A 60,948-nucleotide genomic window follows, 5' to 3' on the forward strand; every position below is an offset into this window, starting at 1 on the left:
CCACAGCGGCTAATGCCAACAGAGTAGTCCTGCTATCACCATCTCCTTGCTGATGATGTTCCCTAAAAGCTTGTTGAACTAGAGGATCATGGCTGATACCTATGAATCTCATGCAGTCTGTCCTATCTACTGATATTCCACTGGCCCCTTGATCACTGAGTCTTACCATCCAAGATATCAATGGTTCTCCTATTCTTTGGCTGAATCTACTCAAAATATCTGTGACCTCTTGCGGTGAGAAATCTTCCTGAATTTCCCTTGTAACTGAATCTTCACCTCGGGTTTCTGTCTTCCTCCTTTGTATGGGTCGAGCCCTTGTCTGATCATTTAACCATCTCCTATTCTCTGTGTGAGGCACATCCTGAACCCCAGTAGTGTTTTGTGCCTCAGCCCCTAACATTGTCTCATTCTCTCCCCACTCACTTCCTCTGCCACCATGGCTAGGACGAAGCAGGCAGTCAGGCTCTTTCTGGGCTGGGTTGAAATGCACTCTGGGCTTTTTTGGTCTCCTGTTGCTCTTAGCCACATTAATAGAAAAGTTCTCATTTGAGTCAGTTTGGTCTCCTGCTATCTGAGATTCCCCTTCTTCCTGTGGGGTAGGAGTGCCCCCATGTCTTTCACTTAATCTCAATCTTTCGTATACTAGCCGGTAGGCTGATAACACTATCCAGCTTTGCCTAGATAGTGATGCCCCTGACTGAATCCCAACTTCTCGTAAACACTTTTCCAAATCCCTAGGATCTCCTCTCCGTAGCCTTGGTTCCCAGTTTTCACAGGGTCCAGCTTTTTTAGCCAATTCTTTTGCTAGGGAGGAATAAAATGGATCCTCCCATCCTGGGATATTCATCTCTTCCTCTGGAATTGTTCTGCTTCTAAATAGAGATCTTATACCTAGCGATCCCATCCTGGTCGCCAAATGTAATAGGAGGGCAGAGTTTATAATCTCAAAGAGGATCATAAACATGTCTGAAACGTTCGGAACCGCCGGATATAAGAAACTCTCAAAGTAGAAGGCAGAAGAATCAAAACATTTATTTAGGCTCCACAGTAACCAACCCATGAACCAGCAACCCCATTTTGATATATTGATCAAAAGCTTCCAGGCCCAATAAGTACGCCTTGAAAGAGTAACCAGGAGGCTACAGAGAAGCATGATTGCGTAAAGCAAAATCATGTTTCCCCCTCTATGGTAATAAGATTACCCACTGGCCTGAAGTCTTTGTTCAGCTTTCTCCCGTAGGTCAGCTCTGCTACTGGCAGCTCCTGCTTCAGCTGTGTCTGTGGCTGTGGCTGTGACTGCAACTGTAACTGTCGCTGTAACTGTCGCTGTAACTGTCGCTGTAACTGTCGCTGGCTCCAACCGGAAAAGGAAAAGAAGATCTTCAAGCTGTCCTCTCCCCTCTTATAGAGTTTTTTGACATCATCAAGCACTGCCTGAACGACCAGGGCCAATTGGTTCTTGACTTGGCCCCTCCCCCTAGCGTAGCCGTTAACACCTCCCCTCAGCCAGCCCCATGACTCATCACACAGGAAGTTGTCTGCTTCCTGGAATGCTCTTTGGGCTTCCTGCCCCGGAAGAGCAAGCCACAGTGTCCAGAGGCTCAATGAGGTAAGCTGAGTCATTCAAAGAAAACAAAGGCCATTCTGGCTACAGAGGGGCAAAAGAGCATTTACAAATGAAGGGGAAGATGGGGAGATGGCAGATAGCACTTGAACCTTACTCTCATTGGAACTGGCTCAAAGAGAGAATAACATACACACTCAGCTGGATACAGAAATCTATGTTACTGTACAGCAAAGCAGGAGGAGAAGGAAATAAGGTGGGGCAGGCATGAGGCTGGTAACAAGGAAGGTAGATTGGGAGAGGTGGTAGTCAGAAGCAAAACACTTTTGAGGATGGACAAGGTGAAAGGAGAGAGAGAAGGACAAATGGGTAAAATAGAATGGAGGGAAATACAGTGTAATCATAACTGTGAAAAATATTTTATAGCAAGTTTCTCTGATAAAGGCCTTGTTTCTCAAACATACAGAGATCTAAGTCAAATTTGTAAGATTACAAACCATTCCTCAGTTAATAAATAGTTAAAAGACATGAACAGGCAGTTTTGTGATGAAGAAATCACATCTATCCATAGTCACATGGAAAAATGCACTAACTCATGACTGATCAGAGAAATGCACATTGAAAACAACTCTGAGGTACCACTTCACACTTACTGGATTGGTTAATAGGAGAGAGAAGGAAAATGACAAATGTTGGAGGGGATATGGGAAAACTGGGACACTAAAGCATTGTTGGTGGAATTGTGAACTCATCCAACAATTCTGGGGACCAATTTGGAACTATGCCCAAAGGGCTATGAAATTGTTCATACCCTTTCACCCAGTACAGGTGTTCAGGGAGGACAAGTACCTCTTGTGTAAAAGGTGCTGAACCCTTTTCAGGGCTGCTTTCCACCTTCAGTGTCCACATGACACTCAACTCCCATCTGTGGCTCCAAGAAGCAGTAGCATGCCCCAGTAAACTGTTTCAGTAAATAGGCTAAATCAGGTGAAGGATAACCAAGGGGCCTCAAACCCATTGGTGACTGAGAAGGGTCTCTACGCCAAGGATCCGAAGACTTCTCCTGGTGGAATGGATGGATGTGAACAATTTGTTCCAACAGGCCATGAAGGTGACATAAGCAGGCATTGTGGAGCACTGAGAGCTTGGCTAGACATTAAAGATGCCAAGGTCATCCTCCGCATCCCAAACCATTACCAGTCATGTTGACTTTTGTCTTGCCACTGGACTCCAATGACTCTGGAAGAGAGAGTGAGGATGATGACTTCATGCATCTCTGCCTCACTTAAATTCAATTTATGCACAATTCAAAAGATATCACCCATACCATTTTACCATTTTTTACCTACCTTAAAGACCTGTGGGACAGGCAAGTGATGAAGCAGCAGGTGCAGAAACACCTGTAGCTGTAGTCACAACCCTACACACAGGTGGGTCAGGCCACCAGACTGAAGCAGCAGTGGAATTCAGCAGCTCCCTGGGTGTCTGAGAAGCCTTTTTTAAGGACCATAATGCTCACTTCCTGATGTGATGAAGGGACTAGAAAAGGTACCCTAAAATTGTCTGCTGAATGATATTCTTAAACAATGTAATCTGTAGTATTTAAAAAAAATCAAGAAATCCAACAATGGCTTATACTTTAAAATACCGAACCAAGGACTTAGTCCTTTTGGGGTGAGATTCACCCTTGAAGTTGACATCGATGAATCAAGCATTAAATAGTCATTCCATGGCTGATGCAAGTGGATATTCTGGGCTATTTCCTGAGGTAAGTACAGGGACTCCGGCCCTCCCCCTCAAGGAATTTGCAATCTATTTGGAGAAGAGAAGACCCATAAACATGAAGAAAACTAATAATACCAGGTAGTAAAATGTGTTCAACCGTAGGGTTATGGTCAACACAATGGAAATCCAGAAGTAACCACTGTGGGCTGGGCTGGTGAGGGAAGGTTTCCAGAAACAGTCATTATGTAGAGTATTTGCCTTTTAATACAGGAAGATTTTTCAGCTGTGCCTCTGTAGGAACTTTATTTTGTGTGATTCTCACTGGTCACTTATTTGACTGTATCATGAATGTGTTTGTTTGGTATCCTGTATAAGTTCTTGTTTATCTTTCTGCATAGTCAGATATTTGTACCTAAAGAGATAGTGCCTGTGCTCTGTTTGCATTAGCACACGTTTTCTTGTAATGACATTTATGAAAATATGGTACATTTATACTAGAAAAAGTATATATTCCAGTGATGAGGCACCAATAACATCATCTTTGTTTATTCAAGGAAGGCATACTTCTTTTGTGTGGTATAGTAGTAAAGAGAGCACTGGAAGAGAAAGGACCACTTTTGACTTCAGTACATATAACAACAAGCATTTATTAAGCACCTACTATATGCCAAAACTGCGCTAAACACTGGGGATATAGAGAATGGAAAGAACAGTTCCTGCCCTGAAGGATTCACAGTCCAATGGTGGAGAGGACATGCAAATAACTAGGTGCATAAAATAGATTTAGTTTAAATAGGAGGTAAGCTCAGAAGACACTGGCAGGGTTGGGGGTGGGTGAAGGGAAGGACCAGAAAGTAGGATTTAAACTGTGTCTTGAAGGAGGCCAAAGAAGCCAGAAGGTGGAGGCAAAGATGAAGACGAAGGCATGGGGCAAAATCAGTGAAAAGGCATGCAGGATTTCATATGGGACGAATGGCAAGAAATCCAGGGTCAATAGATCATATACGATTTTGTAGAGAGTACAGTATCAGAAGACTAAAATGAGAAGGATGCCCCAGGCTGTAAAGGGCTTTAAAAGCCAAACAGGATTTTATGTTGGATACTGGAGGTAATAAGGAGCCACTGGAGATTATTGAGGAAGGAAAGTTGACATGGTGAGACCTGCACTTTAGGAAGATCTCTGGTGGTCGAGTGGAAGACGATGCTGAGAGGGCAAAGACTTGAACCAAGGGGACTAATTAGGAAGCTATTCCAATCTTTCAGCCAGGAGGTGATGAAGGCCTAAACAAAGGCAGTGGCTATGTGAGTGGAGAGAAGGGGTGTGTATACTAGAGGTGTTGTGAAGGTAGAAATGACAGGAAGAGTTCACAGGTGGATCTGAGAATGGATACAACTATTCTGTAAAGCAATTTGGAATCTCACACAAAAGGTGATAAAGTGGGGTGTGCCCTTTGACCCACTTATACCACTCCTAGGGCTTTACCCGAAAAAAATCAAGGAAGGAGGAAAAGGTCCTTTATGTACAAAAATACTTATAGCAGATATTTTTGAGGTGGCAAAAATCTAGAAACTAAGAGGTTACTTAATAATTTAGGAACAGCTGAAAAAGTCACAGTATATGAATGTGATTAAGTACTTTGGTGCTACAAGAAAGGAAAAAATAGATGATTTCAAGAAAGACATATCAATTGATGCAGAGTGAAATGAGGAGAATTAAAAGAGAAATTATACTATAAACAGTAATCCTATAAAATAGACAATTTGGAAGACTTAAAAGTCCTTAACTGATACTAAACAAATAATGAACAGCCCAACCAGGAGAACAATTTGTACAATACAAACAACACTGTAAAAAAATTCTGAAAGCTGTAGGAATTCTGATCAACATAATGATTCCACAGAATTGATAAACATTTGAAGAGACTTAGCTTGAAAATATAGATTTGCTTGATTTATTGTTTTATTGATTGTCTAGACATAAGAAAGTGATGGAGAAACTGTTAACAATGCAGACTGAATTTAAAAGTGTGTCATACTTACATTTTCATTCCAGAGAGCCACTTGTTAAAACATTTACCAGCATACCTGTGGTTAGAGGTTATAAGGCAGAGCCCATCAATATGGAAGTAGAACAACTGTGAGCGGTGGTAAGACCAAGAGTTGTGTGACTTTGGACAAGTAACTTATACTTTTGTGCCTCAGTTTCCTCATCTGACACATGGGAATAAATCATTCCTACCCTACGGACCTAACAGCACTGTCTTTAGGATCAAATAGAATAATGAATATAAAAGCAATTTCAAAAGTGTAAGGCACTAAACAAATGTAATTGTTTTAAGGTATAATAATAATGAGCAATATTGGGTTTGGAGAGGAAAACATCATAGGAGTGGGGAGGAAATTTAGAAGACAGATTGTCTTGGCTCTTTAGGGACAACTTTTTTCCTGAATTCTGGCTACTTCAGTGTTTATTACTAATTGGCTGTGGAGGGCCTTGAGTCTCCCATGGGCTTTTTCAGAATCAGCAAATGAGCCAAACCTGAAAAGAGCCAACACAGGCTCCTTAGAGGACCAGGTGCTGCCCATTGTCAAAAGCTGGCAGCCCCAAGCCAGGCCTGGGAGAAGGACCCTATAGGTAGCATGCTTCTTACTCTTCAACGGATCTATACTCCTGGCCCTCCAGATATTAGCTGGTGAGTACAAGAGTGCCTGGTGGACCCTTTCACTTCCTACTGCAAGAATGCCCACTCACTCTGCTGTGTAATGGTCCAGGCTAAGACCTTTCTCCTACAAAACAAAGACTTTGGAGCATGGTGTCTCAGGAGTAGAACCTAGCCACCCAGTCTCCAGGCCTGGAGATTAATGTTGTTCATTAATATGGTTCCTTACAGGGAATGGGTTTTTTTTTTTGGGGGGGGCTTTCTTTGTATTGCCAGCACATAGCACAGTGCCTGGCACCTAGTAAGCACTCAGTAAATGATAATTGAGTGACTGACTGGCTCTAGAACAAGGGCTCTTAACCTGGGGTCCACAGGCCCCCAAGAAGTCTGTGGATAGATTTCAGGGGTTCCATAAACTTGGATGGAGGGGAAAAGTGCATTTTTATTTTCAACAGGCTTTGGTTTTCTTTGTTGTTGTCCCAGTTGCTCAATCATTTTGGTCATGTCCAACTTTCTGTGACCCCATTTGGGGTTTTCTTGGCAAAGACACTGGAGTGGTTTGTCATTTCCTTCTCTAGCTCATTTTACAGATGAGGAAACTGAGGCAAACAGGTTGAGTGACTTGCCCAGAGTCACAAAGCTAATAAGTATCTGAGCTCATATTGGAACTCAGATCCTCCTGACTCCATGGCAACTAGAAGGCACTGTGGATAGAAGGTTGGGCCTGGAGATGGGAAAACCTGAGCTCAAATCCAACCTCAGACACTTACTAGCTGTGTCTACTAAGTACTCCAGTATCTTTGCTAAGAAAACCCCAGATAGGGTCATGAAACATTAGACATGATTGAAATGACTCAACATCAACAACTTCCTTACTCTAGGGCCAGTACTCTGTTCACTGTGCCCCCTAGCTCAACCTTTGGTTTCCTTTATAATTGTGTGTCTTTTATTTTATGCCTTTAAAAACATTATTCTGAGAAGGTCTCTAAAGGTTTCATCAGACTGCCAAAGGGTTCCATAACAAAAAAGGTGAAAACCCCCTTCCTTGGAGACAGGAGTCAGTGGTGAATGAGAGAAGGGAACAAAGAATGTTGGTGGGAAGACCTTAGGCTGGATTGAGCAAGTAGCCCTACATGGAAGTAGAAAAGACAGCTGCCTCCAGGTGGCATCTGAGGGGGTGGCACAGAGTTCACTATTTTCAAAAATATCTCCTCCACTGGCAGAGAAGTTCTGCAGAAAGAGTATTAGAATAGAGCCAGGAGATCTGGGGTCTGCAGCCTAACCTTCCCACCAGCTCTCTCTGCGACCTCAGCAAATCACTTCCCTTCTCCTTATCTGACACTTAAAGGGGTCAGACTAGGCCATTTCTAGGACACCTTCCAGTTCCAACATTCAGCACCTCTATAGTCACTCCTTTAAGTTAAAACATCAAGGGCATGCAATGGTACTTTAAAATTCAATTGTTACCTGAGAGGGAAGTAACATTAACACACCATCACACATAGATTTAGAGGGGGAAGGGAGATCATCTCATCTAAACTCCTTATTTTTCAAATGAAGAAACTGAGGCCCAGAGAAGTTAAGTGATTTGCCTCAGGTTGCACAGCCAGGATTTGAGCCTAGGTCCTTTGATTCCCAATCCTACCCTTCTTCTCTTCCACAAAAATGTGGTCTAGTGGGAATCAGGAAAGCTGGGTTTGGGGAACATTTCAGCAATGACTTAATTCTCAGGTCGACTGCAGGCACAAAGCAAGCCTTGTCTGTGACTTTGGGACACAGGAGAGGTAAGTGTTGATGGTGAAAGGGAAATGTTTAGAACATGGAGGTCTGGGTTGTGTGCCACGGAGAGGGCAGTGTATGGTTATTCAGGGCCTGCACCCAGAGGGAGGAAGGAGTTTTCAAAGGGGAAGCTGAAGACAAACAGTCTTCTCCTTCCAAGAGTCAAAGATCTGCCAGCCCAGGATTCAATCTCCAAGGACTTCTCACCTTCTATGAAGTAGATGGCAGGAGTCATAATCCTCATTTAAGGAAACCAATATGTAGAGCCGAAGTGACGTGCCCAAAGGTGCAGAAAAGTGAAGAGCTTTTTAGCAGTGCCTCCTATTTCTTCACATGGTGATGCTTCCATTTCTCTCAGCTGAGGAAGAATCACAGTACAGAGGATATTGCAGGCAGGTGCCATGTTACAACCTGACATGTCAGAGTTAGAAGGGACTTTGAAATCATAGAACATAGATTGACTGAACAGGAAGGGACTTCAGAAATGGTCATCCACTCCAACCTCTTTGTTTTAAGGCCACCCCCATCAGTCCCATTTGGCAGGATTCATTCTTGTTTGTACCTAAGAGAAAAAAAAAGCAAGACAGCAATCAAAGCATTTGGTGCAAAGAAAAGGGAAGCCTAGAAAGAAGGGCAAGGGGTAAGGTGGAGGGAGGGAAGGGGCAAGGGGATTGGCAGGAAACCATGTATCATAGGCTCAGAGTGCCCCATTTCCCCATTACATTTTAGCCATTCAGTGACTGAGAGAGTGTGGACACTCGGTAATTTGGAGATGAAGGGGAAGGGGGATAAAGTGAAGGAACAGAGATAGATAAAAGACTCCAGAAAAATCCCCAAGCCAAAGCCATGCTTCCACTTAAGATCTGTAAATCTTTGTCCTGGGAAAAGCTAAGGATGAGGGTAGGGAAATTGGACAGAGAGAAATAGATGGAAGGACCTCCACCTGAGGTGCGCTCTGAAATCTAACATTCTACAATTCCATAAGAAGGAGGAGGAAGGAAGGGGGGAAGAGGAAAGAGGAAAAGAGTGGCAGGGAAGCAGAAAAGCAGGGAGGAGAAGATCGTGGAGATTGAATGACGCTCTTAGAGGATTTGCATTACTGATCCAGGAGGAGAGATGGGTGAGAAATGACTTGGTAAATGCCTTTGAACATATTTCACAGACACATTGTTATCCATCTCATCTCTAAGGAGAAAACAGGGATAAACATGTTTCATATGAAGCAGGTTAATTAAAATGCCATTGCTAAGAGCGCCTGATAGCAAAGACTATCTGTTCTCTGCTAGAATAGGTCTTTCTGGAAATTATCGAGTGCTCAAGGAAGGGAAAAGGGGAACAATAAAAATGATGGACCCAGCCCCTGTTCTTGAGCTGGTCATACTCCAATAGGACAGGGGACAATAACCTGCGGAGGGGCATGGAAGTCCTAGAATCAGAGAAAGCCTTCTCCAGCAGGAAAGAAGATGGAGAAGTCACCTACTCCAGTTCCTTTAGACAAAGGTCTAAATCCCCCATGACAAATGCACAGCTGTTTTCTTGCTGAATATCACCAAGGTTTTATCACCTTTACAGGAATCAGCTTCTCCTGCTTCATTTTCTATTGATACCTTCTGTTTTTATATCACTTTCATTTCCTCCCTCTAACAAATATCCTGGAGATATCCAGATCAGAAGATTATAGATTTAGAGTTGGTTGGACCCTTCATTTTACAGAGATAAGGATATTGTGATTTAAATATTCCCTCTGACTCCAAATTCAATGGTTTTTCTATTCTACTATGCTGCTTCTCCCATCTTTTAGCTTTTCCTCAAAGAACATATACACTATTTTTTGTTACTTTCCCTGGATACTAGATTCTTTTCAAAGGATGTGGAGAAGCTGGAGGTTTTTGTATCCTTTATATAGTTCCATTTTCCTAAATGACTGAACATGGCTTTGAATATGGCTCTGAAATTATTAATGTCCAGCTGACTTACCTGATCCTCTTCATTTTCATAAATTTCCAATCTTCAGAAATTTACATTTCCTTTTATTTGCCTCAAACTTACCTCTTTCAAATTTCAAAACTTGGCCCTCTATTCTGATACTCTAAGATGGAGGGAATCATCCATGTTCCTTTTACCCAATATTCAAACTCTCCATATTTTCTTACAGGGTACAATTTTACTCCTCACCTTTCATCTTTATATACTTACATCTGTTTTATTCCTATGTTCCAAAACTGTATCAGGTTTACATCCCTAGGTTTCCTCATCTATAAAATAAAAGTTTCAGGGGTGTGCTGGAGTCAGCTCTAACTGGCTCTCAGAATTGACTATTAAATTCCCAGGACAAGCATTTACACCTCAGAAACCAGCGATGCTACAAAGCAGGGCTTGATGTAGTGTTTGTTGATTGTCTAGACTTAAGAAAATAATGAAGGAAATGTTAATAATTCACATTTAACTTGAAAGCATGCCTTTCATTTTTGGAGAGTTTGCTGTTAAGTATTTACCAGCCAACCTTGTTTGGGTCAGATGATCTCTAGGGGCCTTTCTAGCTCTAACATTCAAGGTTCTAAGTTACCTTCTCTTCTAGTTCTAACATTCTATGTTCTTAAAGTCCTTGTACCTCTCAGTCTATGTATGAGTCTATAATATTATCATACAATCCTAAGTTAATGCGCATAATTTCCATTATCTAGGTCTCATCAAAAATGCTGATTTGATTATACATGCAGGGATTTAGGCAAGCAAATAAACTGAGCTGCAAGGAGTAGTTAATTATCTGTTTCAAGACAGAGATTAGGGATGCAAAGAATCCAAACCAGAAAATAATCCAAAACTCTGGCTAGGGTCTAGACTAGAGTATAGCATCCATCTATTAATCTAGTCTAATTTATCTACATATATGTAATATTTAGTTTATATTTTCCTCCCCAAATCATATATTACTGAAGCTAATATTAAAATGAGTTCGTATTTATGAATCATGCACTGTCAAGAAAGGAAGAGAAAGTGTAATACCTATCTACACACAGATATGTATGTTTATGTACATGTATATTTTAAATCATTCCTTTTCCTGATCATGTGTTACTAAGGCTAATATTAAAGTAAGGTTGTATTTAAAGATTCAAATACTGACTCTCTGTTCTGATACTCTTAGATCAAGGGGAGAATGCATGTTCATTTTATCCAGTATTCAAAAACCCCATGACTTTTTGTACTGGTCATAAAGAAGAGGATGGAAATTACCCAAGAGCCTGACGGGGGGAAATCAGCCTCAGATTACAGAATTACTGTGGATCACTTATCCAATGAATGGCTGAGGAGTAATATGAAGGCTTTAGGGCTACGGGAGTGAATGGAAAAGCTGGGCTCAGGGAGGTTCCTGTGTGATGTCACAAGTGCCCCAGGACACACTCCAGAGTTAGTCTTGCTCATACTATAAAGCATTGGTGGGGAGAACTCAGATGATGGACTATTCACTATTTTATGATGGCTTTTTAGTTTCGTTTATTTGGCAGAATGACAGATTAGGCTTGGTTTACTGTGGAATAATTCCACCCCAATAACAATTCCAAAAAGGTTGGGAAGAAGGATAGGATGCTCTGGCCCATTATTAGCAAGAGATGATATTTTTAGTTCATTAGAACCTAAAAATTGTCATACTGGGTTAAGTCCATGAGCCATCTAGCCCTGGACTCTATCTCAGGTGAAGAGACAGTTTAGGGACTTATCATCCCTGTCCTCTATCATTTCAACTTAAGAAGATTAAGTATGGGGCTCAAACATCCTGGTTTTCCTGAATGATTATAGAGCTATCATCCATGGATTTGTATAAACACTTCTTGAAATGATTTACATTTTCAGCCTAAAGCAGCTCTTGAGAAAAATTCCATAACTTTATTCACTGTTGTGAAGCATTGTACAGATAAGGTTTGGATTCACTCGGACAAAACACTCCACACTCCAAGAAGCCCAAAAGGGGTTTTTTTTCTTTTATTATTAAAATACAGGCAAGAAAGATGGAAATCAAAAGTAGCAGAGAGGGAGGCTTAAGAATAATAATAGTAAGGCAATTACTACTAAAATCAACATATTTACAGTCATCACCGATGCGGGGGAGCTCCAACACCTGACCACACAAGCTGGGGAATCCCAGGGGTACAGCTGTCAGGGTCCCGCTCACGGAAGTCCCAGGCCAGACGTCTCTGCCATGGGTGAGATTCCAATTTGGGGTCTGAATTTCATGGCATAAATAATGCTGGAAACAAAGAAGGCATCATGCCAGGTCTTTTTAGCAAACACTACATCTTATGCAAGGTCCTGAAAGGAGGCCAATCCCTTCAAGGTCTCTAAGCGCAGTGTGCATCCTTGGAGTGGCTAGTTCCAGGAACCTGGCAGATTCATCTCAGGGTCTTGGCCAGGACCCAGGGAGGAACCCCGTTCTTGTATTCCCAGGGCTTTCTACTTTAGGAAATAAGACTTGTGCCAAATTTGCAATTGAGTCAAGGCCTCAGTTTGTATAATCTTACATACATAAGAAGGGTTAAATCTTACCCCTTCAAACATAAATAGGCTTTCCCTTTATTTATCCTATTCATAGATATCTCCTTTGTCTTACCTCATACTAATATTCTGAGATTTGGTGAAAAAAATCTTTGTTCACTCTTTAGGCTGTCCCCAAAATCTTAGTTTAAACCTGCTTTAGGACTTTGGAGATACCCTATAAATCCCATTTCTTTGTTCTGTTGACTTCAAAGATCTCTCTTCCTCAAGGTTTATCATTCTGGATTGAAGTCCTAATCCTTTAAATTTGTCTTCATATAATGGCGTCACTCAGTCTGCCACTTCTGAAATCTTAGAATCTCAGAAGTAGAAGGTATCTTGAAACTCTGTCACTCAAAGTTATGTATCTCCTACCCAACAAAACTGAGTATAATCCTTCAGGGGGGAAAGTGGATATTCAATGAAATAGAGGACTTTCAAGCATTCTTGTTGAAAAGACCAGAGGTAGAAAATTCGACTTTCAAATGTAAGACTCAAGAGAACCATGAAAAGGTAAACAGGAAAGAGATATCATAAGGGACTTATTAAAGTTCAACTGTTTACAAAGTCATGTATACGAGGGTCACCTGTACTTCCTGTTCTTAGATATTCCTTCCCCAAAAAGAATAAGAAGACCTCAGAAAACATCTGATTCAGCTATGTGGTATGAGATGAAAACTCATTAAAAGCCTCTCATCACTGCTCTTCTGTGCTGGTATGGATACTCTGTGGAGAAGAGTACAGGAACATGGTTAGAGGATCCAGGTTTCCACACACAGTCCCTCTCAGATCACAGGTCAAGAAGCCACTTCTGGATTGGCTCTTCTACTTACTTTTTCACTCATTCTCACCTCTTTGGTGTCCATGGAATCCTATCTTTATTCATTTGCTTTCTGCTCACTCTTTCCAAACTCCCTTGATCAAACCCATTTCCACACTACAACCCATTCAGTGATCCTGCACAACAACTGAATTATTCTACAAATTCAGTACCAACTTAAAAACAAATCAGAAACCAAACAGTCCAACCTGTGCCCACTGGAACATCTCTTCTCCTGTTAACATCCCCCAAAAGTGGTCATCCATCCATTGTGCTCATCACAATAATAGCAAAAAATAGCATTTATATAGTACTGTAAGCTTTGTAAAGCACTTTATTCATATTATCTTGTTTTATCCTGGGAATGTATGCTATATTATTATGCCATTTTACAGATGAGGAAACTGAGACAGACTGAGGTGATGTGACTTGCCCAGGATCACATAGCTAGTGAGTGTCTAAGGCGTGATTGGAACTTGGGTCTTCCTGACTTCAGGTCCAGTACTCTATTCACTGTACCACCTGGCTACCTCTGACCACAAACACTAATTCTACATCCATGACTCTTCCTTCACTACTCCCAGGTCTAAGTCCCAAATATCCTTCTTGACGCTTTTAAATAGGCCTGAAGAATAGGTGGTAGCTATCTGTCCCTCTAGCCTCAAGTGCACGGCTATTTTTCCTTTTCTAAATAGCTCTGTAATAACCCTCAAGTCTGGAGAATTTGCATAGGGTAATCATTCTCCACCAAGAAGGAGAATCTTATGCAAACATTCCAAGCTTGAAACCATGATTCTATTTCTGAACCTTTGACAGAAGAGACTTCAGATGTTATCTAGATCACTCTAGTACACCTGAAGCATGAATCTTCTCTACGACATTTGCAAGAAGTTGTTACCAGGATCCAGTTAAAGACCTCTAGTGATGAAGAACTCAATACTCTTCTTCCCCTGTATGCTCACAACTATCTATTCCATTTCTGGGCAACTCCAGTTATTAGGAAGCTTTTGTTTTAACAACCCAGCTAGCAGCTTCGGTGTGGGTGTAAGATCCCTCCCCCACAGCCGGGACCCAGGAGGCTGCCGGGAAAGCACAGGTTCTTTTTATCTGCTTAAACAAGAAAAGCACGGTGAAGGGGTTGACCAGCTTACTTTAATCCAGCATTCACTTAGCATACAGACAACATTCATTTAGTTCAGGGGAAAAGGCCAGCATTCAGTTAGCATTCAGTTAGTTCAAGGGAGCACACAGACAAGCATCAAGAGACAGACCAAATACAGATTCATTGACTTACTTCAGGGGAAAAAACCAGCACCCTGAGGTTCAAAACATTCATTTAGTTCGGGGGAAAAAACAAACCAGCACCCCGAACCTCAAAACCAAAATACAAACAAGTTACAAATATCAACAGACAGACCCAATACAATTCATAGTTACCAACATCTGGGCTCGGCCCGAGAGCAAGGGCTGGCCCAGAGTCACGCTCCCCGCTTGCTCCCACACCAACCGGAAAAGGAAAGAGAGAGCTTCAAGCTGTCCTCTCCCCTCTTATAGGGTTTTTGACATCATCAAGTGCCGCCTGAATGACCAGGGTCGATTGGTTCTTGAGTTGGCCCCTCCCCCTAGCGTAGACCAGGTTCTGGAGCTAACACCTCCCCTCAGCCAGCCCCATGACTCATCACACAGGAAGTTGTCTGCTTCCTGGAATGCAATTTGGGCTTCCTGCCCTGGAAGAGCAAGCCAGTGTCCAGAGGCTCAATGAGGTAAGCTGAGTCATTCAAAGAAAACAAAGGCCATTCTGGTTACAGCTTTTCATTAAGTAGAATTTGAATCCAGCTCCCTGTAACTTTCTAGTTTTGCCTTTCTGGCCCAAATAAAGCAAACCAAATGAAACCCTTTTCCTTTTGATACTACTCCCAAAATTTTAAGACAATTATTATAGCAATCTCTGCCTGTCTTCTCTACCGCAGACTACAAATTTCCAATTCTTTCACCCAATCTTCATATAGCATGTCTTCGAGTCCCCTCACCATTGTAGCTGTCCTCCAATTTGGCCTCATAGCTTACTCTTCTTGGGGAGGGGGGTGGTAAAGTTCTATGTTCATTTGGGGATTCTTAGTGGTTGAGGTGTTGGTGATAGTAAAGATAAACCTGGGATTGAGAGAACTAAACTAGTAGATAGCCATGGAGCCAGATAATTCATGAAATAATCTTTAGTCTTTCTTATCTTTCTTTCATTTCTTTCTTTTTTTTCTTATTTTATCTTTCCTGAAGACTTGGCATTAAGGAAATGAATCTTGTCCAATAGTTTATAGTCCCACTTACTACTCTCCTGACAGTTTTCTTAGTATGGTGACCTTTCTCTTTTCCTTAGGGGACAGAAAGTGGCAAGTGATGGGAGGAGCCAACAACAGCTCCTTTAAAGGTTTCATCCTGATTGGTGTCTCTGACCATCCTGAGCTGGAGATGATCTTTTTTGTGGTTATCCTGTTCTCCTACTTGTTAACCTTGGTTGGCAACTTGACCATTATCCTAATATCACGCCTGGATGCCCGGCTTCACACACCCATGTATTTTTTCCTCAGTAACCTCTCCTCCCTTGACCTTGCTTATACCACAAGCTCAGTCCCTCAGATGCTGTTCAATCTGTGGGGCCCAGATAAAACCATCAGCTATGGGGGTTGTATAACCCAGCTGTACGTCTTCCTCTGGCTGGGTGCCACTGAATGCATCCTCTTGGTTGTGATGGCATTTGATCGCTATGTAGCTGTCTGCCGGCCCCTACACTACATGACCATCATGAACCCTCAGCTTTGTTGGCAGCTAGCCTCCATTGCCTGGCTAGGTGGCCTGGGGAATTCCCTAATTCAGTCAACATTCACTCTGCAGCTCCCTTTTTGTGGACACCAGGAGATCAACAGTTTCCTCTGTGAAGTGCCATCTCTCATCAAGTTGGCCTGTGGTGACACAAGCCTCAATGAGGCTGTACTCAATGGTGTCTGTGCCTTCTTCACTGCAGTGCCCCTGAGCATCATCCTCATCTCCTATGGTTACATTGCCCAGGCTGTCCTGAAGATTCCCTCAGCTGAAGGCCGGCATAAGGCCTTCAATACCTGTGGCTCACATTTGATAGTAGTATTCCTCTTCTATGGCTCAGCTATTTATGCCTACCTACTGCCAGCCAAGAGTAGTCCCCAAGATCAGGGGAAATTCATCACTCTCTTTTATTCAGTAGTTACACCCATGGTGAATCCCCTAATCTACACTCTGAGGAACAAGGAGGTGAAGGGGGCAGTAAGGAAGTTGTTGGGAAAGGGGTGGGAGGAATGGTGAGAGAAGGGGAGAGTGAGCCACCATACCTTTCCTATCTTCTCTCTCTCTCTCTCTCATACTCTCTCTCCCCACCCCTGTCTCTCTCTCTGTCTCTCTATCTCTCTCTCTCTGTCTCTCTCTTTCTCTGCCTGTCTCTCTCTGTCTCTCTGTCTCTCTCTCTCTCTCTCTCTCTCTCTGTCTCTCTCTCTCTCTCTCTCTCTCCCCCTCCCTCTCTCTCCCTCTTCCTCTCCCCTTCCCTCCTTCCCTCCATTTTTGTCACTCTGAATCTCTCTCTCATCAAATCTACATTAGTATAACTAACCCTGATTTCCATGCAAAGTACCTTTGAGTAAGTTAAAAACCTTCCCAACAACCCTAAGTGGTCGGCATCTGGTTAGTATTATTTCATAATGTTCTATTAATGATGAAAAACCTGCAGTGGGGTGCAGATTATAAGGCTAGAAGCTTTCAGGTCTCAGAAGGTGGTGGTCTAATATAGATCTCATTTCCATTACTGCCTCTATCTCAGCCTATACTAAAGTTGCTATTATTATTCACATCTTAAATGAGATAATGTATGGAAAATGCTTTGCAAATCCTGTAGAGCTATAAAATGTTAGCTATTACTATAATTATTACATAGAAATTTTTTGTTTTTACTTACTTTTCAAAGTACTTTCACATTCATTATCTTGCTTGATTTGGTTCAGTACTGTAAAAGATGATGATTTCATAGATGTCAATACCTTCTTCCAGATACAGATACTCTTCGATGTCTTTTGGTAGACAGTTTTCCTGAGGTACTGTATCTAAAAAAAAAAAAATCATCCCCCAGTGGACAGTCTTTAGGTAACAAACCTCTTTGCAATTAATTAGCCTAGTTCGGGGATGACAGAGAAGCAGAGTATCAGCAAACCTGCCCTTGAAGCCTTTCAAACTTGGGAGGATCTACCTGCTGCTGTCACAGCTTTTGAGAACACAGGGTTATTTCCCTGCCATATGAGGCTTTGGAGTAAGGATTTCATGGAGGACAAGTATAATTTTTCCTATTGGTAAGAGGTGGAATATTTGTCTCTATGTCTAAAAACATTTCATCTTTACATCCATCTCTGTCTCTTCATCTGTCAATTTATCTATTCAGTTTTTCATCCACATCCTCTATCCTCTCTTCTCCCTTTTGCTTTTGTACTGAATCTTTCCTTCAGCCTCATGTAATTTCAAATGATAGATGAAGGAAAAAATTGTTCACTTCTCCATTCCAAACAAACCAATGTCCCTAATGGAAAGGGGAACTTGCTACATATTTACTGATATCATCTTACCTGAAAGTTAGAGCCACCAAGTTTGCCACCAGCCTTCACATCTTGAGTGGGCTAGTGAGTCACACACCTTTATGAGACTTCTTCAAACAAGACAAAAAGTCATACATCAGGCTCAAAGGTCTTTTTTTTTAAGATTTTGGGTTCTTTCTCCTCTTCTCCAACATCTAGACCAGGGATGGGGAACCTATGACCTTGAGACCACTTGTGGCCTTCTAGACCCTTAAGTGCAGCCTTTTGACTGAATCCAAATTTTACAGAATCAATTTGCATTCTGTCAAAAGGCAGCATTTAAGGATCTAGAAGGCTACATGTGGCCTCAAGGCTGAAGGTTCCCCACCCTTGATCTAGAGCTTCATTTCTGCAGATTCTAGAACAGCGAAGTCTGTCAGGGTTGGTCCTCATGGAATCCATATATCTGTGGTTGTGTACAGTGTTCTCCTGGCTCTGCTCCGCTCACTCAGCATTATGTCGTGTAGGTTTTTCCAGGGTGTTATGAAGTCTGTATCATCCCCATTTCTTATGGCACAATAGTATTCCATTACCTTCATATACTACAGCTTGTTCAGCCATTCCCCAACTGATGGGCATCCCTTTGATTTCCAATTCTTGGCTACCACAAAAAGAGCCGCTTATAAATATCCTTATACATATGGGTCCTTTTCCTGCTTGTGTGATTTCTTTGGGATACAACCCTAGAAGTGGTATTGCTGGGTCAAAGGGTAAGAACATTCCTGTGGCCCTTTGGGCATAGTTCCAAATTACTCTCCAAAATGGCTGGATCATCTCACAACTCCACCAGCAACGCAGCAATGTTCCAACTTTCCCACATCCTCTCCAGAGTTTTTTTAAGTCCTTGCATTGTTGAAAAGAGCTAAGTCTATCAAAGTCAGTCATCACACAATGTGGCACCAGTTCATATAAGTCTTTCTGAAGTCTGCCTGCTCATCATTTCTTATAGCACAACTTGTTCAGCCATTCCCCAGCTGATGGGCATCCCTTCGATTATGGAGCAATTCTTTTGGAATAAATACATCATCCAGACATAGGAAATGAAGAAACAGGCAGCATAGGAGATAGCAAACTTCATATTTCACATATTTACGGTACTTTTAAGTGGAACTTACATACTTGGATCAGTTGGCTAAGGAGAAGGAGACCTTTAGCCTCTGTGTCCTTCCAGTAACAACAGTGGGGCTATGAATGAGAGGAAGGGACTCACTTGCCTCCTCTTCTCCACCACATGTTGGCAAATCATAAACATGGTCACATCAGTCATGGCCCTCAGCTGTTTTGGCAGTCCTTGATATATTGCCAGAGCAAAGCGTAGGATAAAGCAAGTCATACAACATACAACACCTGAGGTGTATGTGTGCCTCTGAATTGGTGGAGAGCTGTTGGCAGCTTTCTGGGTGTTGACTGTGGGTGAATCTTATACCCCCACAGAAGCTGCTAGCGAGATTGTTGAAACATATGGCGTAGTCTGCAGGATCTGCAGGCTTTAACAAGGAAGCATGGCATGTTGGGGTACTGGGTTGGTTGAATGTTTCCCAGTTTTTGGATTGCTCTTTGTACTTGGAGTGGCTATGGTTCTGTGCAGCCTCAGGAGCAACAAAGTCCTGATGGAAGTGCTGGGCGTGGTTTCCCAGGGGCCCAGAGCAGGAGATAATCCCTTCTTCCCAGGGCTTAAGCTGATAAGCCTGGCCCTGGAGGACTGCGGTGAAAGGGTGAAAGTCTTGAGATTATATTGTATATGGAGTTTTGAAACAGGAGTGGAGAATGGCCTTGGAGAGTTGGAGAATGGCCTTCCTACAGATTTGGCAGGAGGGGCTGGTGAGAAAAAAGGTCAAAAGAAGCGGACTGCAGCTGCCAAAATACTGACCCAGACAGAACAGAAGACTGCCTGCATGAGAACTTTGGAAAGGTGAGAGCAGTGAGCTGCTTTCCAGCTGACTTTGGTGAGGTGAGCACAAAGATGGGGAACCACCTACATCGGGATTCCAGAAGAAGTCAGGTGAGGCCAGCTGGAGTTGGAACTCAGGAGCCTGAAGTCCAGCCCTGGGGCGAGATGGAAACTTTGCAGCAAGGCACTGAGTCTGCCTTTTTGGTCCCTTCAGCTTGGGCTGCTTGGGATCCAGGAGGGAGGCATGGATTTGTTTTTGTTGGGGTGGGGGCAGTGCCTTGGACCCCCAGGGACCCCACCCTGTTGGCTTTATTGCCAGTGGACCCTCGGGACTTGGAACTGTGGACTGGAACTTAATGGGGAGAACAGACCTAAAAGAACTTTGGACTCTTTCTTTGAAATTGGGACTTTGGGTGCCATGTGGAAGCCTGCAATGGCAGTTTGGGGAGGAGGCGAGAACTCTATTTGTTTGTCTGTTTGCTTTAGGACTTTACTAACTAAAGCATGGCTGTGCCTCAGGGTACTGGGAAAAAGCCTGCGATGTCAGTGTGCTGCTGAAGAAGCACTTTATTTGGACGCTTTATGAGCTTAAGAGATTAACTTGCTTTGACCTAGGGGTGGACATTTGAATAGTTAACAAGTATTTTGGGAATGATTGATTGAAGAAATTATCTTGCTGGGACCTAGGAGTGGGTCACATTTGAATTGTAAACCAATATTTGGGAATGTCACTGAATGATATGTTTTGCTTTATTATGAATGATATGTTTTAGTTTCCTTTGTAATTGGATCACAATGTATGTTCTAGGATACATGGCTGATTAGATTATGTATCCTAGAACAAGGTGTGGAGTGTAACCAGAATGGCCTTTGTTTTCTTTGAGTGACTCAATTTATCTCAGTGAGCTTTACTAGGTGCTAAGCCCCAGGCCCAAACCCCATTAGCTGTTAATGTAATCCATGTGGATGTGAACCTCCCAGGGTCCTAAGGGGAGGGGCCAACTCAAGAACCAATAGCCAGACCTGAGCTCTGGTGATTCAGATGATGTTTGATGATGTCTGAAGCCCTATAAGAAGGGAGGACAGAGCCATTTGTGCAGGGCTCTGGAGATGGTGTTGATGAGGAGACTCTGGGCAGCTGTAGCTAAGGAGACCTCCAGCTTGTAAACCTGGATGCTGAAACTTTGTTGAACTCTGGTAACTATGTGTTGGGATTTGAATCAGACAAAGTCTGTCTGTTGATGTTTGTAATTTGTTTGCATTTTGTTTTGAAGTTCAGGGTGCTGGCTTTTTCCCCCGAACTAACTGAATGATATTTGAATGCTGAATTAAAAGTAAGCTTGTCAACCCCTTCACCTTGCTTTCCTTAATTAAGCAGATCAGAAGAATCTGTGCTGTTGGCAGCTTTCTGGGTGCTGACTGTGGGTGAATCTTATACCCCCACAGAAGCTGCTAGCCAGATAACAAATTGATAAAGGTCCTTGTCAAGGTATCTCTATCTTCCAATGGCAGAGTGAGCTGTGGCGGAGAATGAAGAAGTATTCACACACCCTTTGTGAGAGATGTTAAGTGTTACAGTGTTGGGGGCTATCCCTCACACCTATTACGTGCAACTTTAGAAGTGGAAATCTTCCTTTATTTCTCACGTTGCGTTTTTTAGCCACTCTGAAGGGTCTTGCAGTGGGTTCATTTTCTCTCCTCTTAGCCTAATTATTTTGATTTTATTGTTTTTTCTTCTGTAGAGTTCCCTTTCTTTTCTTTTACCCAATAATAATAATATTTATTAGGGCTTCTTTTTTGCTTATTAATTTTCTCTTTTAGGCTTTCATATGAGAATTTCTTTCCTTTTTGCTCCTTGTTGTCCTTTTACTTATTTTGGGTGTGTTTTTATATTGAAATGATGAAGGAGAGTTGAGTCATAACCATTCACTCAGATCCTCCTGCAGGAGTTATCTCTCATTTAGATGTTTTAGTTTATTCACTTTTGCATTGTTGCTTTTTGTTGTAGATGCCTGACCTTAGACTCAGAAAAATATGAGGATAGATGAGCCAACAAAATAGATTTTTAAAAAAATCTTGTGAGACCGTAAGACTGACAATAACATTCCTTTCTGGTTTTCCCTTTAGCTTCAGGAAGTATGGGCTGCTTGGGGACAGTATCAGAAGAAGAACTAGGGTGTCATGCCAGGCAATTAGCTTTCCCAGAGACTAGGGTAATCCTCTGGCTCCATGGGACTACAGGCTTAGCCACTGTCCTGTGGGCTGCAGGGCAAAGAGGCAATAATTCAAGCTGACTCCATACCAGGAAATGAGAACAAATAGGAGATGATCTAGGGGTGCTAGGACCCCAAAATAGCAACATGCCAGGTCCTGCCTGAATTAATTTGACCTAAGCCGCCTTTTTTTTTTTGCAGGGGGGAAGGCAGGGCAACTGGGGTTAAGTGACTTGCCCAAGGTCACACAGATAGTAAGTGTGTCAAGTGTCTGAGGCCGGATTTGACTTCAGGTACTCCTGACTCTAGGGCCGGTGCTCTACTCACTGTGCCACCTAGCTGCCCCTTTAAGCCTTCTTTCAGTCAAAGTAAAACAAAGTTTGTTAAAGATCTGCCATATTGGGTAGACTCTTAAGGAATCTGAGCCTTTGTAATGCTAATGTAAGCAGGCCAGATAGAATCTGAGCACCTTCATAGAAACAAGATGGATCTTATATACAGAAAGACTGAGGGAGGAATTGAAGGGTGGCCAAGTAGTCTGGGGTGTCTGGAGGAGGGGAGGTATGAGGAAGATCTTGATGGGAATGGCCAGTACCCTGGGGTCACTAAAGATGGAATCTAGGGAGGATCTTGATGGGAATGGCCAATAGCCTGGAGAATGGGATTAAGGGTGGGAAGTAGCTTGAACTGAGATTGGGGCATAGCTGGAAGGAAAGTCTTATGGCTTCAAGGGAATGTCAGATCAAGTGGGGAAATCCAAGTAGATTTCAAGGTGGGGTTTTCCAGGGCCTTTTAGGCAAATGGGACCCAAACTCTTTTGGGAAAAAGGTCTCGGCTTGGGGCCGTACTCCATCATTAGGACTCTTTTCCTCTGGCATGAAGGATGCTGAGTGCTGAGTCTATGGGTCTATATATGATCTTACTGAAGGTGGTGAACAGGTATTCTGGAACACGTTGATAAAATGTAAAAGATTTTGCAAATGACTATCTAAGCCATATGTTTATTTGATAGAATCATGGATCATCAGAGCCAGAAGGGAATGTACAGAATATATAATCTACCCCTCCCCCTGTTTTATAGATGAAGGACCTCATGGAGCAATTCTTTTTTTTTATATATATTTATTTGTATTTTTGTTTACAACAGACGGTTCTACATAATTTTGAGTTCCAGATTTTCTCCCCTCCCTCCCCGCTCCCTCCCCAAGACGGCATGGAATCTCATATAACTACCACGAATAACTTCGCATTGAATTAATTTATATACTAGTCAAGTTGCGGAGAAGAATTATGACCAATGGAATGAGTCATGAGAAAGAAGAAACAGAACCAAAACAAAAAAAAAACCAACCCAAATACAAAAGAGAAGAGAAAAAGGCGAGCATGAAGTGTGCCTCAATCTGCATTCAAACTTCACAGTTCTTTCTCTGGATGTAGATAGCATTCTCCATCGTGAGTCCTTTGGAGTTGTGCCTGCACCTTGTGTTGCTGAGCTCACTGAGATAAATTGAGTCACTCAAAGAAAACAAAGGCCATTCTGGTTACACAATTACACTTGCATTCTCAGGGATCTAGGGTTGTGTTCACGGAGAATACATTTCCTTCTACTGGTTACTGTAACTCTCAAGCTCCCACTACTGCGTTTCCACTTACACAAACTAACCACTTACAATGATGACACATTTAGAGCTCAAATGTAACCATTTACTTAGCAATAAGACAAACAGAATAATGATCCTAACAGACAAATGCAGGAACAATAGATACATCACAATCCACATGTAAGCCTGGGTCACACTCTCCAAGCAACGCCTTCAGCATCTATTGGGGGAGAATGGGCACACGATCACAGAAACCTGTCAGGGAAATTGATGAGTAAAAAAACCTCACAACTCTGCACTACAGGATATTACATCATTGGCCTATTCAGGAATGTCTGCATGACATAAAGCCATTTCTCTGCTAAATGTCCTTGCTACCCTTCAGAAAAAGCAAATCTTCCATTCTTATGTTAAATAAGTATTTATAAGATCTGTCAAATTATATTCACCCTTAAAAGGGCTCTGAGGAAGTATTGCAGTCTTAATTTAGCTATTAGTCCCCACTGAGTCAAAAAACTTCGAGACTCACCAAGCTGTATCTCTGTGAGTAATAGAGACTTCCCAGAATGTTGCATCACCCCGTCAGCTTATAGAAAATAGAGTTCACAGAAAAACACCCTAGTTTAACTCACAGGGTCAGGCAGACAAGCTGAGCTGTCACCAGGATACTGTATCATAAAATGAGAAATCCGTATCTCTTCTTATATAGCTTTCTGTCTTTTCTTCTTAAACCAGATTAGACAGCAAAAAGCAACAGGCTGTGTGCCTCCTGAGAGGCTTCTCCTCTCCCAAACTTTAGGAAATACTAATGGGCACTTGCTGTAAATGAAACTCTCTTACACTGAGCTCCAGTTTCTCTTCAACAAATCAGGCATCTTATAGATAAAGCTTTCTGTCAGGAAAAGCCTAATACAGTCAACTGATTGTTCTGGCTTCGATTTTTCACACTGGTCCAGTAAAGGCAACTTCTCTATACTCTGTTGAGTCTTTCCTCTCCTGACTATTCTTGACTACACCAACCAACCTTCTTTGCCACACTTTCAGGGGATTAAATGAATACCCCCTGGTGTTCATTCAATAACTAACCTGTCACTTATTCAGTAAAAAAAAATAAAATAAAATAAAATAAAAAACCTACCTCACCAAATAACTCCTGTGAAATAAACAATTCTTGTCTAATCATCCCATAGCCTCCAGTCATATGATTTTGTTTTTCCTTTTGTGAGTTTCCCCCTCTTAATTCTTAAAACAATTACATACAAATGAACTTAGGGACCACAATGCATTGTCAGCTCCATCATTTACCAGTTTTCAAAGTGGTCTTCTTCCATAGTATATGTCTCTGAAACCTATGTTTTTATATTCACATAATCAGTCTTTTAAAAATAAATAAAGATACTTTCTCTGCTCCTGTAAACCATAAAATTACATATACAAAAGAGGCAGTACCCTAAATCTTGTACAAGGTGGTTTAAGCCTTTATGTCACAGTTTGATGTGGGTTTTTTGTTTGCTCCAAAGTGCTCACATACCATCTAAAAACTATGTTTCTTTACACTCAGATTTCAGTAGTTTTTATTAAGCCAAAGTTCTTTTCCTTTTCTAAACTATCCTGAAAAGCACAATACCTTTACCACTTATATCCTTTGTTGATTTAATTTTTTTCTTTATGCAACACTCCTTTATTCTTCCTTTTTTATTAATTAATTTTTTTTAGTTTATGACACTCAGTTCCACAAGTTTTTGAGTTCCAAATTTTCTCCCCCTCTTTTCCTCCCCCCCAAGACAGCATGTAATTTGATATAGGTTCTACATATACCTTCACATTAAACTTATTTTCCCAAAAATCAAACTGTAAAGAAGAATTAAAACCAATGAAATGAACCATGAGAAAGATGTAACAAAACCAAAAAGAAAATAAAATGAAAAAAAAAGAAAGAGCAAATAGTTTGCTTCAATCTTCATTCATTAAAAAACATGGTTAGATGCCATAGAGTAGGTAGCAATGTGTTGTAAAGGCTACTAGGACCTCTTCCATCCTTATCAAGGGGAGTGCTAACCTTCTCTCCTTTCATACAACACTATTCTTCCTCTTAATACCAAATTGCTCCCTGTGGAAGGGTAGTGCTTTAATATACATGTATATAAAACAATTTAAATAACAAAAAAATAAGCTTAGGAATTGACACCTTGATTCAGTAGAAAATCTCAATTACAAAATCTTAATAAAACTCTGACGAACAGTCCATATGGAAGACAAAAATGCAGAGATAAAATAAGAAAACAAATTCGCAAAACTGTACAACTAGAAAATTTAAAACCCCTTCAAATCAGATCAATTGAGACAGAGGACTTAGTTCTACAATATACAAGACAATCTAAGAATCATTAAATTATGAAAAGACAAAGATTCTAAATATTGTCTTACAATAAATCGTACAAGAAAATAGCCTGGAAATTTTGCCAACAGAAATTAAAGTACATCCATAGACTTTTGTCAGAGAGGAACCCCAAGCTAAAAACAAGTAGAAATGCAGTCATCAAAATTCAGAACTTTAGTAGCAAAGAGAAATTCTTATAAGCAATAAAGGAGAAGCAAATTACATACATAACCCCTACCACCCTGATGGGAGACAGAGTAGGGTCCTTTTGTGAACCTGACTTGCCACTGTGAGTGAGAGTTGGAAGCATGAATCCCAGAGCATTATAACAACAATGCTGCTAGCAGTTGCTGTGGAGGTGCAAGACCTCCAACAAGACCAACAACAAGAGCACACAGGAGGGCTGCTAGCACAGGTCCTTTGATCTGCTTTTCTAAGGAAAGCAACTTTAAGGGGTTAACAATCTTACTTTAATTAAACATACATATACAATGGTATATAAACATATATATACAATATACACTAAGTTCTAGAGGAAAAGCTAGCACCCTGAACTTCAGAGCAAATATAAACAGAAATTACAAACAGATCAACAGACAGGCTTTTATCTATCTGATCAAATCACAACACATACATAGTTACCAGAGAGAAGCACCAACATCTGGGTTTTCAAGGGGGGGGGGGGGGCGGGCGGAGGGGTGCCCTGCTGCTTCAAAGGCTACCCAGAGTCCCGTCAACAACATTCTTTCAATGAGTGTGTCCCCCAAAGGCAAAATGCTAACCTCTGAGTTTATATATATTTCTTCAGGGTCAAAGGGTCACAACTATGCCACTCAAACCCATGTGAACTAAGCCTTCCCTTGAAGTAAGCAGGTCATCAAAGATTCCTTAGTGCTGAGAAGCACTTCCAAAACAAAGACAACAAAAGTCCACTTTGCTTTCCATTACATTTGAAAGGCAAGACTCATCAAAGTTACTTGATTACCTCAGTATTCCAAAAGAGACAACAGTAAAAAAAGACCCACCCTAATTACCATAACAAGCATATGCTACAGTAGGGCTGTCCAAAATGAGGCCCACAATGGTATTTATGGATTTAGTCGGCCCTCCTACAAACATAGAAATTTATGTAAATGCTTTAGTAAATGAAGCTGAGCTACCACAGAGCTCTCACTAAAATGGTAAATCAAAATCCATTGTCTCTTGTTTCAATAAAAACCTAAGGTTAGACAGCCCTGTGCTACAGCATTACTTTTACTCCCTCCCATTCTGACCCCACAACACTCTGCCCTCCCCAATAAAAGCCCACCATTTTAGTAAATGAGTACAAATAAAATAAAATATATTATATTGGCCATGTCTCAAAATATGTCTTATTTTGTACCTATTATATATTACCTTTCTGCAAAGAGGTGGGAATCATGCTTCTTCATCAGCCTTCTGAAGTGGTGACCAGTTACAGCATTCATGAGAGTTCTGAAATCTTTCAAAGTAGGGTTCCTCTACAATGCTGTAGGCAATACAAAAATTATTTTCCTGGTTCTGCTTACTTTACTCTGTATCAGTTCATACAAGTTTTCCCAGGTTTTTCTGAATCCATCCTTTTCATCAGTTCTTTTGGTACATTTGCATTCAAATACTACAATTTATTCAGTCATTCCCCAATTTATGAGCACCTATTTTATTTCTGGTTCTTTGCTACAACAACAAAAATTTGTAATGAATATTTTCGTGCATTTGAATACTTTCTGTTTTTTCTATCAGTTTGGGGTATGAGTCTAGTAATGGTTTTGTTGCATCAAATGGCACATGACTTTGGGGTTATAATTCCAGATTGCTTTCCACAACAGTTGGACCATTCCACAGTTCCATCTTCAGCACGTTGGTGTTCCGGTGCTCCCACCGATGCTCTAACAATGGTCATTTTTGTCAATTTTGGGTGTGAGGTAGAACCTCAGAGTTGTGTTAATTCGCATTTCTCTCATTAGTAGTGATTTTGAGCGCTTTCATATGGTTGTTGATAGCTTGCTTTTTTTGAGAACGGCTTATACATATCCTCTGACCATTCATCTGTTGGAGAATGGTTCTTGTTCTTATAAATTTGAATCCATTCTTTGCATATCTCGGACATCAGACCTTGATCAGGGAAACTTTCTGGAAAAGAATCTTCCAGTTACATGATTGCCTTCTCTCAATACTTTTCTACCCACTTTTGACCGATGAAGAAAAATGTGAAAGTAGCGCCTAAGGGATCTTCACTGCATTCCCAGACTAGGCTATGGTGCCAAGGGGTCCCTGACCATTCATTCTAACCGGGGGTCTCTGGGAGAAGGCCCCAGAGATCAGAACTGCGGCCTAGGGTGGCTGCTCTGACACTGTGATCCCGAGTCAAGAGAACATAGTGGTGGACGAAGAAAGGGCTCGCAGCCCCCTAGGAAAAGGTCTCCAAGTAAGAAGGCTTGGAAGGCCACAGGAGAATGCCTGGGGAGATGGCACAGAGGGGAACAGGCGAGGGACTCCTGGGACTCTATCCCGGCTGCCCAAGCGCAGGGGCGTCCTCAGGGATGCATGCCCCTGCCCCTGCTTCAGTCCACTCCGTAGGAAGGACCCCCGGAATGGGCAGAGAAGAGGCAGCCAGCCCTTGCCTCCCCTGCCCTCCGTGACCACTGTCCCCTCCCCATCTCTAGACTCCAAAAAGGGGGCCTCTCCTTCTCTCCCTCACCCCGCGACGCAGTGAGGGGGAGAGGGGCGTGGTTGTGGCGTATTGCGAGGGTTTGGAAATGCGAAGGGAGCACTAGATTACCGCAGAGCTGGTAGCGCTCCCCACACCCACCCCACCCCCGCCAGCTCCAGTTCCTGGCATTCTACGCAGCACCGTGAGGGGGCGCTGGAGACAAGGCGCTGCGGTAGTGACGGCGCTGAACAAGAATCGGGGTACTCGGCGATAGGTCAAAGTGCTTTCTCACTCATTGGGCGGTTACAGTCAATTTGGAGGGGGGAGGCGGGAGGAGGGAGGGAAGAGGGGGGCCCTGACGCATGCGCCTTCGCAGTCCCAGTTTGCCCTGCGGCGCGTCATCTTCCGGTTTTGAATTCTAACGAAGGGAGGTTCGGTCCTGGGGTGGGGCTGGGCGGAGCCTGCATCCGGGAGGGGCGGGACCTTAGTGAGTGGTGTCCCCCTTTCTTAGGGGCCTAGATGGGCGTCTCCTCCGCAGAGAAAGGGGGGGGCGGGGCGGGGAGAAGGGCCCCTCGTTGATCTGGAACGCTCAGCCTCCAGGTTGCGCGGCGCAGGAATCTCCCAACCTCTCCTTAACTTTAGCAAATTCCTGGATAGGATCGTGGATCCAGAGTTGGAAGGGATCCCAGCGGCTGTTACAGATGGAGAAGAATCCGCCGCCGCCGTGCCACAGATAGAGAACTCCCCAGCCCCCGGGAGGCTGTGACTGTCCGAGATCACACGAGTGGAAAGTGAATTCGCCCTCTGACCCCAGGGCTCTTACCTCGTTGTACCCGCCGCAGAGAGATCGTCTCTCTGGAGCCTGGGAAGTTGGGCCTATTTGTTCTTTGTCGGAGACTATTAACGCCTTAGATTGATTTTGCGTCCTTTACAACGCTCAGTAAACAGAACAGAGTATCAGCTCTGGGCGGGACCTCCGGACGAGGAACCTCAGCGCATGAACCTGGGAGCAGAAAGTTGGAGCTCCCCCCTCACGTCCTCCTCCCGCCCCCACCCTTTACGTAGCTTGGTGCGGTGGAACGATGGCTTGGTTTGGGAATCAGGAGGGACACTAGTCCTTATCGTCATTACTTGGTAGCTGGCCGTGTTACCTAATATCGCCGACTCAGTTTTTCCATTTGTAAAAGAAAGACCTCTAAGGCTTAGAACGTGGGAGTGTCGGGTAAGGGAAGACCCTCAGAGTTCCATCTGTTCCTACCCTCTCATCTTCGAAAGGAAATGATTATTTGTCCATTGTTCAGTATCCCATGATATCAATATTTCCGTTTCCATTCCTCTGCTTCTTGTGCCCGGCTCTGGCAAGGCAAAAGAAACAGGTAGAGGAATGGTATTTGCCATTCTAGAGTTGATTGATGAGGACGGGGAATTTTATTTTTCTCTTTCATAAGTGCTTGGGGATGAGACTAGTGTGGACTCCTCTATTGATGTTGTCTTTCTCTATAGCCAGAGTGAAGTTCTACTCACAAAGGATCCTTTTAAATTCCGACTAAAATCCCACCTCCTACAGGAAGCCATCCCCAACGCTTCTTAATCCCATTGCCTTCCCTGTATTAGAATTATTCCCATTTATCCTGTATATAGCTTGCTTTGTATATATTTGTTTTCATGTTGTCTCTGTCATTAGATTATGAACTCCTTGAGGGCAGGGGCTGTCTTTTGCCTCTTTTTGTATCCCCACTGCTTAGCACAGTGCCTGGCAAATAGTAGGCACTTAATAAATGCTTATTGAATTGAATTCTAGAAATTGAATTTTAATCTCTACAGCTTAGGCTCCAGTTGGAGTAAGATTCCTCTTCCCCTCCTATGATGACAGAATCCAGGACCCAGGAGGTAATGATCTTTCTGGCAACACTTCAGACTCCTCTGCTATATACTCAGCTCCCTTTAATCTTATGCTATAATAGTTGAGATTTGTCACAAGGGGTCTTGTCTGCAGTTTCAAGTTCTCCCTGGAGACAGAGGATGACTTTCACTGCTCTGTGTGACCTCAAGTTGGACTGTGGCCCTGTAGCTTAGGAAATAGGTAGGTTGTCATCTCTAGTGGGTTTGGGGTTCTTGCTGGTGAGCAATGTATGTTTAGTACTGCCTGGCCAAGGTGATCCTAGACTTCAGGAAAGAAATACTAGAGAGATGGGGACAGTCTTCAAAAGTAGGTTCACATTTGAACCAGTCTCATGTAGCTTGATAGTTGAATGAGAGAAAAGAAATTAATACTGAAGGAGCTTGGAGGGTTTTAGTCATGGATGTAGAACTTGTAAGTACTCTCCACTCAGTTATACATTATGCCAACTCTTTTGGTCAGAGAGCCAAAGAAGTATCCCCAGAGAGCTGTTAGCTACTCACTGCTCACTAATACAGTATGCTTGGCTTAGATCCTATTTTTTTTTTGATTGTTGGAAATATCCTTTGGGAATCCAAAGCCTTGGCACCTAGGCAGCTAGGTGATGTAGTGAATAAAGCACAGGACCTGGAGTCAGGAAGATCTGGGTTTGAATCATTCCCCAGATACTAGCTGTGTAACCCTGGGTAAGTCACTTAACCTCTCTGTGCCTCAGTTTCCTCATCTGTAAAATTGGGCTAGTAGCCCACTTCACAGAGTTGTCATGAGGATCAAATGAGAAACCATAAAGTATATAAATGGGGCAGCTAGGTGGAGCAGTGAGTAGAGCACCTGCCCTGGAGTCAGGAGGACCTGAGTTCAAATGTGGCCATGGACACTTGACACACTTAGTAGCTGTGTGACCTTGGGCAAGTCACTTAACCCCAAATGCCCTGCCTTTCCCCCTGCAAAAAAAATAAAAATAAAGTATATGGACGCCATCACTGTTATTACAAGGATCATGTATGGAAGCCAAAAGCCTGCAAGAACTGATTCATTTGGACCTCTACTCTGGAGTATTAATCAGTATGATATTTTACATAAATTATATAGCAATAATTAGGTAAGATAGGCTTTTATAATGGGCCTCAAACTGTAAATTACATTTACTACTTGTTTACCAGTTATGAAACAGCCACAAGAATGCTGACAAAGATATCTCTGTCCTGTTTTACTCAAATTCCATGTCCAAAACCGGCATGGTTGGGATACCTTGATTCTTTGGAAAGTCCCCCAACTTATTTTTGTACCTCCAGACCACTCTCTTCCACCATGAGCAAGTGACAATCTTATGACCACATAGTAAGTGGACATGCCCTGTGTTTCACCCAAGCTGTGACACCCACCACCAGCACTAATGTATCATTTTTGGCTCACAGGAGCAGAGTCTATCAACCAAAGAGATTCTGAATTTTACTATGCCTCTTTTGTATATTTGGGTGTCAAACCCTATAAAATCAAGGTTCTGGAAACCAGGAGCATCTCAGATCATAGGGAGGATCTGAAGTCCACTTCATTAGAGGGGACCATGGACCCTTTAATAAAATGCCATTGGTTCAGAGCTCTGCCTCAGTCTCTTTTATTGTAGGTTGGACAATTATAATCTCCACAAGCCTCTGAAATAGTAAATGTAGGAGTTGATGGTATTTTGCATGTGAAATGAGACTTCTGGAGTCTTTTCCAATATCTTCTTTGTGTCAGACTGTATAAACCTCCCATGGACAATGAATATGTTTAATTTATGACCTATCAGCTCATTTATTATCAGAGAGATAGAGAGAGAGAGAACTTGTACTTAGTAAATAATACCAGAAAATGTTAATGAGTGTGCAAATAGTGACCGTGCCTGAATCCCACTGAATTCACTAAGTTGGGAGGGAATAGAGAGGAGCATTTAATTGGAGAAGGTGAATCAGGCTTAGTGTTTTCAGTAGCTGCAGGGCTGGATTTGATGATTTTTCTGTTGGATTTAGGGTTTCCATCCAGTAATAAAGATTTGCAGCCAGAAAAATCAAGATAGAATTGAGCAAATTTTGAGAAGAAAGAACGTAAGTTGGCAGCTAATCTCTTTTCGACTACAGAAAGGTGAGGTTTGTCGCTCTAATCCTTTCCTCTTCTTCAGCAAGGCCAGTATTCCAGCTTCCTGCCCTTCATCAAAAGGAGAGCCCAGAAGAACAGCAGATGGCAACAGTATTCCTTCCAGAAGAGTCCCAGGTGAATTGATGGTGGTTCTCAGTCGTTATTGATATCAACAGTTTAGGCATTTGAATTTAATTCTAAGACCCTCTAAAACCTTAGGGTCTTCTGCTCTATCAAGATAATTTTCTCTAACAACCCACAGTGAGGCTAGGATCATCAGTGGGAATAGTACTCCCAAAGGTTGCCTAAGCCTCTAGTATGAGAACTTTCTCTCCCTGTACAACCTTTGTGGCTCACCTCTTCCTCCTCCTGAGGCCTAGCTTCCTTCCACTTGAAGAGAGGTATAGCCCCCTCAAAGACAGGGGTTGGCAGCAAAAATCATTTTGGATTTAAAAGGTTTAAAAGGATAAGTCCCTTACATTTTGTTTACCTCTATCCACAGAGGAGACTCTTGCTCTCATTTCTTCTTGTGCCCTGATCTAATGTTTGTGATCCTTTTTCTGCCTGTCATCCCAGGAGAGAATACTATTTTCTCAGTGGTAGCAGGTTCCAGCATTGTTACAGAAACCCATCATATGTCAGGATGTAACCATGTTCTCTCCCAGGAAGAGGGAGAGCATCTGAACTCTGCTTAAATAGCCCTTTACAGGGTGTCATGTAGGAGGAGTACAGAGATGTGGTCTCAATAGGCAAGTACTCATTTTCCTGATAGATTTCAAAGCCAGAGAAACACACACACATAAACTCATCCTCCCCTAGCTCCTTTAGCAAAGGAGATTCAGAAACTTAATTATCTTCTTCCTCTGGGGTTTTTTTTTTTAAGGGAATGAGAAATCTGGTAATTTGTTTAAGTTTCAGAATCAAAATATTCCTGTTCTTGTGTGTAGGGAAATATCCCATTTCATAATTCTCTAGGCTCAGTGGTGTCACAAATGGGCTGTTTCTAATGTTGCCATTTCTAAATTATGTCTTCTTGTTTCAAAGTAATGCTTTACCTTCTCAAAAAAACTCCCCTAAGTTCTTTTCCTTCTGATCTCATCTTTCTCAGGGAGATCCCTGGGAATGATCTGATATTAAAAACACTTTGTGTCCAGTATGAACCATGGTGTGCCTTCTCTACTTCTTCACATGTAGGACTTCCCATTTTCAATCCCAGAGTGAGCTCTAGGCTAGAACAAAAGGAAGACACATAGATACCAGATCTCCAGGATTCCAAGGAGAGGGCAAGCCAGAGAAACTCCCATATAAGTGAGAACCAAGTGCAAACTAATGAGAAACCCAGAAAGAGGGAGGAAAAAAACTGCAGAAACAAGGACTCTGAGGGCTTAGAAGGCAGAATAGCTGCAGGTGTGTACTGGGGCTATGAGGAAAGAAAGGCTCTACTTTGACAATGTTCAGTGAATCCCAAGTTTTTTAAAAACTCTGGTCTTGCCCCCGGAACAGCCAGGTTTATGGGCCTGTGGCTGAGCAGCTTTGAGGGTATGGCTTTCTCAGGACAACAGAGCAATGCTGGACCAAATTTAAAAGTCTCCAGACAAAAATCTTGGAGAAGTTGGGTCCTGTGCCTCAGCCTCATGCCCTCCCCAAGGAGATGAAGGCCCTGGTGAATTTCCAGGCCATAGTTTCATCCACTCAAATCTTAATGAAGCAGGATCCATCCATTATCTCACTGTACGGAAACGATCCCAGCATAGAAAACCAGGGATATGAAGAAGCTGAGGGAGAGGACACAATAGATGATTCTGAGAGGGATAAAGTGAGTGTAAATAAAACAAGACCTCAGAAGGCCTGGCAATCCCACCCTATTCCAAAGCTAAAGTACTAAGAATATGTCTTCTAACAGAACAAACAAAGGTCTAAGGGAGAGAGGACTGAAGTATCATTTATGAAGTTGTAGCTTTTGTATTATGTTTGACCCCGTCTTCCCCTCATCCCTCATTCTCACTATCAGGTCTGTCAATTCTTCTGTCTTCCGTACCTCTGTCCTCTTCTCTGTTCTCCCTTAGCCACCATCCCAGCACAGATCCTCCTTACCACTTAACTTTACTCTTGCAGTAGCCTCCTAACAGGTCTTCTCTCCCTCTACTCTTCTTCCTTCCCCATCTAATCCATTCTTCATAACACTGAGGAATAATCATAGATGTATGTATGTATGTGTATATATGTATCTACATACATACATACACATAGAGCAGAAATAATCTTGTGTGTTTGTGTATATATATATGTACATATGTATTTATATCTCACCTCTCTTCGTAAAGATTTAGTGACTCTTTGTTGCCTACTAAATACAGCTTAAACTCTCTAGCCTGGCATTCAAAGCTTTTGACAGTCTCAAGCCAGCTAAATCTTCCAGACTGTCACGTTCTATTCCCTGTCATAGACTCTATGCTCCTGCCAAGTAGGGAAACTCACTGTCACTTACACTCACCTGAAATTTTTCTTATTTCTTGCCTTTGCTTTCACTGTTCTGCCTTTAGAAAGCTCTCTTTGCCTTAAATTCCCATTCACCCTCTAAACTCCAATTCACATATCTCACCGTTTGTTTCTGCCTCTCTGATATATTTATATATTACAAGCGTTTGTTTCTGTGTTATTCCATCATAGGCTATAAGTTGCATGAGAACAGATTGACTTATCTAAACTTCTCTCTCCAGTGCATAATATATTATTGTTCATACAATGAACACTTACTAAATGTTTGTTAAATTGAAATCTAGCTTTACCTCTGCAAGTCACTTGTCTGCCTGAGTTTCCCCAGCTATGAAGTTGAGGAATAATAACAGCGTCTACTCCCCAGGGTTGTTGTGAGGCCCAAATGAGACAGATTTGTGAAGGGCTTAGTGAAGTGCCTGGCATGTAGTAGGTACTTGATAAATGCTCCCTTCCTTCCTTAAAGACCTGATTGTCATTCTATTACATCTACCCAAAGGGTGCCTTCTAGTCGGAGTTATTTTCATCAAAACTCTCTGTTTGCAAAACTATTTTTACCAATCACTGAGAGCTAAACTTTTATTTTTCTTAAAAGATTTTTTTTTTTAAAAAAAGGAACATTCTACACCTCACTAGGTTGGAGTCAGTTTTTTAGACCCTGGAGAACATTTGTAGAATTGCCTTTCCCTTCCCTGATGGAAGATGTTTATCTATTTGTTTACCAAGAATCACAGGATGCCAGATGCCCCAGGAACTGAGGCCTCACCTTCCTTTGCAGGACCTGGCTATGTGACCACCCCATTCCAAAGAAAATGGCATAATCAGCTATTGATTACAAGCTGGCTGATATTCCGTTGTCCACCTGATGGGTAGATTGGAACAGAGTAGGCTGAGGGAAGAAGCAAAGGGAGAAAGATACTGATACTTTATAAAGAAGCATTATGATGTAATCTAAAGAGGGCTGTATTAAGAATCAGGAAACACAGATCCTAGTGCCAGCTCTATTCATAAAAAAAAAAAAAAAAAAAAAAAAGACCTGATTGTCTTTCATCTCTTTCTCCTGCCTCCACATCCACCTCCAAACATGACCATTTCCCCATTACTCCAAAAGCCTTCCTTTGACATATCTATCCCATCCAGCTGCCATCCCATCTCTTTCACTGTCATTTCCTGAAAAAGTTGTCTATAGCCCTGTAATCTCAATTTTTCCATTACCCACTGGTTCTTCATGGACCTCCCTGCCTCTACCAGTCAAGGTTGTTTTTCAAGTAACTATGACCTTAAATTGAACTCCGCAACTTCTGACGGTTTTTTTTTTTCTGCAAAGCTTTATTTCTCAGAAAGTTGAACCCTGAACACCTCAAACGCAACAGACATGAGCAGAAACAAGCGAGCACTCATCTACCCCCTCCCTGCCTCATCGAATTTATAAAGAGCTCTTAGGTCTAGTCTTGGCGATAGTAATACAAGCAAGCCATCGATCGCTATTGTTTTCAGCATCTCCGAAGCGGGAAAAACCGAGCCAAGAAGGGGCGATTTACCGGCGATTTCCTTCTGAAGGACGGCAAAGGGAGGGGTGGCAACCTCACGGAAAGCAGGGGGAATGTGGGGCGGAGCTTCTGCACAAACACGACGGAGAGCAGGCACCAGGGGCATGTGTGGCGGCTTCGGCCGGGTCTTTGGCTCCCGGCTGCCTCCTTGATGAGCCAGGGCACCCCTCGCTCGGGGCCCCTCCTACTTCCTTGTCCTTGCTTTAATGAGCATTAAAAGCTGAACAAAAACGGGGCTGCACACGAGGGGATAGCAGGTGCCGGTGTCTGGCCTCGCTCTGCCAGGAAGGGAGCCAGCCTGCTTGTCCGAGCCAGGGTGCCACCCCCTACTAGCCCGCGGCCTCGGATGCCGCAGCCTATGCGCGTAAGCCCAAGCATTTCTCCCCGCGTCCCCCGCCCGCCCGGCCGGGGGGCAGCCCTACGCGGCCCACTCGGATCTCAGGCGCCTCTCGTGGCCCAGAAGCCACTCCTTCGCGCCCGCTCCGCCCGCGTAGTCGCCGATCTTTCCGCCGCTGCGGATCACTCGGTGGCACGGGACGATGATCGGGAGCGGGTTGGCGCTCATGGCGCCCCCCACGGCTCTGGCGGCCCCGCTCTTCCCCACCAGGGCGGCGAGCTGCTCGTAGGTCACGGTGTCGCCCAATTTCACCGCCGTCATCAGCTTCCGCAGCACCCGCCTTCGGAAGGAGTCTTGCTGGAAGAGGGGATGGTGGAAGGGGGGCACGGGGAGCTCCGCCACGGTCTCCGGGGCGTAGAAGTAGGCCGCCAGCCAGGCGGCGCACTGGGCCAGCGCGGGGGTCGTTTGCTCCGGGCCCTCGAGCCCTTCCCCGGAGAAGGGGGCGCCGCAGCGGCTGCTGCCCGCGCTCTCCACCATTTTGTCCAGAAACTTTATTCCGTGCACCCCGGCTTCACACGCCGAGATCTCCAGTCTGCCCACGGGGCTCTCCAAAAGGCTGCGCTTCATTCTGCACGCGCTTGCCATCGTTCTCAGCAGCCTCGAAGCAGCTCCGCCGGGCAGGCGCTCCAGCCTTCTGGCTCGGCCTCACTCTCCAAGCCACCGGAGTCACTCGGGGCCCGCGGCAGCAGCAGCTCCGCCCCGCCTCCCGCGTCAGCGGACAAGCCCGGGCTAGTCCGCGGGGCGGGGAGCGGGGGAAGGGCACGGGGCGGGGGAGGGGCAGGGGGCGGGGGGCCAGGAAGCCGCGGCCCCTTTCACTTTCACCGGGGCGCATGCCCAGTGTAGCTTCTGACATTGACCACCCTCTCATCTCCATCCTGGTTCTCCTTTCTCTTTGCTCCTCTGGTTCCTTTGCTAATTCTTCCCTCTCTCCCTTATTCTTTTATATATGTGTTCCCAAGGCTCTATCCCGGGCCTTCCTCTCCATGAGCCCTCCTTTGACAATCTCTTTTACTCCTATGGCCTCAGCTACCACTTCTATTCAGATCGCCCCAGTCCTGACCTCTCTGCCCCTCCCCCGCAATGTCCCAGTCTGAGCTCCTTATCTCTCCGCTTTCTGTGTCTGTAATTCTGATGTTATGTGTCTCTTCCTTGCCTGTCCTTTCCAATTGGCCCCAAGTCCCTTTTATCAGACCCCTTCTCTCTGTTCCTACAAGTAGGACCCTAATATAAACCATCATTACCACCCACCTCTACTATTTCAATATGGTTCCTTACCTCTACTTTTCCCCTTCCAATTGCTGCTGTTGTTCAGGTTTTTTTTCAGTTGTATCTGACTCTTCGTGTCCCATTTGGGGTTTTCTTGGTGAAGATATTGGCCATTTCCTTCTCCAGCTCATTTTACAGATGAGGAAATTCAAGCAAACAGGGTTAAGTGACTTGCCCAGGGTCACACAGCTAGTAAGTATCTGAGGTCACATTTGAACTCAGGTCTTCCTGACTCCAGGCCCAGCGCTCTATCCACTGCACTACCTACCTGACTTCCAATTGATACAGTGGAAAAAGCACCAGCTCTAGTCAGAAGAACTGGTTCAACTCAGTCTCACTACCTACCAAATGGGATAGCATATGCACAAATTCCTTGAAATCCTTAAAGCAACATTATGTCTTATTATTTCCTATGTGAGCAAGGGCAAGTCACCTAATTTCCCTGGGCTTCAGCATCTTCATTTATAAAATGAGGATGCTGGACTAGATGATATCTTACTTTCAGCTCTAAATCTATGATGCTATGAATTTCCATCCCACTGCCATCTTTCTCATTCATATGACCTAGTCACATTTCTGTGATCAAAAATCTTCAGTGGCTCCCTACTGTCTACCGAGTAAAGCTTAAATTCCTCTTAGTCAACAAACATTTATTAAGCACCTATTATGTGCCAGGCACTTTGCTAGGCACTGGGAATTTTCTCCCTGGCATTCAAGGACTCCACAATTTATCCTCCCTGGGATTCAAGGCCTTCAATCTTTTCAGTGTTATCTTACTCCACATTTTGGTCTTCCCAAACTAATTTCTATACTCTAAATATGTACTGCACCCAAATGCCCCATATTTTCCTGATTCCATGCTTTTGCTCAGATTTTGTCCTGTGCCTGAAATGCCCATTCTACCCCCTTTACTTGCTGAATTCTTACAGATCCTTTAAAGCCCAACTGAAATGCCTTCTCCACAGACTACCTTGCTCCTCACCCCCTTCAGTAATAACTTCTTTTCTTGCACCTCATACTTTGTAACTCAAATACATTTATATAACATTGTGATTTACAGCTGTACTGGTACCTTGTCTCCTATTAAACTCTAAACCACATGATGGGGAGGAGGGAGGGACTGTATTTTATCCAAACTTTGTATATTCTCCTGAACCTAACAGCAGTCAGCACACAGCAGTTATTTTTAAAATGTTCTTTGTGGTGTTGGTTTTAGTGTACCATGAATAGGCATACATAGTTGGGTGTTTCCTTGCACCATATACTACAAGCTTGAGCTGTTGCATTTTTCCCTTCCATCAATGCCCTCCCTTCAGTTCACCAGCCTGATGCCGACAATTCTCCCTGCATGGGTTATTTTTCCTTTCATTGTCCATATTCCTAGTATAGGGCATTTGTACTAGCATCTGCAGGGTTTGGTGGGGGAAGAGAGGAAGAAGCTAGTCACATAGAGGAAACTGGTTCAGTCATACCCCCTGCAGATGGAAGGAACAGAAACACAGTAGGAGTTGAGTGAGACGAATGAAAGTCTCCCATTTAGGGAAAAGAGGATACTTAATAATTTAGTTTCCATAATGCCTGAACTATATCTTTAAGTTTAAGAATTAAACTCCCCCTTTTCCCTCCCGCTTAAACTTGCACATACACCACATATATCCACATCCTGCATACTCATTGGGTGTAGCTGCTGTCTGCTACTTTGAGGTTAAGGTGTTAGATTAAGAATCTTTCTTTGTTTCAAGAATGTGAGGCCAACAACCCCCACGGATGGGGATGGAGGTCCAGAACGGGGGGGCGGGGGGAGGGCGCTTTTGGGGGCTTCTTGGGGGGGCCCTTTGAGAGGTATAGAAACTGACTGTCTGCCATCTGAAACTTGCCTCCCCACCCCAGACCATTCTGGAGTGGGCAATGCCCAACTCTCGCGCGAGACTTGCAGATAAAGCCTCTGTCTTTACCTTGTGAAACCTCTGATTGTTGTTTCACTTTCGGGGATTGTTGTCCCACACAGGGTACACTGTCATGGGGGTAATCTTACCATTTAGTATGTTGTTCAGTCACTTTTTACTTGTGTCTGACATTCTGTGATCCTATGTAGGGTTTTCTTGGCAAAGATACTACAGTGACTTGCCATTTTCTCCTCCAGCTCATTTTACAGATGAGGAAACTGAGGCAAACAAGGTTAAGTGACTTGCCCAGAGTCAAACAGCTAATAAGTCTGAGGCTGGATTTAAACTCAGGAATATGAGTCTTCCTGACTTTAGGCCCAGCACTCTATCCTGTCTGCACCACTGAATCTAGGTCCTAGTAAACAATTATTCCTACCAAGGGTGATTTAAATATTCCCTCAAAATTTAATTACCTCCATGAACCAAACAGGTATTTTGACATTTTCAACATCAAAGTGATCCCCATTGACTTGCCATCTTTTCTCCCCATCCCCCTATTAAATTCCAGCATGGCAGGAAAAGTACTGGACTGAGTCAAAACCAGTGGGCAAGTCCTGCCTTTGCTAACTTACTGTGTGACTTTGGGCGAGTTACAACCTCTCTGGGCCTGTTTTCTCATCTGCAAAATTAAGGGGACCAGATGACTTCTAAGGTCCTTTCCAACTCAGGATTCTACAAATGACCAGCTGCTTTCCACTCCCGTCTCAGCGTCAACTCCTCAATCTTCCTAGGAAGAAATGGCAGACAAGGGGCAGTAGGGAAGAATTCTTCCCACATTCCCATGAACCTGCCAGCATGTAGAGACCTCAAAACCCCACTCACCCCCCCAGTTCTTACTACCTGTGTCTCTTTTTCTGGGCCTAGTTCTTCATAAGATAGCTGAGCTAAACTGGAGTCCCTTCCAGCTCTAAACTGATGATACTTAGAGGCAGCTAGTAGATCTGATGGATGGAATGCTAGGCCTGGAGTCAGGAATACCTGAGTTCAAACCCAGCCTCTACTATTTATGACCTCTGTGACCCGTTAACCTGTTGTATCCATAAGGCAATAGTAACAATGTAGATGGTAACTGTCCAAATGCCTGTGTGGTTCTGTATCACAAAGTACATGAGACTCTCCGCACAGAAGGGATAACATTTATTCAGATGCCAGAGAATCATATCCCATAAGACATCTACCCAATCCATCACAGCCGTGAAGCATCCGATACATAATATCACAACCTGGAGCCTGGCCATCCCAAAACCTCTCCGACCCCTTGCTGGGGTCTTCCCAAAAACAAACTCACAGTACAGCTATCACAGACAGTTCAGTTCTAACAGTCATGACAGCCTCTCTCTCCATTTCCTGTGACATAACTTCCTTTTTCTGTCAGGAAACTCCTCCCACCACACATGACTTAGGCTTCCTGTGATGTAACCAGGTCACGCGGCCTACTAATGGGTGGAAAAGATCCTCAAATCCAAATTGCTACTATACCTGTCTGTCTCAGTTTCCTCAATTGTAAAATGGGGTGATAGTATCTACCTCTCAGAGTTATTGTGAGGCTCAAATGAGAAATTCATAACATGCTTAGCATAGTGCACAGTACATAGTAGGTACTTAATACTTGTTTCCTTCCCCTATTACAAACTGAAATATCTTGTGGGCATTTCAAGAAAGTGACGAACTAAGGGAACGTTGGTCTTGCCCATTTTTTTTTTTGCACCTAGCCTTTAGAACCTCCAGTTTTTTCATTTTTCCTTTATTGTGCTCAATTCTTCAAAAGGTTCCAAGGGAAAAAAATGATGCTTGACACATTACACATGGTTTAGAATAAGAACTCACAGATTGCCAGTGTAAAGTCACATAAAATGTACTTGCCTCCCTATTTTCCACCCCCAGAAAAATCACTAAGTAACAAAATAGGGTTCGGAGCATAGCATTCTTCCCACTCCTCTTATCTCAGGAAAATCTCTGTTCCCACTATCCTTTAGTTTTTTTAATTGTCTCTATTTTTTCAGTCAGCAAAAATCTGCCTTCTCATCTTCCCACCCTAACTTCTCAAGAACTGCAGAGAAACAAACCCTATCACAAATACATATAGTCAATCAAAACACATTTCCACATTGGCTTTATCCAAATATTTGTCTTACCCTGCACTCTGAAGTCCTTCACCTCGCTATCAGGAGTGGGGTAGCGTGTTTCATCACTAGTCTTCTGGAATTGTGGTTGGTCATCAAGCTGATAAGAGCTCCAAATTCTTTCCAAGGTGTTTGTTTGCCTTTACCATATTATCATTGTACAAATTGTTCTGGTTCTGTTCACTCCACCTGGCATCAGAATGTACAGGTTTCTCTAAAACCATCCCCTTCATCGTGTCCCTTCATTTCCATGACTCGATTCCCTATTTACCCAGTGACACTGACTTTGACTCGTATTTCACTTGAACATTCCACCTTTCATGATCCATTACACAGAACCTGACCCCCATGAGAAGCCCGCTCTATGTGCCCTGCATAAGGCAAGAGATTTTAGAAACAAAAAGAAAATACAAAAGGGGTTAGGGGAGACTTTTATTTTCATCAGAAACAGTAATGTTTACAAACTAGTACAAACATTTGTTGAAGGAAAGGCAAGCCATTTTCTAACAGCCACATTCTTAACTTACAGGCTAGAATTGGGACAAAATAAGAGATCGCTACATTGTATTTTGTTTCAATTTTTTAAAAGGCAAACCCAAATATTACATATGTTCTAAGACCAAGTCATTCTACATTGGCTTGACCCTACTGCACCCCACTTTATTGGTAATATTTTTCTATTCCTTCTATGCAATTGTGAACATCTTCCTGTTTCCTGAATAGGTCATAGTGCCAAAGATCCTCAGGGACCTAAAACTGAATTACTGGTTGGTTAGCTATGGCTTAATTCTGAATGCACATTCACCTAAAGAGGAAATATGCTACAGTATTAACTACCCCTACCTGAAGGATATGTGATCCCACATATCCTGGCCTTGGTTCCAGTCATTATCTCTGACACGGACAGTTGGGTTACCATGGGCAAGTCACAACCTTTCAGAACTCCAAGCAATTTCTACGACTCTAAGTTAAATGTAACTTGCTTACTGGTGGGAAGAGTTTACACATTAGGGGTTCCGTATACTGATGGAATCAGAGTTCTAAATCTAAAAACGAAAAACCAAGACTAGACCTGAAATGCTTTTCACCTCCATTGGTCTGTCTGCACATCTTTAAGTGCTCATGGGATCAGAGAAAGAAAAGACTATTCCAAGGCTGAATTCATGGATCACATTTCTTTGCCTTAGTGAGGGTGAAACTATGTAATAGGGCAGATGTAGTTCAGAGCTGAGAAGTCTGTTCCTCAACTCTACACAAAGCCAATAAGAGATAGTTCTTAGGATATGGATCCGCCTCAGTGAGAGTGTTAAGAAAACCTTAACAGGCACCTGTTAGCCAGCTGTGATTAAAGAATTCTCTATCATCCTTTCCCCCAAGCATCATATATTCATGATATGTTTCTCTCAAGTACATTAAGCCTTGACTGAATCAGAAACTTCTCTCTCATATGAACTCCCTGGTGTCTAGTGAGGGCAGAGCTCTTGCCGAAGCTCTTCCCACACTGAGGACACTCATAGGGCTTCTCACCAGTGTGGGTTCTCTGATGGGCATTGAAGTGGGAACTATTGTTGAAGCTTTTTCCGCATTCCCTACATTTATATGGACTCTCCCCAGTGTGAGCTCGCCGATGAGCGCTAAACTGGGAGCTGTTGTTAAACCTTTTCCCACACTCATTACACTGATATGGCTTTTCTCCTGTGTGGGTTCTCTGGTGGACAATGAGGCTTGAACTCTGATTGAAGCTTTTCCCACACTCGCCACACTTGTAGGGTCTCTCTCCCGTATGGGTCCTCAGGTGGGCAGTGAGGTTGGAACGCTCACTGAAACTTTTCCCACATTCGTTGCATTTATGGGGTTTCTCACCTGTGTGGATTCTCTGATGCCTAACAAGATAAGAACCGCGGCTAAAACTTTTCCCACACTCGTGACATTTAGTAGTCTTTTCTAATGCAGGAGGTAACTTGTGGGAATTTTGAGAGAAGCTATTTCCACATGCAAGCTGTTTATAGTGTTTTTCTCCAACAGAGAGTTTCTGTTGGCCTAGTTTCTTCATTAAGTCTCTCTCCTGGAAAGCTGGTTTCCCTTGTCTCTCTCGTGGAAAATTCACAAGTTGTTTTCTTAACTTGCTCACAGTCTCACAGGCTTCTTTCAGAACAGGATATTGGAAAATTTGGCGATTAAATCTTCCTGGTGTTGTTCTGCTCGGTTGCTCTTCTTCTGAATATTCCAATTTCAGAGCCTCCTTTTTGATCACGTCCTTGATTTCTAAACCTGAAAGAATAGAAATTAATTGACTGCGCCAGCAGGAAAGGAAGCCATGAGAAAACAGTCATTACTAAACTACTAGAGCAAGAAAATTCAGAAGTATAATCTGTCACATGCTAATCTTTACGTTAATAAAACTGTAATGTTTTACTTCCTCACTTGAGATCTCTGTAGGTACGTTGAAAATCCGAGACTCCAGTTCTTTTTAGCAATTTCAACCCGTGTTTATGGGAAACTGACCACTACCAGCATCTTTTGTCTCTCCTGCTATAGCTTCTGTGAACACTAACAAGCAAGTTGTTTTGCACAAATAAGGCCAAGGAGAGAAGATACCCCTTCTACATCAGGTTATCAGGTTGCACTGAGGTATGTGCTCAGCGTTAAAGGCCAAAGCACAAAGCTAAGGCTAGAAGGCCCTCCTCCTGAATAGCCTGATCTCTGAAAACAGAGGGTTCCTCAGCGTGGGTCCCAGAATAAAGAACTTTTCCTCTAGTTCTGATCGAGTAATGCAGAGAGAAAATGATGGCTAGTACCAAGCAAACATAGCCCTGGGACTAGGAGAGGCCCCTCAGTGCTACTTTGGAGGTCTCTCTCTCCTGCCATGGTAAGATCTGAAAAAAGCCAAGTTTTTACAGATCCAACACCCATAGAAATCCAAAGCCAGCATTCACATAGAGATGAGTAACATCAAGGTCAGACACTGAAATGGTGCCAGCAAAGAGATTCCTAGAATCACAGTCTCAAATTTGGAATGGACCTCAGGTATTTAGTCCAAACTGGTCTTTCCTACCCACCATTCTGAATGAAGAAATTCTTAGCAAGTTGATTTTTTAAAGAGGTTTCGGAACCTAAGGTTCTCAGCTTTCTGGCTAGGTTTCTTAAAACCCATTTTATCATTCTCTGAATTATCTATTATATATTCTTCTACAACCTCCCCAATCTCCAGCCCCCTGAGGCCTGTTTTCTATCCTCACCAGAAACAGACATCACCTCTCCAAGAACTCGGGAGTGTGGACAGAAAACAAAGAAAGGGCAATATACTAATGTGTCCCCCACGGGAATGTAGGCAGAAGCCATAGACTATCTTTGCTTTTGTGTTTGTCTCCCCAGGGCTTGCCCCGTGCTTGGTACGTGTTAAGGGCTTAAGAAATACTTTTTAATGTATCCAGCAATGAGAAATGTTGAGTTTCAAAGTAAAAGAGGATAAGAGAGAATCAAAATAATACAAATGGATGGATTCTGATGAACTCAGAAGGGGATCCAGAGGCTGGCCAAGGGGTACATATGCCCACACTCATTCCTGCTGTATTCTGTGCCATCTAGTCTGGCCTAACTCCCGTCTATACTTCCTGTGTTATCCTGTGTATATGAAACTCATGACTTAACATTTCAATACCTAAATACTCCAAACCATGCTTTTTCTGACATATACTAGTGAGTACCACTTAGCAGAAACTGGAGTTTAGCCACCTTTCACGTATACTCTTGAAATACAGATCAAGCCCAGAACCCCTCAAAAAACTTGAGTTTATCTAGGGTTTGTCCAGAACTAAAACCTAGGGTTTTCCCAAAACATCTAATCTGATCCCAGTCTAACTTTGATGCTCTAGAGAGGGCAAAGCTACCCTCAACTTCTTTCTCCAACCCCATTCTCAAACCTAGAATTCTAAGCTGCTTGAAGGAGAATGAAATTGGCCACATGTCCAAGTTCAGGGTATGTCAAAAAGCCTACGTTTGTTCTGGTGATGCCATAAAAGAAAACGCAAACCTATTTTATCACCTTTAGGGAGGCAATGAAATCACATAACTATTCATACTAATATCAATTTGTTCACAAACAGACATACTTTAATATCTTCAATGCAAACAGAAAGAAGTAAAGGTACACATAGAGCCTGGGCATGAGCAGGAAAGGAAGCAATGCTATGGCCAGGAAAGACAACATGAGCAGATACAGCCCAAACCAAAAATTCAATCCTAAACTGGATTTATGCAACGGTACATCAGAGGCATCAGAGGCAGTGTGGTGTAGTGGCCAGCCTTGGAGTCAGAAAAATCTAGGTTCAAGTCCTGACTTGACACATATTAGCTATGTGACCATGGCAAGTCACAGAAATCCTTGGTGCCTCTGGAACTCTTTAAGTCTATAAATTACAGACAACTGCCATTCTGCATTTGTGAGGGGAATTTCCATACCAGGAGTTCCCCTACACAGAGAAAAATCACAGGTCTGAAGCAAAAACTAACCCTATTCTAGGAAGTATAACATTTAAATACAGTTCTTTGTCTTGAAAAAAATCTGTGCATTACATGGGATTTTTTTATATCCATGTATCCCAGATAAACAGAAAATCTTTTTTATCCACCTGTGGGTTGAAAATATGGGAAATTTTAAGATCATTTTCAGAGAATACAATCCAAACCCTCCACTAAAGTGTTTCTCTTAAGCTTCACTGTGACACTGAGTTCTTGAAGGCTCTACTAGTGAAATTAAAGCTCTGACTGGTCCTCCCAAGTTGAAAAGCTTTCAGATGCTTGTTACAAAGAATGCTCTATTGTTGGAGTGGGAGTGGTAGAGGTTTACAAAGTTAGCAGAAAGTCATTTGGAATTGATAGTGATTTTTTTTTAAAGAAAAGAGCATCAATTTTCTAAAAATACAATTAATAAAAAAGATTTCAATTAGAGTTCAGCAACAAACTGTAATCTAAGGACCAACCTAAGTTCAGAAAGGCTCATCAATAGAAGGCTGGCCAGAGCAACTCAACCCTAAGAAGGTATGGAAGGGATACAACCTGAATCAGTGGAGGGCCTGCTCACACCACTGAAAACACAGGACCTCATGGTATTGTGCCAGGATTTTTCCACATTCTTTCAAATCCTAACATCATACTCAAGATGACAAAGGGAACACAAGCTACACAATCTTTGTAAACGGGCAAAAAAAGGAAGCCTGTTCTTGAGACAAGACAACTCTCTCATTTGGCCAACTACTGCCCTAGTTTCCTGGCCATTCTGCTAATAGGTCCAGAGTTTTTCATAAACCTAAGATTCATTGTGAATTGAAAGGAAAGTCTTTGTTTCCTCCAAAGTGCAGTGCACACCTGTGATTTTCTCATCCTCCAAGTCCCACTGTTGCTTCTGGTCTCCCCAGTTTTTTCCTTCTCTCTTTGCTTGTTTCTCATCAGTTTGTACTCGGTTCTCATTTGTATGGGAGCTACTTAGGATCTCTGTTTCCTTGGAACCCTGAAGATGTGGAATACATATATCTTTTCCATGTTCCACCCCAGAGATCAGAAGAGGTTTGGGAAGTCCTAAACATTGAAAAGCAGAAAGAGAAAATCATAGTTTACACCAACCACAAAGAACCCCCAAATTCAGGTAAACATTAGAATCTCCCAGAGACAAGAAGACCAGAAGAAGTTTCTTGGGGGGCTATTTGAGATGGTTGAGATGATGCAGGGATGGGAAAACATGATGATTTGGAGAATCACTGAAATCAGAGCAATCTGTTAAAGGGAATCTTTCCCATTGTGAATGAGATAGGAAAGGACCCAGAAAGATGTCCATGATTCAGTCCCTCCAAAAGTCCATGAAAGTAGCATCGAAATTGCCCTGAGAAGAGCAGAGCTCCTGTCATAAGAGGCAACGAAGCCTGTTATCTCCCAAGTTCTGGGATTTTGGAAACTGGCTTAGTAAGGGAACAGGCTCTAAGTTTACAGGGGAAATGAATCCTTACCCACTGAGTCCACATTTCGGTAATTCTCCTGCATGACACCCCTGTAGAGGACCCTCTGAGAAGACTTCAAACACCTCCACTCTTCCTGGGAGAAGGACACGGTCACATCCTCACATGTGACTGGTTCCTGTAACAACACCGGTACCTGCTGCTACCGAGAAAATAGCATCGCTCTATCCTAGGTTGAGGGGCAGAGACAGGAGCACAATGGTCAGACCAGGACACAAGAAGAGAGCTGAGGTGAGGAGCCGGGTGGAAAAGGGGGCAAAACAAGAGATTATGTACTCAAATAATAGGAGGGATGCTTACAAGGAGCCAAATATGCTCTTTAAAAATTTGCCTGATTTGCTTGGGAAGGAAGGGGGTTTCAGGACAGAAAAAAAAAAAATGAACTCTAGACTATGAAAACAATCCCAGGATGAAACTTTGTGATCTCAGAAGGAATGGAGGAACTGCAGCTCACCTGAAACTCAGTTGTAAGGGTCACAGCTTCCATCTCCTGGGTTCTCTTCCTTCTCTCCCGGGGACAGAAAGAAACCTGGGAAGTAAGCCTGGCTGGAGGAGGAAAAAGGAGTCACCAGAGGGATGGAAGTCAATAAACATTCTCTGACTTTCTCTATGGTCAGCCCTGAACTAATTTACTAACCCAATGAGATCCTCCCACGGTCCCTTATGCTTCTGCTAGAACAGAAACCAAACAGATAGATCCAAAGAATCAGTGCCCTCTTCCAAACTCCTCCAGGAATCCTGCACTTGTAGTTAACAGCCAGTATTATAAACTTGAAAGGAAATGGTATATGAATCTTTGTAATCATGAGCCACTCAGTAGTCTAGATTAGAATTTGGGGACTAAAGCACAGTAATCTCTACCAGATAATATTATTGCCTGACTAGAAATTCCATGAAGACAGGAAATGTCTTATGTAAACTTTCTCTCTCTGCCATGTTTAGGTTGAGGTATGGCTGTATGTTCTACATACATTGGCCAGTTAACAAATGTTTGTGAAATTGAACTGAATCCCAATTCAGTTGCTGTCCTTGCCAAGAGCTAGTGCATCACAAAGCAGAGAGCAAAACAACTAAACTAAACTAAAAAAACCCAACAAACAAAGATTAGGGGGAAAAAGAAGGTAAAAGAAAATAGGAGGGAAATGTTGCTTTGCTTTTATAAACCAACAAAAAAATGAAGCAAAGAAGCCATTCGTGTTAACTTTATTCTTAGCCACATGAAATTTGCCAATCCACAAACCATCTAGATAGGTTTATGGCCAGACTTTAATCATACAAAACAGATCTGAGCTTTTAAAAAAGCTCAGTAGCCACCAATACCAATCTTCAGTTAAGTCAAAAAGAGGTCAAAATGCAGTTTCCAAGAGGACTGAAAAATTTGTTCCAGTCAGTCAGCCTTACCGAAAAAGAAACTTCTACCTATGATTTTTGATCACTACATCTGGCAAATAGACAAGAGCTCTGTAAAAAAGGACCTCTGAGTAAAGACAAAAGGAAATGGAAAAACACTGTGAAGGAAAGGACGCTGGAGGCAAAGAAATAAGGCTTAGCTGCATTCAGATGTAAAGCACTTCCTGACTCTAATTTATTATAGCAATTAAATCATCCTGAAATCTCCTTCCTAAAGATCTTTAAAATTGGCACCCCTCTAACTGCAGTACTTCATCCCACCTCTAGGAGGGCCGCAGGCCTTCCTTTCCATCAGCCCAACCAATCACTGCTTCTTACTCACTCTCTGGTCTGAGTTGAGGCTCCTGTTCACAGTCTGACTGGTCCTGTGGTCCCTGATGAGGGCTCCACGATGCATTCCTTGAGGGATCTTCCTCCTGCTGGTTCTCCTGTTGCTTTAGGTGGTAGCTCATGGACTCCTGTGCTGTACCCACGGTCACTATCTTCTCCATAATCATTTCTGGGTTTTGCACACTGACTGGAAACTGGGAATAGGCCCATATATAGTTACTATATAGTCTAAAATGGGACATAATTCCAGAAAAAGCTGAATCAAAAACCCCCCCCAGAGGGGCATGGAAGCAGAAACTAAAATATTATTCCTGGAGCTATTGTTTCCACTTTCACAGGAAGTTTACAGAAGTCAAAAGCTGATCAAGTCAAAGGTTGATTCCTTTTGAAATAAAGCATTTTCCATTTCAAGAAACCTATGATGCTCCTGGTAAGAGTACTATAATAAAGGAACCACTGCTCTCTCCTGCCACAGCCTCTTCACCGTGCTATGCTGAGTATTCACAGAATCTTAGAGTTGGAAGGGACCTCAACGACCATCTGGTCCAACCTGAACATGAACAGGAATTACCCACAGACTACCACCAGGCTTTCTGCTGAAGACCTCTACCACGGGAGAACTTATCCCTCCCCAAGGCACCCCATTAGACTTTTGCACTCCCCCAATGAATAACATAACCTCATGCACATTTCACCTTTATCTCAGTTTCTCTTCTCCCACCACCCTAAGTACACTCTGATTACTCAATAAAATTTAAATTCTTTCACAGTCTTTCATGAGATACTTCAATTTCAGCCACATTAATCTTAATATTACCCACCTCTGCTAAAGTTTGAATAATTACACCATTCTACTTTCCACCACCAACCTTCATCCTTTCCAGACTTGAGATCTTTATTCAAGCCCTCCTCACTCTTCCCATCAAAGCTACCAGCCACACCTGTCAACTCAGCACGCTTACCTTGAGCCAGGGAAGACAACCAATGCCCTCTCTTCACTCAAGGGAGGCAGCTCAGTACAGTGGAAAGAGCGATAGCTTTGTAGTCAAAGGAGCTGGGTTTGAATCCTGACCCTAGGATTTATGAATTGTGTGACTTTGGGAAGGTCACTTTAACCTTTGTGGGTCTCAGTTTTCTCATTTGCAGAATGAAGGGGTTGGACTCAATGACCTCCAAGGTCCCTTCAGCTCTACATCTATGATCCTAAGGAAGCTGGAGAGGGCTCAGCTTGTTAGGTTCTTCTACGTCAATGTTACAGTGTATAAAGCCCATGCTCTGTCATGCCCGCAAAGCTAAAGGACCATCTCTAGAACAGCTTTGTCTCTTTCTTAGCATTAGCACAGTGCCTTGCAGAAAGCAGGATCTCAATAACATATATTAGTTGGATGAATTACCTGGCTGATGTGATAGAAAAAGGGAAATTTTTTCCTTGTAAGATGGTGGGAAAAGCACTGAACTTGGAATTAGAAACCCATGAGATTACAACTCTACATTTACTAATGGTGTGATTTTAGACAAGTCACTCCTCTAAGCCTCAGCTCCTACATGTGCAAAATGGGAATGGCAATACTTACAAATCTCCAGAGAGGGCACTTCACAAATGTAAGCTGCTAGCAGTAGTAGTGGTGGCAATGGTAGTAGTAGTATCACGTAAGATAGGTTTAGAAAGGTAATGGGGATCCTTTGTCTCTTAGCCAACTGACACTGCTAGCCTCGTTGTAGCTTCTTCCTACTGTTATCACATATTTCTCTTTCTTACCTGTTGTTCTGGTCCCTCAGTCTCTTTTTGCAAATCTTCCACGAGTGCCACAGCCTCCTCGCCATTTTCTGGATGATGCTCCCTCACCTGGACCTGGATCTCCCCAGGCAGGATGGTCAGGAACTGCTCCAGCACCAGCATTTCCAAGATTTGTTCTTTCGAGTTTGTCTTCGGCCTCAGCCACCTACAACAAAGTTCCCAGAGCGTACTAAAAGCTTCATGGGGCCCAGCCACCTCTTGGTAGCAGAACTGCCTGAAATGCTGACGGAAGGTTTCTGAGTCAGCTGTTCCTTCCACCTGAAGGGCAGTTTTCTGACCCTGGGTGTAGTTTTTCTGTGGAGGTTGTACCTGGCGGCCTGAGGCTGCAGCCATCATTCACCTCAGAGGATGATTTCACTCCAGATGGGCCTTGGCTCTGGGGGTTAAACTCTGTCTGTCATGTTACTGTGTTGCCACCACCATGAACTGGACACCAGTGAGAGTAGCTTCTCTCTGGGCTCAGGGAGACAAAAAAGTGTCAGTGACAAGTATAAGAACATGTCATTCTCAATCACTCTGGGGGCCCAAAGAACTAACAAGAACTAACAATGCAGCCCATGTTCTCAGAGGGACATCTGAGGAGTGAGGGCCATCTGTTAGAGATGCAACAGAGGGTGGAGGAAAACTGTGAAGCGATCCAGTTGTTGTGTTTTACCCTCCAAGCCCTTTCGTCCTGTCTTTCCATCATCCACAGCCTATCTTTATCCTCTACCTTAGATCCGCTCTCTTTGGGACTCTACTAATTTAAGGCATAACCTGAAACACCAAAAATAGGAAAAGTCCCTGGTTTTCCTTACAATCAACAAAGATTATTTCCCATGCCTCCAACAGCCTTTCTCCTGCTGTCTACAGAGCCACTTCACCTCTCAAAAACGGGACCTAGCTGGTCATTCCCCCACAAAGATGGTTCCTGGTTATTTGCTTTCTGCCCATCATACTCCCAGTTCTCTCTTTTTCTCTTCCACTCAATACTCCTGGGTCCCTTTTACCAAGCTGTCACCATCTCCAGAGGAAGGGACTGTTCCATGCTTTAGAAATGGCCCTGCACAAATGCACTGTTGGTGAAACTGAGAATGTGTCCAATTGTTCTAAAAGCAATTTGGGACAGCTCCTAAAAAGTCACTAAACTGTACATACCCCTTTACCCAGAAATCCTAATATTAGGCATATACCCTAGGTAAATGAAAGAAAGAAAAGGACCCATATGCACAAAAATACTTATAATGGCATTTTTCTCTTGTAAAATGGAAACAAAATGGGTGCTCATCGATTAGGGTAATGGCTGAAAAAGTGATGGCACAGGGATAGGATCGGAACCTGCGATTTCACTGGTGTAGGGAACTCTCAAATGAGGTAGCTCCTTCCACCAATGCAGATTGGAATCTTCTCTGCACCTTATAGTCTTGGATGCCTAGAGCAGGGTGTGGCCTTAACCAGATAAAAACATAATTGGGAGATTTTTTAACAAAATAAATTAAAATAAAACAACAACAACAAAAAACCAAAACAGATAATGTTGTGGTTTTCTAAGTCAATGTGTGGCCTGATGGATTTCTATTTGAGTCTGACACCACTGCTGTGGAGTATCGAGAGGTTAAGGGACATGCCCAGCTGTGATCACACACAGCCAATGTGTGTCAGAGGCAGGATTCGAACCCTGGTCTCTTGGCTTCGAGGCCAGCTCTCTATCCGCCATGCCATGCTGCCTCTACAAATGAATGTCTTCTCTAGTAAAAACTGACAAAAGGGATGAATTCAGATAATCTGGGAATAGTTATAAGAAAGGACACAGAATGCAGCAAACAGAACCAGGAGACAATTAATACACTAACACTGTAAAGGAAAACAGCTCAGAGAGACTACAGAACTTTGGTCAATGCAACGAACAATCATGACTCCACAACACTGACGATGAAGCATCAGAGATCCCAACTTTTGGCAGACAGATGAGAGACAAAATGCACAGAATTAGACATCTATTTTCAGACAGACAATGTCTGGATTTGTCTTCCTTGACAACTTATTTGTTGTAAGGGAGGGCTTTTATTCTGGAAGGAGAGGGGAGAAAGACACAGAAAAGAATGGGAGAGTAGTGGTAGTGATATAAAAAAGTGCCAATGAAACATTTTTTAAAAAACATAAAAGAGAGTGAAAGGAAGTTCAGAAGGCACAGAAAAGCTAGGCATATTACTCTATCAAATTGCTAAGGAAAAAAGAAAGCTGTACATAATAGAGACACACCACAGTTTCTTTTTCTGTTTATTTCTGTATGGAAAAGTTCATGTTTTTTGATGTTTGTCAACAAATAACAATTACATAATAATACGAGGGAGTGAGAGTTAAGAAATGGCCCTATTACTATCCCTTCTTGCAGCGTGGATGATTATTTGTTCCTATCTTGGCAGCGATGTCTTCGCGGGCATCTCCTACCTAATGTTGCACTGACCAATATAACTTCACAACAATATTAATACAACATAACCAAAGTCATTGCAAAATCCCACGTCTTGTTTGGCTGATCACAACCCGACAACGTTGTTTTATCTAACATCATACTTTCAAGTAACAAACTAACAACATTAAGATGATCTGACCAAACAGACAAGCCTATCTTGCTGAAATTCTGTGGAATACCTAGCAGACGCCTTAGCAGAGCCTGGATTTGTACGTTACCCTACCTCCAAAGAATATTCAGTTATATCATAACGCATCACACATCACACACCACTTTACAACATCACACTGAGGTAAGCAGGACTAATCAAAGCAGAAATCAAAGTCATGATTATGACGTTAGCGTCATCATTTTTACAAATGGAGAAACTGTTACAAAACAGTACAAAGCCTCATAGATCAGGGCTGTACCAAATGCAGGCCCGCTGAGGCCCGGCCCACAGTTCGATTTATGCGGCCAGCCTACAAGCATAGAAATTTACATAAATGCTTTAGTGAAGGAAGCTGAGCTATCCCAGAGCTCTCACTAAAATGGCAAATCAAAATATATCGTCTATTGTTTCAGGCTGGGGGCAGCTAGGTGGAGCGGTGAGTAGAGCACCGGCCCTGGAGTCAGGAGGACCTGAGTTCAAATCCAGCTTCGGACACTTGACACATGTACTAGCTGTGTGACCTTTACCCCACTTTACCCCAATTGCCCTGCCTTCCCCCCTGCAAAAAACAAACAAACAAAAAAAAACCCTGGGTAAAGGTAGGGAATTCACAGGTGAGGAAACTCCCTGTACCAGCGCAGGCTAGCACCTTTTCTATAACTTGTTTTAGAAAGTTTCCTAAAGCACTGAGAGGTTAAGTGACTTGCCCAGGGTCACACAGTGAAGCTGTGTCAAAGGGCACTTGACCCCAGGCCTTCTTGCTTGCAATGTTGGCTCTCTATCCATTATATTACCTGGCCTCTATATAACATTAGACAAGGGTAAAAAAAAAGTTTTTTTTTCCTGTCATACCTAAAAAATAGGTGAATCTTGTGCAGATTTCATATATGGCTTCAAATTTTACCCACGCCACTGTTTTTTATTGGAGTCATAGTGCTAAAAGTTGAAAAATAATTTTTTACTAAATAAAACTGTACTTATTTAATGGAGCTACTGACAATTTATTATATTTTTTTTCCTGTGGAACATCCCCTCTCAGCGTTCAGTAGTAGTCACCCATTGTGCTTGGACTCCATTTGCCCTGCTATCACTTCTCTTCTGGAGATTTACATTTTTTTGTCATATTTCTATTGATGTCTTCTGTTTTTATATCACGTTCATTTCTGAACTTATTCCCTTCTCCTCCCCTTGCCTTTCCAGCCCATTCAGCCATCCCTAATAACACATCTGCACAACTTGGCAGTAGGTAGGGGCCAAAATTAAAATGAGCTAAACTTCTTGGGGCTGCAGATATGTTAGACTAGAGACAGACTGAGGATGGCTGGTTGCCGTGGGTCACGTGACAAACAGTAAAATGTGCAGTAACAACCCTACATTTTTCCGCAGGCCTCCTGAAATCCTTTGGTGTGTCCATATGTAGTACAGGCCTGCCTTATAACAAAGGATCTTTTTAAAAGGCAGGGGAGGGATAGCAGTTCAACCAAACTAACCAATACCTTGATCATGCTGAACAGGATTTGCAATATCTCCAGTCTATAACACTCCACCTCTGCAATGAAGAAAGAGATCTCACCTCCTCCTCAGGAACATTAGGGCCCAAATCCAGAACTTCTAGGTCAAAGAAAAGGAATACCAAACATCCAGAAAGAAAGAAGTCAAGTACCAAGGATCTAGAATCACACACTATTTAGCAGTCATCACTATAAAGGAGCAAAGAACAAATGGGCTTACAGCCAATAATACCTTAACCTTAACCAACAACCAACAACCAGTAACCTTAACCAACAAAACAGTATAATCCTACAGGGAAAAAAAGAGACCTTTAATGAAATAGAGGACTTCCAAACATTCCTAATGAAAAAATCAGAGTTGCATAGAAACTTTGAAGTTCAAACATAGAAGAGAAACATAAAACAGTAAATATGAACAAGGATAACTGAATAAACAAGGATAAATGGCTTATATTTTAGTATAGGGAGATGATACACATGACCCTACTGAGTCCTATCACTATCATCATCAGTGGTTATAGAAAGTCTAATGAGACAGGCTCAGGACTAATCCTGTTGTGTCTTACTGATCTTAAGAGAAAAATGGAACGAGAAAGGGAACAGAATGGAGGGGGTGAGGAAGAAGGGAAAGGAAGGTTAGGAAAATTTTCCCCAAAAGATTAGGATGCGCAAGTAGAAATCCATACAAATAAAGAGGCAGGGATGGAGGGAACGACTGACACACACTTTAACCTCACTTTCATGTGAACTGGTTAAAAGGAGGAGGAATATATATATATACACAGAGTTGGGTACAGAAACAAATTCTATTTAACGGAGAAATAGGAGGGAAAAGGGATTGGGGGAGGGAGAATGAGAGGAAGGGTAGATTAAAGGAGGAATTAGTCCTAAGCAAAACAAACTCTAAAGAAGCACAAAAATATTTATAGCTCTTTTGAGGTGGTAAAGAATGGGAATCTGCAGGGGTACTCATAAATTAGAGAAGGAGTAAACAAGTTATGGTATATAAATGTGATGGTAGTACTACTATTGTATTATAAGGAATGAAGAGGATGATTTCAGAGAAACCTGGGAAGACTTGTATGATTTAACAGCACATGAAGTAAATAGAACCAGGAAAACAAGTCATATAATGATGGCAATGTGGTAAAGGCAAACAACTTTTAAAGAATCAGGAACTTTTATCAGCATAAGGACCAACCACCTCCTGATAGCAAGGTGAAAGTCTCAGGGTGCAAAATGAGACAAAAATTTTTTGGATAGGGCCAACATGGAAATTTTTTTGATCGACTAAGCATGTTCATAAGAGGGTGTTTTTCTTTAGTTCTCAAGTTGTCGGGGAGGGAGAGGGTTGGGATGGGAAGGTAAGAAGGCAGGTTTTTGCTGTCTGAAAACAATATAATTCTTAAAAAGAAAAAATAATGTTATCTACCAAATGCTTCCTGGCAAACAACAGACAGAAAACCCTGCTACATGTTGACAGTTTTGCTGCATGACTAAACAAGCATGAACACATGTTGGCTTGCACAGAAAGCATTTATGATTCAAGTAAGAACAATCAGTGATTTCTTGATACCAACCCCTACTCCCAACTGCCACAACCAAGTCAAACTTCATTATCCTCTAATATTTTTATTATATCAAAATTTATGTCGATGATACTGGTGAAAGAAAATCCATTTGCTTTTAAATTCAGCAAAAAAATACATTTAAATATCAAAAAACACCCATTTGGCCAAATGTGTATTGATTGTATCTATCCAATGCACCAACTAGCTGCCTAGGGATCATGATGAGTGGCACTTAGGAAGTCCAATAAGAAGGCAAACCAATAAATCATTTGTTAAAACAGCTTTTAAGACTAAAAATTCTTAATTCTAAGTTTGTGACACTTCAGAGTAGCTCATGAACATTTCTTGAAACTTAGAAATTTTATTTTCATTTACTTTAGATTGGGAAGAGGGAAATTAAACAAACAAGTGCCTAGGTGATCAAAGCAGAGAGTAAGGAGAGATTCCTTTATAGATATCCTATTGTAGCTCTATTTCTTGTACAGTCCCTACATATGTCTCATGGGTACGCCTTCCCACTACTGGAATCAGTGGCTCGAGAAGTCTCTGTTTGGGGTAAAGCTGTACTGAGATTTCAGTAAACTTAGTTCCAGTTTTCCCCTTTCATTCAGAAAGGCAGATCTGAGATGCAGTTAGACTAAAAAGATTTTAAGGTGATGCTTTTTAAGTCCTTGTCTTTCTCCCCTCAGTTCTCTCACAGTCAAAGTTAAATAGATAGGTGGCCTCCAAGTGATACAAGTCCCCTGTGTGCCTTCCATTCCAGGATCATAGAAGGTCTCAATGGCTACTTCTGAGACTAAAGGGAGAGGTGGAGCACTAGCTGAAGGTACTAGAAAGTAGGGGAGAAGAGCCAGTAATATAAAGAACATGGTTATCAGTGGCCACTCCTATATTAAACCAATAACCTATAAGACAGTTTCTTAAGGGTAAGGAATACTTTATTTTTGTCTTTGTATTCCCAGCACCTCGAACAGAGCCTGACATTTTTGTCTGGATGGACCTTTGATTGCTACATGGAACTCTTATGAGGAAACCTCCTCTCTCGATGCAGGACAGCACCAGCACCAGCTGTCAAGGGTATGGGCCTGCCCCGCCAAACAGGAATATATCAAACAAGAGTAAGTCAAACGGGAAGCTGGCAAATGTGAATGTTAAATCAATTTAATTCAATATTTATTAAGTACCTCGTATGAGACACGTTAGCCACATTTAAGATAGAGATTTTTTTTTTTAAAGACAACTCATAATCTAACAGCAGGGAAGGGGAAACGGACAAATAACAAAAGACAATGTGACAGATGCAAAGGAAAGGTCCAGGCAAAGTGCCAAGATAAATTCAAGGCCTACCTTTAGCCGTATGAAAAATGCTCCAAATCATCCATAATCAGTGAAATGCAAAAATTAAAGCACATCTAAGGTTCTACCTTACACCCATTAGATTGGCAAAAAAAAAAAAAAAAAAAAAAAAAGAAAACTATTGGAGGGGACCTGGGAAAAAACTGGTAGAGCTGTGAAATGGTCCAGTCATTCCGGAAAGCTATACCCAAAAAGTGATCAAACCATGCATACCATTTAATGCAGTGATACCACTATAGTATACCGCATACAGGCTTACAGCCAATAATACCTTAACCAACAAAACTGAATATAATCCTACATGGGAAAAAAATAGACCTTTAATGAAATAATTTCCAAATATTCCTGATGAAAAAAATCGGAGTTGCATAGAAACTCTGAGGTTCAAACACACAAGTTAAGAGAAAAATAAAACAGTAAATATGAACAATGATAACCGAATAAAAAAGGATAAACTGTTTATGTTTTAGTATAGGGAGATGATACATATGACCCTGCTGAGCCCTATCACTATCATCACCAGTGGTTATAGAGAGAGTCTAATTAGACACGGCTAAGACCGAATAAAAAGGAAAAGATCTTATGTATAAACATATTTATAGCAGCTCTACTACTAGAACCTAAGGGCAAAGCGCTAAGAAAAATTTAAGGATGGAAAGATCAATCCCTTTCAGCTGTGTAGGAACGAGGAGAGAAGCCTTAATGGAAGAGATAGACGCTTCATTTAGGACTTAGGAAAGAGAGGATTTCAAAAAAGAGACCGAGGGATGGAAGAGTCTACGGCCATTTCAGGCGTAGCACTATCAAAGGCATGGAGAGATGGGAAGTAGGAGTCCACTCTGACTGGTGTAGGATAAAGAGAGGGATAGGAGTAGGAGTAAAACTTGAACAGTAAATTGTACCTTAACTATAGAGGGCCTTGAATGCCAAGATTGGAAGTTTTTATTTTATGCAGTAAAAAGTACGTGGCCACTGAGACTTCTGAGTAAAGGTATGAATGATTGGAATGGTCCATTAAGAGTATTAATAGGCCAGAAGTGTGCAGAACTGAGAGTGCAAAGGGGGCGGCAAACAGGAGAGATTCTGTAGACACAACATACAGGTAACTGTATAAGTGAATGTGGAAGGTGAGCCAAAGGTAACAAGGAGGTTGTGAGGCTGTGTCAATGGGAAGATCGCATTCCATCTACAAAGAGCTAAGTTAGGGAGGGGGGCAGGTCTAGCACGGAAGATGAATCAGCCTGGGACCCTTGGAATTGGATGAGGGATGGGGAAAGAGGGAGCCACCAAGTGAAAAGCCCGGACCGGAGCTCGGACGTGTAGACCCGGGAGTCATCTTCATAGAGCGGACAAGTGAACCGGGCGGAGCAGCTGGACGAAGTCACCCAGGGTTAGGGCACGGTCTCGGGGCCAGGTTTAACGGGCAGGAGAAGAAGGAGGAACTTGCGAGAGAGCGCCAAGGACAGAAAGACAGAAGCCCTAGGGTGTGATGTCACCAAGGCGGAGGGGAGCCTGGGTCAGGAAGCCTCCCTGATCTTGGGGTGAGCCGCAAGGGGGTGTCCCTCTTCTTCCACGCTGCGGGGCCTCCCCGCTCCTCACTCCGCCCCCCAACTCCTTCAGCCCACAACCGAAACCGAGCAGCCTCCGGGAGGCCCCAGGAAGGGAGAGGAGGCGAGGCGGCAGGAAGCCTAAGCGAGGGTGGCCTGGGAGGTTGGGAGGGACCTGGCCCAGGGCCCGGCCCAGGCGAAGCGGACAACTCACCAGATCCCGGGTCTCCGGACTCCCCAAACTCCCTCAGCTATCCAGCCGGAAGTTCCTGCCAGGCACAGTTAGGACAAGAGCGGAAAGATCGCGCATGCTCACAAAGTCACTCCCCAGAACTACAACCCCCAGAAGGCCCCGCGGCGTTTGATTTGGGCTGATTGCTTTTCCCTCTAGTATTGACTGCGAGAGCGGCAGGTGAACTAGGAGAATTGTTCGCAGAGCGCTCGAAGGAGAAATCTACCTGAAAAGGGGGCAATCCCCAATTACCTGTTACTTCTCTTCCGAAGCGAGACTTTCTCAACCTGCGGCTCT

At 42.8% G+C, this 60,948-nt stretch overlaps 3 protein-coding genes and 1 pseudogene across 7 annotated transcripts; 1 reads left to right on the forward strand and 3 right to left on the reverse strand.

Annotated features, from left to right (window-relative positions):
* The first annotated feature begins 15,475 nt into the window (after positions 1-15,475).
* On the forward strand, positions 15,476-19,549 carry LOC118831349 (olfactory receptor 15-like). The gene is made up of 2 exons (XM_036738664.1): positions 15,476-16,386; positions 19,537-19,549. Exons 1-2 carry the CDS (start codon positions 15,476-15,478, stop codon positions 19,547-19,549), a joined length of 924 nt encoding a protein of 307 aa, XP_036594559.1.
* A 5,849-nt stretch (positions 19,550-25,398) lies between these two features.
* Positions 25,399-25,510, reverse strand: LOC118832444 (annotated as a pseudogene).
* Positions 25,511-36,305: 10,795 nt separating this feature from the next.
* Positions 36,306-37,659, reverse strand: LOC118831350 (methylated-DNA--protein-cysteine methyltransferase-like). The gene has a single exon (XM_036738665.1). It carries the CDS (start codon positions 37,527-37,529, stop codon positions 36,966-36,968), a length of 564 nt encoding a protein of 187 aa, XP_036594560.1. The 5' UTR covers positions 37,530-37,659; the 3' UTR covers positions 36,306-36,965.
* A 5,039-nt stretch (positions 37,660-42,698) lies between these two features.
* Positions 42,699-60,694, reverse strand: ZSCAN32 (zinc finger and SCAN domain containing 32). Of its 5 annotated transcripts, XM_036738658.1 has the most exons (8): positions 60,634-60,694; positions 52,138-52,281; positions 51,790-51,973; positions 50,023-50,224; positions 48,745-48,836; positions 48,282-48,408; positions 47,647-47,856; positions 42,699-44,550 (listed from the first exon to the last, which is right to left on the reverse strand). In XM_036738658.1, the coding sequence occupies exons 3-8, from the start codon at positions 51,928-51,930 to the stop codon at positions 43,667-43,669; spliced, it is 1,656 nt and encodes a 551-aa protein (XP_036594553.1). In that variant the 5' UTR covers positions 51,931-51,973; positions 52,138-52,281; positions 60,634-60,694; the 3' UTR covers positions 42,699-43,666. The 5 variants fall into 5 exon arrangements, with proteins under 5 accessions (XP_036594553.1, XP_036594549.1, XP_036594550.1 ...); XM_036738654.1 differs by having other exon boundaries at positions 51,790-52,281; XM_036738655.1 differs by lacking the exon at positions 60,634-60,694 and adding an exon at positions 59,775-60,078 and having other exon boundaries at positions 51,790-52,281.
* Positions 60,695-60,948: the final 254 nt, after the last annotated feature.

This window comes from Trichosurus vulpecula, chromosome 9 (genome assembly GCF_011100635.1).
Source record: "Trichosurus vulpecula isolate mTriVul1 chromosome 9, mTriVul1.pri, whole genome shotgun sequence".
NCBI lineage: Eukaryota > Metazoa > Chordata > Mammalia > Diprotodontia > Phalangeridae > Trichosurus > Trichosurus vulpecula.

What these genes read in the sequence shown, in the direction of transcription:
- ZSCAN32 (XM_036738654.1), bottom strand. Translation starts at nt 52,164, where the DNA reads ATGATGGCTGCAGCCTCAGGCCGCCAGGTACAACCTCCACAGAAAAAC. An exon ending in CTGAGGGACCAGAACAACAG is followed by an intron (nt 50,225 to 51,789) that starts GTAAGAAAGAGA and finishes GCCTATTCCCAG; the next exon opens with TTTCCAGTCAGTGTGCAAAA. An exon ending in GCCTCAACTCAGACCAGAGA is followed by an intron (nt 48,837 to 50,022) that starts GTGAGTAAGAAG and finishes TTCCTCCTCCAG; the next exon opens with CCAGGCTTACTTCCCAGGTT.
- LOC118831350 (XM_036738665.1), bottom strand. Translation starts at nt 37,529, where the DNA reads ATGGCAAGCGCGTGCAGAATGAAGCGCAGCCTTTTGGAGAGCCCCGTG.
- LOC118831349 (XM_036738664.1), top strand. Translation starts at nt 15,476, where the DNA reads ATGGGAGGAGCCAACAACAGCTCCTTTAAAGGTTTCATCCTGATTGGT.